Source organism: Sander vitreus, chromosome 16, assembly GCF_031162955.1.
Source record: "Sander vitreus isolate 19-12246 chromosome 16, sanVit1, whole genome shotgun sequence".
In the NCBI taxonomy this organism is placed as follows: domain Eukaryota; kingdom Metazoa; phylum Chordata; class Actinopteri; order Perciformes; family Percidae; genus Sander; species Sander vitreus.
Genome location: NC_135870.1, coordinates 25,099,673 through 25,171,761, shown reverse-complemented (window position 1 = coordinate 25,171,761; position 72,089 = coordinate 25,099,673). Strand labels below are relative to the sequence as shown.

Here is a 72,089-nt window from a genome sequence, read left to right as displayed (position 1 = left end):
TGATCCTAGAATCACCCCTGCTGCTACTTCATAAGTACTCCACTACACCTCAGAGGGAAATGTTGTAATGTTTACTGCACTACATTTATCTGACAGCTTTTGCTTTATTGCTTCACGCTGGGCTTGTTTCTGCAACAGCTCATTGAGTCTCGGATACAATTAAAACTATTGAGGAAATATTTTCATTTGACTGTCCAGTATTAAACGAGATCGCTGCAGTCGGCAACGGTGAAACAAGCTACAATGTAAGTTAATAGGACGTCAATTATCTAGCTTGTATTTACGTTCATACCATTGCCACTGACAGGCTCAGATTAATATTCTAAGTGTCTGACAACATTATGGAAAGTATTTCTAAGGAGGTCTACCTTTCTGTTAAAGAGTAAGATCCTTAAACATAAAAAGTCCGCGAAATTGCGTTTGCTGAACCCACCAGACTCCATGTAAATAAACAGTTATTTCAACATCGTAAAATGGCCATTCTAGAACATCTCTGAGCTCTGAGCAGTTCTTGCTCTGGCTGTCTTGAGCCTGTGCGTGTAGGGTGCAGGACTATTTCATTCCAATTTCGGGTCTGTCAGTCACAGTGAAAACCGGGGACATTTCCGGGGACAGCTCCAGCCGGGGACAGGTCACCGAAACCGGGGACTGTCCCCGGAAAACGGGGACGTCTGGTCACCCTACTCTAACACCATTTGCTAACAGCATACAACAACATGTTGATCCAATAGCCTGTCAGCCATCAGCAGCATGCTGCTAAATCCACCAATCAAACCAGCCAAGCCTCTTCAGCTACTGTACCTCATCCTAGCAAGCAACACACCACCAGGCCCCCGAAGAAGTGTGCCGGGCTGTCGAGCAAAAAAATAGTGGCCATCATGTGATGACCTCTGGCCCAAAATTGGACTTTTTCCCATAGACTTACATGGCGAAAGCGATGTCTGTAAATCAGTGGATACGTTTTTTTTTAGCATCACAAACCCCGTGAAATGACTCGTTTCCCTATCCGAATTTGAGCCATTCTGTCCGATAACATTTGGAAAGTCTAGAAAAGCCGCAGGGTTAAATCATTTAATCCCCATTCAAGTTAGTGGACTGCTAAACTGGACGTAGCCAGCTCAGCCGGCGGAGGTCTCTACTGCGATAATCTGGGTAATTTTTGGCTCCATGATGACCTAATGCACCACTGTCATAGAAATGAACAGTGCTCCACCTCAAAGACAGGATCTGGTTCTTATTACACATCCATGCGCTCCACACACATCTGTGTAGGGCGTCATTCATTAAAATATACATTTCTCCTGTTTGGTTTCAGGACCAATGATTTACAGACCAGATATGCATGCTGTAGCGGACAGAACCAGTGGTGGAATGTAACAAAGTACAAATACTTTGTTACTGTACTTAAGTAAATTTTTCACGTATCTGTACTTTACTTAAGTAGAATCAATAGTGCATACTTTTGACTTTTACTTTGTTACATTTTGCAGCAATTATCTATGTTTGTCATAGTTGCCATCTATTTTTCTCCACAGCGTCGTTTACTTCTCCGCCAGGCAGCGTAAGACGCGTTCATATCTTATTTATTTTGATTTCACATCCGCCTCCCCGTTTCCGCTGCTTCACAGACTTTATTTGCTTACGCTCCCATGGTTAAAGGAAATAAAACCGTCTTAAAATACATCCATGAATAAAACCAACCGCATTCCGATTCTAACAACATATTTCCGTTTTATGCTGGTTAGGATAGGAATTTTTTTTTTAAAAGCCAGGCCTTGTTTGTGGCAGTAGACAATATGGATACTGTCGAAGCTCAGCATCAAAATAACTAAACCAGCCCTTTGTAAATCACTGGGTCGCTAGACACAGTGCCCTCACTGACCAAGGTGCAAACTAATCAACTAACCAACTTTTTTTTTCTTACTTGCATATTACCATTTTAAATGGTAATATGCAAATAAGATTAAGAGAATAAATCGTTATGCAAGTAATTTTAATACTTAAAGTACATTTAAAATCAGGTACTTTTTACTTTTACTTAAGTAGGGTTGTCATTGTGGCACTTCTACTTTTACTAAAGTAAATATGTCTCTGGTTATTTGTACTTCTCCTTAAGTACTGAGATTCAGTACTTCCTCCACCACTGGACAGAACAAATGTGATTTAATTTCTCTTTGACTTGAGCACCAGTCAAACAAACTATGCAGCACCACTTCCTGCAAATCTTTTGTCTCCATCCGTCTACTTCTTTGAGCCACTTTATCTGTAAATACCAAATCATTCATCAACTTGCAGAATTCAATCCCACAGTAGCTCTGTGAAGTACTTTTGTTTCTTCTCTTTGAAGTAACAGCCTGTCAGATTTCCTGTGTTTCCGCTGGTTTGCATCAATATATCACGGTTAGCCGTACATATTTTTACCAACCTGAAAGCTGTTTGGCTGCACAGGATGTTTGGCTGGATCAGTCTCATAAGTGACTGGAAACATGAGGTTTATGTGAGGTCACTTGCAGGTCCAACGGCTCCTTCACTTCCTGCATTATTCTAGGATGATGCATACACATACAAGTGTAGGGAGGCCCTATGTGGTCACAACACAAATTCTTGAGGCTAACTGAACTACACTGGACGCATGATGTGCTTTTAGATGCCATGATTATGGCTGCTGTGTTTCCTCTGACTTTCAATAGACAGCGCGAAAATGCCAACCCTCAATCTAACTGTACTACGGTATGGAGACCAAAAAAATCACAAAGCATATTTTTATTCATATATCGAGACCTTGAATTATGGTTCAGAATGGATGTAATGCTGCTGTGACAACTGGCAGAGTCATGAAACAAAGCCTGGTGAAGAGTCCTTATATTAGTTGTATAACAGCCTGTTATCAATGACAAGCCGCTTTACACTTCAACAGATAGTTATCCTATTCGCCCAATACTCGTGAAGTGACTGAGTGTACAGTAAATGAGATCATGATGGCAGTCAGAGCAGGCAAACTAAATTCCTCATACGTTAACAACAGAACGTTTTGTCAGCTTTAAAGAGGCTCTAAATCAGGCACAAATCAAGGAAAGAAAGAACAGGCTGACAACAACTTTCGTTGCGTTCCTGACAACTCAGAACTCGAACATTTCCGGCCTGCTAGAATAGTAGAAGTACTAGAAGTACAATGGAAGGCTCAAATGCAAATCCATCTACCCTGACTTCATGAAGTAGGAGTTGTCTGATGTCACGCAACACTTAGTCTCGCTTTGCCAGACCTTCCTCCACAGCGCTGCGGAGGAGGGTCTGGCTAGTCCACACAGCATTCCGGGATGGGAGAAAAACGAGGTCTGGTTTATTGGCATTTCTTGAAACCAATCACAATCGTCTTGGGCGGCGCTAAGCACCGGGAAAAGCCGCGGTGCTACGGCAAAATAGCCTCTGGAAGGAACTTGTTTTGGTGGTACGTGTACGTTCAAAAGTTGTTTTAGTCGCGCAACAGAAAACTCAGATTGGACAGATAGTCTAGCTAGCTGTCTGGATTTACCCTGCAGAGATCTGAGGAGCAGTTAACCATAGTCCTCAGAAATCAACCAGAGTTTAGAATTCCAACACAAAGAAAGAGGAAGGTAACAGACATCTGGCTGAAAAGAGTGAAATCTGGCGGAATTTCCGACGGCAACGGAGCAATCCCGGAAGTGAAATGTTGTGGATATACACTACACAACAATGGTAGCACCCAGCGCATATCGTAAATGGTAAACATTTACCTTAAAGGCAAAGTAAAGTATATTTGACTGTACTACTTATGGAATATTTTGATAAATTTCCAAGTATAAAAGTGTTTATCAGTATTTTAAGCCCCCAACGTCTCCTTCCAGGCAGCGCTGCTAGGATTAGGCAATGGTTATGGTTAGGGTTAAGGTTAGGGTTAGGTGCCCTGAAGTCAACAGTCGCAGCGCTGCCTGGAAGGAGACGTTGGGAGCTTAAAACACCATTGAGCTATAAAAGTGCTGTAAAATAAAATGTATATCGGTGTTTTTTATCTCATGCATTTTTCCTCCTCTGGTCAGCCCTGTGTTTCATTTACGTTTGGCGTTGTGCACCTGGAGGGTGGAAGTTGGAGGTCAGAAGTTGAACGTTTCAACTGGGAAATTCCGAGCATCTGACCGGAACACAGCACATGACCATGAAGTGGACTCTATTTTTTTTTTTTATACTTTCAGTCAGTTCAAAGGTGAGAAATAAGGATAATGCATTGAGTCAGGAAACCTTGCATATGACTTTGCGAACCATTTCAGGTTGCAATTTATTAATATGACAGAAAAGAACATGATTTTGAGAAAAGGCCTAAGGGCCGAAACATCATCTGAATAAAAAAAAAAAAGAGAAATGCATATGGAGACAGAGTGTGTGACACCTTTTTCCTGTTTTTACAGAAAAGAACATGACCTTTCCTTGTCTTGTCTCTGCTCCAGATGTTTTCAAAGAATAAGCTTTGTGACTTACACAGTTTTGGTTGACCAATGACAGTGTTTTATTGGGGGTCTGAAGGCTACATGCAGACAGATCCTTTTGAAGAGCTGAAAACCTGAAGAGCCATCTTAAAGATCTTTCACCAAGCACCTAACAATCACCCAACAACAACGTTTTACTGGCTGAATGTGGTCTGACATGGCCTTCCTTCAAACTGTTAATTTTAGAAAGCGTGTATTTGTTACGTATCCTTTTAATTGGAAATAATAAGAAAGAAAATATGTCCTTTAAACTTCAACAGTTTGCATGATTTACTAATGTTTTATATCTTCATAAATGTCTGAGTGACAAACTGTGTGACATTACTGTAGTTTAAAATAGATTCAGTCCTTAAGTTTGGTCTTAATAAATAATTTCAGCGACAAAATGTGAAACGAAACCTCATAAAACGATATTCATGCAGGCTTTGTTCTGTCTTGTTGCGCAAAGACAAAAGTAACCACAAACACAAACACGATACCTAGAACGCACATACCTGCACGCGCTTACACACACACACACACACACACACACACACACACACACACACACTTAACAAAGCACAAAAGCTTGCACATATAACGAAGACAAACAACTTAAGGTTCACAAAAATACTTTTGACATTTACAGTGTTGTGCATTCTTTTGGGCGCAGACTCATGAAAGAAGATGAGTCTGCTGTCATGTGTCACTGACCACACAGCTGGCTCCACACACACACACACACACACACACACACACACGCACGCACACACACACACACACACACACACACACACACACACACACACACACACACACAGGCAGACACACCAAGTCACACACATTCATGCAGGTTGAAAATTGGAGTCGAGAATAGTAATTCAACTCTTGAACTAATAATATTTACAGAATTAACTTTTATATTCTAGCGCGATCCCAGAGCGAAGATCTGAAACAAGCTGATGCAGAACATTTACAAATATAATATAGTCAAACAATTTGGAAAATGCTTTTTCTAACTTTTTCCAAATTTAGGAAGAAAAATAGGACTTACACCATTAGATTCCAACAGCTAACAGTAAACATCTGTTTAAGGAGGAGCAACATGAACTGTCTGAACTGTCCAAACAGAAAATAAAAACTGAGTCACTTCAAGGGCAATATAATCTATTAAAGTTTCTCACATGTGACTTTCTCTCACACAAGGTATGACTCCTCACTTGACCTCTGCAAACGCATAAATAATTCAACTTTCTGGGTCCTCTTCTCTCCTGATCTATGGTTGCCTGTAACTGGTACAGTTAATAAACTCATATTTTCATAATGCAGATGGCTGAACAAGGATTTTTAGACAAGAGAAAGTCAGTAATGCCATTTACACACGTAAGCCATGTTTCCATCTACACGTTTTTTTATGCAAATTAAGTAATATTGAATGAAAAATGCCTTATGGAAACAGTAAAATTTGATTGAATTTCATGAAAAGCGACACAAAGTTTGTACATTCGATCTCATTGGATTTTCTCTTAAATGGTAAACGGCTTATGCGGTAAATGCTGATGGAAACGTTATTTGCCGAATAAATAATGAATTGCGATTACAATTTAGGTTATTTTATGGTTGCAACCGGCCGTAAAACAAAGAAGAAGTTGGTTTAGGTAATTTCTGCCAAATATTTGCAGACATGATGGGTGTCAACAAAGACTGATAAAACTGGACGACCTGCTCCGTGATTTCTACCCTCTCCATCCAGGCGCTCCAGGTGGTCCACCCGGTGGCGTACTGTCATGAACCCCGCCTCTTGAGTCTGTTTTCTGAATGAGTTTCCTGAATTCTGCCTGTAGTCTTTCCCTTTCCTTTATTGTGTTATATATCTTTTTTGTGCATGTAATAGACTTCCAAAGTGAAAAAGCCCAAAGTCCACCCCAAAGGGACTTACCATCTCCAACAGAAAACACTGTTCACAAACTGCTCCAAACTCTCAAACGCTCTTGCAGTCCAGCCTTTACTTCCGTGATGAACGTGTGTCACTTTGTAACGCACGTTATAATGCTCGCCTAGCTGCTAGCATGGCACGCCCTCATACTCCACTTCTGACTGGCTAGTAGTCCTTACCTAGCTACTGAGCATGTGGGACTCCCAACAAAGATGGAACAGAAGTGAGATGTCTCACGCTGTAGCTAAAACAGAGAGCTCAACACACAGGGTGAAAAGAGGAGCTGCAGCAATGTGCAGTACAACAAAAATATGGTGTTTTTTCAAAATTAAACCATGTAAACTAGGGGTGGAACGGTACATGTATTCGTATTGAACCGAAACAGTACGGGTGTCTCGGTTCGGTACACGAATTTACACGGAGAATACACGGTATAAAAATAAATAAAACTTGTGTGCGGAACTAATGTAATGCGGAACTACTGTTAGATACGTGGGTTCTAGGGACACCTAATCTCTAGCCCCGCCTTAGCTCTGAAGCTGAGCTCCGCCTACATGCAGTTTTTTGTCAGTTTGACGGTCCAGTGAGAGAGTGAGTCAGAGATAGCAGCACTAAAGGACGAGTATGGCGAGCGGTGGCGACCCACAAGAGTTAGAGGACCCGCCGGCCTCTTTAAGATCGCAAGTGTGGGAAAACTTCGAGACTGTATGGATGAAGCCTGGAGCCTTCCTTGTCATGCCCTCCCGCCTGGTGCCGTCCCGGCCTCGAAAACTTCGGTCTTCGGGTCAGTTACAGTAGTACAGGCGAGAGAGTGGTGGATAAGACGAGGAGTGTGCGTCGGCGTTGTTCAGCAGTTGTTGGGTATGTGAGTGGAAATACATCTAACATGCTAACGCATATCCAACGCCATCACCCAGCTGTGCCAATCACTGGATGTCACTGACCTAGATAATGTGGGGTACTCTTTGTTTACTGTTTACATCTTACTTTACACACTAAAGGCTGTTGCAGCTAGCTCAGGGGATAGACTGTATGACACTAGGTGGTACAGCCTGAGACATAAACAAAAATTGCCTTCTGCATTTTTGTTATGCTTTTCCCTCCATTGTATCGAACCGAACCGTGATGTCTGAACCGAGGTATGACCCAAACCGTGACTTCTGTGTACCGTTCCACCCCTAATGTAAACCTATTCTGATATAACCTCTAAATACAATTATGAACCTGAAAATGAGCATAATATGAGCACTTTAAATAATAACACAGTTGTCCACATTGAAACTGTAACTAAGACTTGTGTGTATGTGTGTTTGTGTGTGTGTGCGTGTGTGTGTGTGTGTGCGCGCGTTTGTGTGTGTGTGTGTGTGCGTGTGTAATGTCTCTCTGTGTGGGGGTTTAATAGCAGATACATTAAATGAAGACGTGGCTGACAGCAACAGGGTTACAGAGGGTTTAGGATCTTGTAAAGATGAAAATAGAATCACTGTCTCAGCAAAGTAGTAATGTGTAGTAGTGTGTGTGTAGTGTTATATTAGACATTATAACAGCTGTGTCATCCTCAACACAGTCATGTGTCTGTGGAAAAAAACACATGTTGAGACCATCAGAAATGGCAGGAATACAAAAGTCCTTCATTAAAGTTAAAGTGCTGTTAATTTATTGAAATTTTACTCTTTAGATTTTAAGACAAAAATCACCCAGCAGGTTCTTTTTCAAAGTAGTCGTGCAAAATGCTCCTCCTTGTGTTTGCAGTTTGTTAGAACAACGTTGCCATGCTGTGGCGGAGGGATACTCACTAGTAGCTGTGCGAATAGGCTTTATTGGAACACTGTGGCTACTTTTGAGTATTAGCTCGCCAAAGCAATTGAAATAGTCTGAGTGAGTCTGAATAGACTGAGAAGAAATGTAAATCCTTCTTGTCCTTTGTATAAAGCCCTATGCGACCTCATGTGATATAGACATTTGTGTTTCGTGGGAAACACACGGGATAAGCAAAGTCCGTATTTTACTCAAATTTACTGACATTATCCCCGGATGTGATGTCAAGGCCCTGTGTAACATCCGCTTCCTAAATGACAACAGCAATGGCTGCTAGGAAGAAAAACAGAGATTTGACGTGTACACTCAGTTTAATAGATGTGTAGGGTGAACCACATTACCAAAAGAAATTTGATCAAATGATGCACAACCAACGCGTTTGGGAAAATATTCACAAAGACCTCTTGCTTTCAGTGCCGTACACACCTCCCAGACTATGCTACAGGCTGTTCTGGCTCCAATAAAAATTGAATTGACGTATGGGTGCAGCTAGTCACACAGGATATTGAATGCCTTCTGAAGTTGAGGTACCAACCTTTCTTCAGAAATGTCTGTCACTATTGCTTATATTTGCCACTAGGATGGTAAGTTAATAGCTAAATAATAGCTTGATAATACAAACTCCAATTCCAATGAAGTTGGGGCGTTGTGTAAAATGTCAATAAAAACAGAATACAAGGATTTGCAAATCCTTTTCAACCTATACTGTATTGAATTGATTACACTACAAAGACAAGATATCTAATGTTCAAACTGATAAACTTTATTTTTTTCATTTTGAATTTGATGGCTGCAACACGTTCCAAAAAAGCTGGGACAGGGGCATGTTTACCACTACAAAGCCATGCTGTTGTAACACGTGCAGAATGTGGCTTGGCATTGTCTTGCTGAAATAAGCAGGGACGTCCTTGAAAAGACATTGCTTGAATGGAAGCATATGTTGCTCCCAAACCTGTATGTACCTTTCAGCATTAATGGTGCCTTCACATGGCAGTAACACCCCTCCATACCATCACAGCTGCTGGCTTTTGAACTCTGCACTGATAACAATCTGGATGGTCCTTTTCCTCTTTGGCCCGGAGGACATGACGTCCATGATTTCCAAAAACAATTTAAAATGTGGGCTCGTCAGACCACAGCACACTTTTCTACTTTGCGTCAGTCCATCTCAGATAAGCTCAGGCCCAGAGAAGCCGACAGCGTTTCTGGGTGTTTTTGATATATGGCTTTGGCTTTGCATGGTAGAGTTTTAACTTAGATGTAGTCACAAACTTCGTTAACGGACAATGGTTTTCCGAAGGGTTCCTGAGACTACGTGGTAATAATCTTTACATAATGATGTTTGCTTTTAATGCAGTGCCGCCTGAGAGATCGAAGGTCACGGGCATTCAATGTTGATTTTTGGTTTTGCCACTTATGTGCAGGTATTTCTCCAGATTCTCTGGCTCTTTTGATGATATTATGGACTGTAGATGATGAAATCCTTAATTTCCTTGCAATTGTATGTTGAGAAATGTTCTTAAACTGTTCGGCTATTTGCTCACGCAGTAGTTCACAAAGTGGTGAACCTCGCCCCAGCCTTGCTTGTAAACGACTGAGCCTTTTGGGGATGCTTCTTTCACACCCAATCATGACCAATTAACCTGTTCACCTGTGGAATGTTCCAAACAGGTGTTTTTTAAGCATTCCTCAACTTTCCCAGTCTTTTGTTACCCATTTCCCAGCTTTTTTGGAACGTGTTGCAGGCATCAAATTCAAAATGAGTGAATATTTGCAAAACAACAATAAAGTTTATCAGTTTGAACATTAAATATCTTATTCAATTGAATATACTGTGGGTTGGAAAGGATTTGCAAATCATGTATTCTGTTTTTATTTACATTTTACACAACGTCCCAACTTCATTGGAATTTGGGTTTGTAGAATGGGTTATGTGAGGCGATGCAAAAATTATTATTATAATTTTATATTATGATATGATTTTTTCCTAGGTGTGTGGACGACTTAGGTGCCCATTTTTGGCAGGGGAATTTAGGGGTCCTCCCTCAAAATGTTGTTTTTCAATAAAATTGCTAAAGAAGTCCACTGGGCACCAACTACAATCATTAGATCTGAGAAAAGAAATGTAATTAGTATTGATGCTCACATTGATTTTACATTCATTCGGCTAAGGTGGTGCCCAAAACGTATAATAGGGAAAACTCTGGAATCCTTTGGCTCGTTTGTGCACTATTTTGGAGAAATATTGATTGGAAAGCGTTTGGTCACTAGCTACAGGCCTAACATTACTATAATTAGGCTACCACATAATAACTGTTGAGCCTGCTGAAAGATAGATAAATGCCTCCTGAATTTGCACCCAATATGCTTTATAATAGCCTCCATAATTCAAGAACGGGAAATAGGCGGAAGAAAGGCATGGAGTAAACAAAAAAACTTGCCAATAAATTGTGACTCCAAATCAACAAGATTCCGATTAGGACGTGACTAATATTATCACATGACTTCTACGTTTGAAGAAATACGGTCGGTAACTTGCGTTAGAATTTTTGCTTGAAAATTTAGATAACAGAGATGTGTTAGTTGTGCAAATAGGGCTTTAGTTGAAAATAGACATGGGGGGGGGACAACCCCTAATTATAGTTTCTCATATTATACAAGATTGTATCAGCAATGTACTCCCTCTTCTACAGAAGGTCAATGAAGGAGCATCTTGCTTTGGATGTTACTTTGTGGCTTGTAACAGTCAGATGTCCAAACAAGGAGATTGCAGAGCTTTAGTTGACAGACTCATTTTGGAAAAGAAGAAACACAGAGAATGCATGTAGAGAAGTGTGAGTTAACAAATGCGTGTTGTCTGTTGAAATTTGTGTAAAAAATAGAGCGGGAAAATAAAGACATTTTATGGACAGCGACTTTGACACCGGTGAAGATGGAAACAACAATGATGAAAACAGCAGTCGTGACAAACTGGTGCAATGTTCGACACGTGGCAGTCAAGTGGGTTGATTTTTATTCATTATTACGTGTGACTGTGTGACTGTGTGCTTTTGTATGTGTGTGTGTGTGTGTGTGTGTGTGTGTGTGTGTGTGTGTGTGTGTAGATGAGGCAAACAGAAGAATAGAAGCAGGCCGTAGCTCAGTCTGTTAGGCTTGGCTTGGAAGTCACAGGCTCAAGTCCCAGCACAGACTAAATACGGAGTGTGGAATGGGAGCTGGAGAGGTGTAAGTTTGTGTCCTAGGTACTGCCGAGGTACCCTTGAGCAAGGCACTAAACCCCCAACTGCTCGGTTTGCCATCATGTGAGGCAGCCCCCTCGCTTTGACATCTCCCCATACATTATTCATGTGTATAGGTCCTGTTTGTGCATGTGTGTATATGAGTGTGTGTGTGTGTGTGTGTGTGTGTGTGTGTGTGTGTGTGTGTGTGTGTCAGAATCTAACTATAAATCGTGAAATCTCTGTGTCTGGGTGCTAAATCCCTAGAAGGCTTATTGATTGTGGTTCAACGGCTCTGCTACGAACCCCGGTCTCCTGGGTGAAAGCTCTGAGCTGTTTGACCCATCTACCACCCCAACCTGCCTTCTTACACGTGATGTTTGGTCTTTAATACAACTCTTTATCGTTGTCACTCTTCATACTACGTAATCTTACAAGGCTGCGGTCGAGCTGCTGCTATGCCCGGTGCGTCCCATAAAGACGCGTAAGGGTGCCTTGTGCGTCGGTATCTGACGCTGAGAGCCACGGACCAAGCATCAGTACTATTTTACGACTTGGGAATAAGAACGGGTTGGTACACAAACACGTTAGAAGAATGTCCAGGGCTCTCCAGCACATTGTTTTGTTGCCAGCGCTTGCACACATTTCTCCAGCCGTTCTGCGCGCTGTAGCGGCTTCCCCAGCAGGCTAAGCCCGGCTCCCTGCTTCCTCCGCCCGGGGCCACATCGCTACTCTAGAGTCTAGTCTCTGAGCCGCAGCCGCAGCCTGATCAAACCAACAAAAAACAATACTGGGAACAAAGCAATCAGCCCGTTCCGAACAGGCACACGCTCCAAAAAGGGACTGCACTAGTATATTTAACAACAGAGTGAAACAATTCTTTATTTCCCCTTGCTGGATTAATAAAGTACATTAAAGCTATAGGGCAGAGTTTCTGTCGCCCCCCCATTAGGAATTCTAGTCATGACAAGAATTCTGCCGGTGCATCCACATGATACAAGCCTTCCGTGATCGCACAACGCCCCACATCCCTCCTTCACGTAGGACTAAAAAAACATGATGGACCCTTCAGAAGAGGTAATTATCTTCACTCGCTGTTTCTGCGCGTGAAAGTCACCGGATGACACCGTTTTCTGAACACAGCCATGCTGAGAAATCCAGAGAGAGTTGTGTGGAGCTGATAGTCTTAATTAGCTTTGTAGCAACTCATTTGGCGATGGCTTGAATGTAACCAATGCTCATTAATATCAAAAAGTTACACACTAATCCTTTAATGTTACATTTTTTGTAATAGAATTACTAATTATTTTTTCACATAATCTCTTACAAAATTATTGATCTTTGATTTACAAAAAGCTAATACCATTTATGCAATGATCAGTTATAATCTACATCCATTTCATCACTTATGACAAAACTCCTAGCACCCACTCTATAAAAGCCTTGGCATTTGATTAATATTATGCATTTATTTATATTCTATGTGGTCTATGTAGTATATTCTATGACATTATGGTTTTAATGACAGTGATAAAGTCAAAGAGGGTGAGAGAGATTTGTTTCTGGAAAAAACAAAAAGTGTGTGTGTGTTTCTTTCACTCCTCATCTCAGACATCTCCAAACACATGACTTGGTAATGATATAAAAGCAGGCCCTGCTCTTTTCTCAGCCTCCTCTTCTAGGAATTGACTAAAAGATGTAAACACATGGGAAGCTCAGCCCACTCACTTTGGTTTCTGAGGGCTGGGTCACAGCTGCTGTTGGGCTTTTGTTCTAAATTCACTACCTTTCTGTCTGTGTGCTGCCGTGGCCACATGCTGACAGCTGCAACAGGTTTTAATAACCACCTTGATGTATTGGGAAATTTCTGCTGCAGATTGTAAAAGTCAACAGTTTAAAACCAAACTACGGCTCCTGATGAAAAAAGGGCCACACGGTGCACTCTGAAATCTTTAAGAAATGAATAAAAGTAAGGAAACCGGATAGAATTCGAAGAACAGTAGGTATTTGAGTCCTTTAACAGACAGCATTGTTGTTGTCTATTCTAAAGATACTAAGTGATTGCAGATTTTTTGTTTTTGTTTTTGTCCACTCTCAACGCTCATCAGGTTCATTTTTTCAACCACAGCAGGCAGCTGTTTTTAGGAAAAAGGCTATGATTAACCCACTGTACACTACCTGCTGTAATGGAAAATTTTGAATCTGTTATACTGTTGCTTAGTTCGTCTAAATCTGCAGTTCCTACTTTTATACTAATGTTTCAAACAATATGTGTAGACAGAATGTTCTGCTGTACGCAGGTCCTTTTAACCCCGCTCACACCTCGATTTGTTTGTCTCTCCTTGATAACCACAGAGCTCGTTCAAATCGGTCCCCCCCCCCCCCAACCTTTCTTTGGCGTTTCAGTTCCGTCACAACCAGGCCTTTCCTGCCCGGCAACACAAGTACATAAGTACCTTTTGCTTTCTAGTTCCTTTGTTCATTCTCTCAGACTCTCAGAATACATTTAATAAATGACATGTTGATGTTTGAAAGTCTCTAGGTTTTGACATAGATGTAGATATAAATGTAATTAAAAAAATGAAATAATAATAATTATCGATTTTCAAATATTGCACCTGTCAATACAGATTCACATATTCTGTATTCAGTAGCCTATTTTGCCGTCAATACTGCCGACGTTGTCTTTGCTGTAATCAAATCAGTATATATTTATGTTTAACGTGGTATTTCATTTTATCAATGGGAAATATACATGTGTACAGACAAGGCTAGCAGCAGCAGCGCCGCGTCAGACACGTTTCTGTCAGGAATCCTGCTTCCTGAGTTCACTTTCTGCCTCAGTTTCTGTTTTCACCTGTGAGTCTGTGTTTTTCTGAGTTCCTGAACGCATCCTGTCTAGTTGCCTGGCGACGAAGCAAGGCGGGAGAATCTGCAATCACACTCACCTGTATCTCATCTGCAATCTGCACACCTGGTCCTGATCATCACCTCTCCACCATTTAAGCCGTGAACTGACATCCATTCCCTGCCGGATCGTTATCCTCACCAGTATGTTTGCTAGAGTGTCAGTTAGTAAGTTTGAGAAGTTTGTTCTGCTCTTTTGTGATGTTTTACCGTTGCTAATCTGCTTGTTCCTCTGTCTTCAGTTTTGTGACCTGCAAGATTCTCTCCATTACCGTCTGCATCACCATTATTACTGAGTCTGCACTAATCCGTCAGCCGACGCAATTCCACCCACTGCCTCACCAGCTGGATTCCCCTGCTTCCACGTACCAAAACCAAATAAATACTTACCTTTTTTTTCCACTCTACTTACCTTGTCCTTGTCTGCTTTTGGGTTCCTGTCTTAGTGAAGCGTGACAGTTTCTGGTGTGCAAAGACATAGAAAACGCCACGCAGCCGCCACACAACTGACACGCAACAGAAACGCCACACAGCCAGTGTGCAGGAGGCCTTAGTGACTAGCTGGTAGTGGTGTGCAATACTGCAAAATTTGGTATCAATCCAATACCAAGTAAATACAGGGCCAGTATCGCTGATACCGACACAATACCGATCCGTTTTAATAATTAAGGTGGAAGCATCATCAAATTGCTAAATCTGAACAAATTTTCATGACCTTTAAGTGGTTTTGTTATTTCTTTTTTTTTTTTTTTTTTCTTTGGATTATTAATAAGACAGAGTTACATATGGTTGTATAAATGTGTTGTGTTCCCACTGCTTTACAGCCTTTTGACAAATTATACAGCTTGCTGTTGTTTCATTTTCAGCCTGAAAATATAATATATAATAATCAATCTCATTACACAACATTGGTATCAATATCGATATTTGGATCGATCCGCCCACCACTACTAGCTGGTGAACATAGAGTATTTATCAGCTAAACAGACAGATATTTCCCTCAGGTCTTTGTGGAGACCTTAAGAGAGGGAATATTGGACTGACATTCATCAGGAGGTCCGAAACAGGATTTCATGTGAACAATAATGTTGCTCTCCTTGTGCTATGTGTAAATAAGCAACTGTTAGCTAACAAGTTCACTATATCAAATAATAAAGAGGTATAATATGTCATTGTTGTTTACAGCTTGTTTCCGCTTTTCCCAAGTGGCCAAAAATCATTCATTACAGGTTCAAGCTAGCCTGGAAATCCAGACCCAAATCCGAAAGATTAAGGTTCTAGCATTGAGTAATGAAAACGGCCCAACTCGAGGGGCGGCACTAAGCATGCATTTGAAAATCTCACTGCACGCAATTGGATAACACTACGACCAATCACAACAATACACGTGGTGATGCTGACCAATGTGATTGCTACAAGGGCATAGTTAATGAGCATCATTATTCAATGCCAGAGTGACTTGCTGAGCAAATTCAAATTGTGCTCTCGCGAGAACTTTAAGCTAGATTTCTGCCAAACTATCAAAGTTCATCCAATCAGATTGAAGCAGACTGAGATGCTTAACATGGAAGAAGCTTTTCCAATTTCCATGGATAGATAGATTCCAAGTATTGCCTGCGTTCACTTTTGCCCACTATGACCACTTCCTGAGCTTTTTGCACATGCCCAATAAACATTGGTTTGGTCATTTGCAGGTCCAGCAATGTCCAGGTGTCAAGGTTTCAACTGGGCTACATTTGTTTGAAAGGTTAGCATTTTGTAGATGCGTGGTTGCATCTAACCATTTTTTAAACAGCCTTTCAATGAATACATTTCAACGTGTCGTTCGGCGCTGCCACACACTGAAAAATCGTCAGTGGTTGAGCATGAAAACAAAACGATAAAGCTGCTAATCCCACAGTAAGAAACTTGTGATTTCGGGACTCTGATCTCACAGTCGCACTGTATCAGCTGTGATGCTTTTGCCATTATGATGCTCAGCATCAGATTTGCCACAGTGAAAATATGCATTTACTACCTCATCGCGGTCAGCTTTACTGCAGATATTACATATAAACACTGTTTATTAGATATTAATGAATTAACGGGGTCAGGGGCTGGTAGGAAATATCCTGTAAATATGAAAGCGGTTTGGGTCCACTTTGGAATAAAAAGTAAAGCCGTTGAGAACCAAATGTTTATGGGGAGTCTGTGCATGAGGCATGAGTCTATACATAGCTTTTAAATGAGGGAAAGCACATAGGTTTTGGAACCATGAAGAGTTTTGTTTTTCTGGTTTAGTCAGGTCATTTATGACTGTGTGTGAGTATAATAAAGCAAAACATTGGCTAATTTTTTTTCCAGTGGAAAAAACCCACAATACCGCTGTTTCTGCCTCAGGGAACCTTCCATCCATCTATCATCTATACAGTATGCTTATCCTGCAGGTCTTGCGGGTGAGGGGGGGAGTCAATTCCAGCTCACATTGGGCCAGAGGTGTGGTGCGCCTAAACAGGTTGCTGGTCAATGGCTTATATGTACAACCATTCACATCTACATTTTTATTTTCATTGCAATGATATGGGCCTGATGTAGGGATGGACGGATCCTTTGATACTTACAAGCTACTCATTTGGTATCGATCCGTTTAAAAAACATATTGATAATAAAATTACATTATACAAAACCTGGTTAGCTGCATCACTTCCAAACGTTTAACGCTTTTGTATAAAGTTTGTGCCGAAAACAGCCCTGAAGCTAGCCCTTGTCACATGACTGTGGAATAAGAAATTATCACTATCAATATCGGTATCGGTATCGGTATTGGCAGGGCCGTGCAGAGACCTTTTGAGGGGCAGGGGCTCAAATTCAAAAAAGGGCACATGGAACAAGATTTGTTAACAATATATGTCATCTTTATTTTTATTTTTATTTTACATTTTTACATAATACTAAATCCACAATACTGTACACCTCAAAATAAATTATGGAGCCTTACATTAGACTACATTCACACAAATATATCCAAAAAATGCAACCGTGTAAAGCAAAATGTAATCTTACATACAGTATCCAAACTACAGTATACAGTATATAGAAAGTTATAATAATACGTATGTTTGAACATGTCAGATTCTTGTGTGAAGCACTATACTAACCTGTGGGGCTCCTACTTACCCAGCTGCAGGGATCCACTGCCTTTTGCTACCTTCTGCAGGTCCTTCTTTTTCTGCTTATTTATTCTGTCTTTACGTGGCATCTTTGCACTGTAGCAGAATTCAATATCATGATTTACAAAAAGAGACAAGATAACAAGATATCAACCAGATAAACCGTTTAATTGTAGCCTATAACTGCAACCTGAGCTGACTATCAGATTTCTGTAGCAGTGGGCTAGTAGGCTTTGAATCAGAAAGGGATATGCAAAGGTATGCAGCATATTTCAGATTATTTTCGCAAAATATAAGGATGTCCTTTATTAAGAAGTCAAAATGTATAGACCACCAACCTACACTGCAGACTACAAATAACCTAAGCTAATTTCCCAAAGAAGTGACATGTTCTTTTAAGTGGGCTGCTGGTTGAGAGGCAGAAAGCAAATGGAAAAGTGTGTGTGTGTGTGTTTGTGTATGTGTGTGTGTGTATGTGTGTATGTGTGTGTCACGCACACACACACACACACACACACACACACACACACACACACACACTGCTGCTGCCGTCTCTTGTGTATCAGAGAATGAAACGGTGACTATCACACAATGACTCTAGTGTGTTCCCTAATAAAACGAGTAATTGTGGCTGTGGCAGCTCGTGCCAAAAAACAAAAAAAAGGGCACTTTGGCCTTGAGGGCAAAAGGGGTAGGTGCTCAAGCACCCATCGCCCCCCCTCGATGAAATTGTAACAAAAAGTATCGGTATCGTATCAAATTGAAAAAGTTTGGTATCGCGCATCCCTAGCCTGATGACTGATCGCACCAAGGAGGATAGAGTCTGTTCCATTCTGGGCCAGTTGGCGCTGACAGTAAGAAGAATCGGTAGTTAGATTTCAATTTGCGTATGGATTGATTCTACATTTTGTTCCTGAGTTCGTACCTGAATTCGTCCAAATCTCCTGAGATGTACAGTGGGGCAAAAAAGTATTTAGTCAGCCACCAATTGTGCAAGTTCTCCCACTTAAAAAGATGAGAGAGGCCTGTAATTTTCATCATAGGTACACTTCAACTATGAGAGACAAAATGAGAAAATAAAATCCAGAAAATCACATTGTAGGATTTTTAATGAATTTATTTGCAAATTCCTCGGGAAAATAAGTATTTGGTCACCTACAAACATGCAAGATTTCTGGCTCTCACAGACCTGTTACTTCTTCTTTAAGAGGCTCCTCTGTCCTCCACTTGTTACCTGTATTAATGGCACCTGTTTGAACTTGTTATCAGTATAAAAGACACCTGTCCACAACCTCAAACAGTCACACTCCAAACTCCACTATGGCCAAGACCAAAGAGCTGTCAAAGGACACCAGAAACAAAATTGTAGACCTGCACCAGGCTGGGAAGACTGAATCTGCAATAGGTAAGCAGCTTGGTGTGAAGAAATCAACTGTGGGAGCAATTATAAGAAAATGGAAGACATACAAGACCACTAATAATCTCCCTCGATCCGGGGCTCCACGCAAGATCTCACCCCGTGGGGTCAAAATGATCACAAGAACGGTGGGCAAAAATCCCAGAAACACACGGGGGGACCTAGTGAATGACCTGCAGAGAGCTGGGACCAAAGTAACAAAGGCTACCATCAGTAACACACTACGCCGCCAGGGACTCAAATCCTGCAGTGCCAGACGTGTCCCCCTGCTTAAGACAGTACATGTCTAGGCCCGTCTGGAGTTTGCTAGAGGGAATTTGGATGATCCAGAAGAGGATTGGGAGAATGTCATATGCTCAGATGAAACCAAAATAGAACTTTTTGGTAAAAACTCAACTCGTTGTGTTTGGAGGGGAAAGAATGCTGAGTTGCATCCAAAGAACACTATACCTACTGTGAGGCATGGGGGTGGAAACATCATGCTTTGGGGCTGTTTTTCTACAAAGGGACCAGGACGACTGATCTGTGTAAAGGAAAGAATGAATGGGGCCATGTATCGTGAGATTTTGAGTGAAAACCTCCTTCCATCAGCAAGGGCATTGAAGATGAAACATGGCTGGGTCTTTCAGCATGACAATGATCCCAAACACACCACCTGGGGAACGAAGGAGTGGCTTCGTAAGAAGCATTTCAAGGTCCTGGAGTGGCCTAGCCCGTCTCCAGATCTCAACCCCATAGAAAATCTTTGGAGGGAGTTGAAAGTCTGTGTTGCCCAGCGACAGCCCCAAAACATCACTGCTCTAGAGGAGATCTGCATGGAGGAATGGGCCAAAATACCAGCAACAGTGTGTGAAAACCTTGTGAAGACTTACAGAAAACGTTTGACCTCTGTCATTGCCAACAAAGGGTATATAACAAAGTATTGAGATGAACTTTTGTTATTGACCAAATACTTATTTTCCACCATAATTTGCAAAATAAATTCATTAAAAATCCTACAATGTGATTTTCTGGATTCTCATTTTGTCTCTCATAGTTGAAGTGTACCTATGATGAAAATTACAGGCCTCTCTCATCTTTTTAAGTGGGAGAACTTGCACAATTGGTGGCTGACTAAATACTTTTTTGCCCCACTGTAGATGCCAGTCCGAGTTTTAAGCCTGGGGTGGACCGTCTTATTCACCCAGGGCTGAGAGGCTCTTATATTGTTTAGGTACAAGGAATCGTCATTCAAACTGTTTACAAAGCCATTTTAATTGTAAAATATTGCTAAAGCAACTGCCGCGTTATGTTGAAGAACCAGACACATTCGGCCTGGTGACTGGTGTGGACCTACAGCAGACAATAATTGTTAATTCGGCATCTTCAAAGCTTCATCTATCTGACAGTAATTCTACTTATACAGAAGCTATTGTACAGTCAACTCAATGCAGGTCTACTGTCTTTCTGTCTGATTTTCCGTAACACACAGAACTGGTGAAAACACAAAGAGGGGGTTTTCCCAACAGAAGCTACCACAGTTTATATTGTAGGTTTGGAGAACAATAGATAGGAACCTGTGGCTAACATAGTGTTTGCCACAATGATACTGTATCAGACACCACAGTGAAGCTGTGTATGACATGAGGCTGGCTTGTTGTTATAAGCGATTAAAATGTATCAATTACTGTCTAAAACAAACTGCAGACTCAATTTAACCAGGTCACCGAGATTCACATTCAACACATTTACCAGAGGACGTCTGAGGACAGCCTCACAGAGCCGCTAGTCTGGCAATAGACTTGAGTCTTGTGTGACCGTTTAATCACTACATGCTGCAGGATTTCCAAAATATGGCACTGGCGCAGTTAGCTGATTACCTGTGACATTATTGGTGGTGTTTACTCAACCCGTCACTCCCAAATGGTCAAATGCTGACGCTTGGTCAGTGGCTCTCAGCGTCAAACCACCTACAGAGTGTCTCCTCAGATCTCTGCAGGGTAAATCCAGACAGCTAGCTAGACTATCTGTTGAATCTCAGTTTCCTTTTGCATGACTAAAACAACCTTTGAAAATACACGTTCCACCCAAACAAGTTCCTTCCTGAGACTATTTTGCAGAGGCACTGTTGCTCCATCTGGCGCCTAGCGCCGCCCAAGACGATTGTGATTAGTTTAAAGAAATGCCAATAAACCAGAGCACCCGGAATGCTGTGTGGTATAGCCTGACCCTCCTCCGCACCGCTGTTAAGGAAGGTCTGGCAATGCAAGACTATTTTTTTTTATCTTCGATTCATTCTTGAAGTCAATTTGGGGCTGTTATTTTGAAGGAAGGTTTTGTCAATCTTTCTCTTTGGCAAGACTTCTGAGGGCAGTGTTGCCAACTTGTCGACTTTCTTGCTAGATTTAGCAGCTAAGCGACTTTATTTCTAAAAAGCGACGTAATGACATTGTTAATACGCAAATGAAAGTATGACGTAATCTAGAAACTTTTAGTGACTTTGGAGCTAGTGCTAGATACCGACACAAAAGGCACCCTTTAGCGTCTGTATTAGACACACCAGGCATAGCAGCAGCTTGATGGCGGCGCTATAAAATTATGAACTATGAAGAGCGAAAAATGTAGGGAGTTGTTTAAAAGACACAGGACTCTCACCCAGGAGACTGGGGTTCATGTCCCGTGTGTCACTTAAGGTTACTTTTTGTAACCAATCTTAGCCTAACCTTAACTGAGTGGTTTTACTCTGCACATTGAAATATGACGGGGGACCAATTTGTACTCCCTACCCAGAGTGTCAGAAAGTTTTACCAATGGTCCGACCAAATGCGTTGAAAAATGATGCCAAAGGCCAGAGCGTCAAATATCGCTGCAGATGGTATTGCATTATAATTAGTTGAAAGCGGGGCGCCTGGGTAGCTGACCTGGTAGAGCGCGCCCCCATACATAGAGGTTTACTCCTCGACGCAGCGGCCTCAGGTTCGCTGCATGTCATTTCCTCCTCTCTCTCCCCCTTCATATCTTCAGCTGTCCTGTAAAAATGGCCAAAAAAAATCTTAAAAAAAAATTATTAGTTGAAAACCCCGTGCATCTGACCATAAAGACTCTGAGCCCCTAAAGGAGACTTCTGTCAGTAACTAACGCCATTGGTGCCTGACCAAGTGTTGGTTTTTTGACGTGCTGGGAGTGAGACTGTGTTGGTTTAGTGGTGTATTATGTAATGCTAATGACCATGCTCTCAACATAATGAAAAAGTAAATCTTTTTAATTAAAGGACCATAAAGAAGGAGAAAAAAATCGTCATAAAACCATCAAAACAATGTTCAGAGTTTCAATTTTTCTCTCCTCTTCTGTCCACCTATTTTCATTTCCCTCCCTTCTTACGTCTTCTCTTCTCATGTCTTCTTCTCCTCTTCTTTCTTTCCTGCAGTGTGTAACTGTCAGGTCCAATCGGGGAATCTGACCACAACATGACCACAAGCCGTCCATCTTCACAGACAAAAATACCCCATGCAGCCCTTCTGCAGCCACACCCTCACTCAAATATAGTAGAGACAACACAGGCGCTTGTGGGGAACTAGACTGCATTGAGCCAAAAATATATGGAGCTACAGAATAAACCAAAATCTTCTCAGAGATGTAATGACAAAGTAATGAAGCACTCTCTTACCCTGAAATATGTATAGCCAAACTATTGGAATGAAGATTCAAAAACAATACTACAAAAACAGGGTTAAATAACCAAAAACATGTGATTGGTCGGGTTCAGGGGTGACAATAACCTATTAAGCAAAATATGTATTTGTTTTATTGACACCACAGCATTTTTTCCTGTTATGGTGCAACAAAACAATGTCAGAGCTTAACTTTATGGCTGTTTTTATTATGCTGCTTGTTAAATAGCAGAATACCCAAAAACACTGACCAACACCCAAACAAGACAGCAGCCAACATGAACAGAAAACACTGGCCTGGTGAACAGTGATGCATGAGCTGAATGTCATTCACAAGAGGTTTATGTTGGTGCTCTCTGGCACCACCACAGCAGTCTCTACGGAACGGTGAGAGTCCTTCTCAACCAAAACCAAGTTTTTCAGCCAACAACCCTCGAGCATGCTCTCATACACACAGCGGTGACAAAAACGCACCACCCTGTTGGGACTGACTGGACCCTGCCAAGCTGCATACAATCACTGATGAAAGCTGTTAAGGCTGTACCATGAATGGGGTAGGCATGAGCAGTCCGATGATCAAACAAAAAAATGTAAATGACCCTTTAATATGACTGATAAATTGCAGTGTTTACCCTTTAACTTAGAAATGGCTTTAGGTGAGATTTAATAATTTTTTTTATCTAGTCTATATCGACGTTTTACTTCCAGGATTGTTCAGGTTCCGTTGGAAATTCCGCCGGATGTTCCTCATTTCGGCCCGATGTCCGTCACCTTCCACTTTCTTTGTGTTGGCATTCTAAACTCCGGTGGATTTCTGAGGACTATAGTTAACTGCTCCTCAGATCTCTGCAGGGTAAATCCAGACAGCTAGCTAGACTATCTGTCCAATCTGAGTTTTCTGTTGCACGACTAACACAACCTTTGAATATCCACCAAAACAAGTTCCTTCTCCGAGGTTATTTTGCAGAGGCATCGTAGCTCCATCCAGCGCTTAGCGCCGCCCAAGACGAAATCTGAAAAATGAAGCCTGTGTGTCTACCTAACAGACCAGAAGTAATGCACCAAGACCACTTTTACACCTAGAAATATCAATCTGTATCAAAATAGCAATACACAGCAATGTAGGATAATAGGAATATCATTAAAGAAAGGCAAACAGATATTAAAAACTTGAACTGCATCTACGAAATGAAGTGAAACTAAATGGTTTCTTTTAAGCTACAACCCTATATAAATATTATATGATGAGATGAGGTTGGATGGTTTGCGGTACCATCTAGTGCTGCTAAGGGTTGGTTAACTTTGATGTAGCCATTAGCTGCAGCGTCCTGCTGCCAGTCGGTCAAAATATAGAACAAAAACATGACTGGGTGACGCAGCAGTAACCGCTCACTGTTTGAAGGCACCATTAGTGCTTTTTACCTCAACACATCACTGGTTCCTCACAGTGACCTTTTAAAAACAACAGAAACTTGACTATAAAGTGGGTGTTTGATATTCTCCCAGGTCTAAGTATTTGTCCAAATGACGCAAAACAAAAATACCCACCCACCCAGCAGTCTGAGATCAATTCCTCCTTGTTGGTGGTCCAGTTCTTCACATTACATCTACACAGAGCTTGCATAAATGTATGGTTCTTGTTACCTCCTCCTGGCTTATAGTCTCCTTTCAGAACTCCTTTATTATTCCAAGTGTGACTTGGTGACTTGTTGATTCACTGGACTGCCAATGCGGGCCAACATTGGCTCATCATCTTCTCAGCATCGCAGTAAAGCTTCCAATGAACTTGTGCATAACAGTTTTTTCCAATACAATTATTGCCACATCTGAATCGTCTGTTAAGCAGGACTTGGACAAACATCATACATGTGGGTGTATATTTTGCCAGAAAATCTTGGGTCAAGAACTGTAAACATGTCCTTACTAAACCTCCTTGTTAATGGTTATTCCACAGAGGGCTCAATTGCGGCATGTTGAGAGCATGTTGTCCATGACAGATATTGACAGAGAAATCACAAGATGAGCACCTGTCTGCCTTTCTTTGTGTCAAACTTTAAAAGACAATTAAGATTAGGATTAAGACATTTATCAATCCCGCAAGGGGAAATTACATTACCAGCTGATATTAGCTGATACTGATAGAGCCAGTTTAAAGCCAAGCTTATGAAAGGTTATGCTTCTTCTGAGTATTCTGAGCAGCTCAACAGGAGCTCTGTTTAGCCTTTTGGCTAAAAGTGATGCATTTTGGATGTTGTACATTTAGCATTCATGCAGTTTGATGCAAAGTATGCAAACATTAACTGTCAGGTTACAGTTTTACTGGATTATATTACATTTTTAAGATTGTTTTGGTCTTTGATGGTTAACTTTGTGTTATGGTGACACTTAAGTCAATGATAATTTATGAAGCTGTTGGGCCATTATCCACAGCCAGTGTTAACATAGTCTTAACATTAACATACAGTATAAGTCAGTGCAACATCAGCATGAATCATAGCCTTCAGAAAACACAATGGAGTTCAAATCAACACCTCTCTGACAGAGTTTCAACAAAATAAATGGATATTGAAAAATGTACAAAGGTAGCAATTTCTTTTTGACCCTGTCTTGCTACTGCATAAGCATCCTAAAGTTGTGCACAGTCAGATAGCATTCACACTCTTAATTTAAACTGTGCACACAAACACAGACCCATATAACATTTTAATGAGACACATACACAGAAAGGCTGAAGTGATATCATGGTCTTTACCCTCAGTGTAATCTGGTTAAATGTGTTTGTTTTGACGAAGCCTCTGGTTTAATATCGGTCTACAAGAGCAGGATTAGCTCCTGGGTCTCATCCCATTCTGATCTAAGCCCGTAAGCCTGCAGCTAATTAAACCACAAACTGTCAGGAAGCGGGAATGAAACTACATGTCTAAAAAAGTAATGGCTGTGGTGTTCGCTAATGAGAAAGGAACAAACTCTAAAAATGAATAATTTGCATTAAAAATAATGGTTGTTTTACTTGCTAATGGGTGACATAAGTCTATAAGCCAGCAGCAAAAGAAACCACACAATAGTCTTGCTAGAGTAGATTTAAGAAATGAAAGTTAAAAGCTACCATATATTGGTGTTGAGAGCAATAATACCTATAAATGTTATGGGGCACCAGTCTTTCCCTGTTCCTAGTGTGTGTCTTCTCTTTTCGCTTGTGTATCTGTCTGGCTCTCAGTCTGTGAAATGGTGTGTGTCCATTGTCAGCCACCGCGGTTGTAGGAGGGTGTAGACTGTTTTCTTTGCTTGAAGAGAAACTGGTGGCAAGCTCACTAGTGTGCAATGCAGGGAAGCGAGGCGATCCCATCCGTGAAAACAACGCGTATATGGACACCCAGCATAAGTATGTCAAGGGGCTTGGCCGCTCGATCAGCTCTGCCACTCTGCCAGCTCAGCTGCTGCCAAACCACTACTCACCTCACCGATACAAAAACCCAGGTTGATCTCACTATCATTTCCAGATCGTTTTGTCCACCAGTGTGCTTCTAGTAATTACCTGCTTCTCTGCCCAGACCCCCCGCCTCAAGACCTGCTGCACTACCGGCTGTTGTCTGCTCGGCTTCAGACCCATTCCTACTCCCAACTCGTAAAATACGGATGCTTGGGCAGTGTCTGTCAGCGTCAGATACGATGCAAAAAGCACCCTTCAGCATGTGTATGGAACGCACCAGGGTAGAGCAGCAGCTCCCCTGTGCTTATAGATGACGTAGTATTAAGAGTGGCAACGGTAGCGAGTAGTATGAAAGCTGGAAATTCCGCGTAGGGAGGTTGGGTGGGGTGGTCAAACAACACAGGACTGGGGTACGTTTCCCATTCTTGTCCCACGTGTCACTGAAACGTTCATTTTATAAACCCACACACAATCTTTTCCCAAACCCAACTGTCCTGTTCTTTTTCTTACTAAACTCAACTGTCCCGTTCCTGTCCCGTGTGTCACGGAAACGTACGTACGGAATAGTCCTGACCAAGCGCGTTTAGATAAAGCGTGTTTTGATATGACGCTAACGTCAATAACAACACCAAAGGCACATGGCCAAGCGTCCGTCTTTTACGCGATGGGACTGAGAATGTGTTGGACACGTCCGGATTTGTGAGAGATTCACCACTGCCTGCACTGAGAATGTGTTGGACACGTCCCTTCATCCCTGGCTCGATGGTGTTTTACGCTCCCAACGTCTCCTTCCAGGCAGCGCTGCGATGGTTGACTTCAAGGCACTTAACCCTAACCTTAACCTTAACCCTAACCATAACCATAACCACTGCCTAATCCTAATGCCTGGAAGGAGATGTTGGTGGCAGTACAGACTGTCATTAAAACACTCTTTGAAATCACATCTCCGTGCCTCATGTAAGTCTCTGTGTTCTGGGTCAGAATCTCAACTTTACCAATACAATGTGCAAATGTAATGTTAAAGCTTCATAAATAAAATAAAAAAAACCTTACATTGAAAAACATGACTTTGTAGCTCCCACAGATAATTCTTTTATTATATTATTATTATTATTAGCAAAAAAGCTCTCTCTCTTTCCTACCTTTCCAGCATCAAACAGCATAGCAAAGTTAGCAACTAGCTAAAGAAGAAAGTGAAACATTTTGCTGCTTAAGAACAGACTCCCGATCGTATATCACACCACCACACTATTTTAACAACTAAAACACAGAGCTTTGATCCGTGTTGTTCATAACTGGACTACATGGAAGAAATCATTCAACTATTTAAACTACTTACTTTTATAATAGAAGCACAAAAATCCAGGAAAAATTACCCAAACAACGAAATCTACGAGTTGAGCATTGCGGACGGCCGAACAAAACCACAGCGCAGCTTGAATGCAGTGCATCCGGGCCTTGTGGAATTTCGGGGGAATTGTGTGGTTTGTACAGTAGGATTTAGAATATATATATATATATAAAAACAAAAAAACATTTGAAAACCTTTTACTGAGCTAGTCAGAGCCTCATCACTGTTTAAATATTTGTAAAACCCACAGACAGGTGACAGAAAACAAATCTACAACTTTGGAAAAATCAATTTCTAATTTACATTATTTGTTTAGTGAAAACTAAAAACTACATTCGCTGGTTGCAGCCTCTCAAATATCTCATTGTTATATATGAAAGTGAACAGAATATCTTTTGGTTCAGGACTGTACTGTCTGTACTCCTGTACTGACAAAACAACAGCGACAACATCTCATTCACCGTAGCAAGTGTTGCATTTGGTAGGGAAAAAAAAGTGTTGCGCAATGCCTACATCTGTATCTGCGTAGAGCTGAAGTTAACCTAAATCCAGCTCCACCCTAACTATATCCACTGCTGTGAATTATATTCTCAGATTACAAAATCAACAAAAGACATAATATCTTGTCTGAGACGCAGCTCTGAGCAGAGATTTTCTGTGTTGATGGTAATGACTGTGACACCAGAGTGTAATGCGTCAGTCATCAAGTGGAATACAGAGCTTTACATAGGGGGCAGACCTTACTATGTTTTACTATCCCCCCCCCAGGCATAATAAGAAGAGGAATGTCTGAGAAAGTTTGTTAGGGAACCACCCTGAGCTCCTCACACAGACAGGGAGCTTGACGTATATTTCAGACCTGCAATTCTTACACTGCTCTGCTTCGTGTCTCTGTGCATTAAAGTGACGCAGATTATGTTGGAGAAAAAATAATACAGAAAATATATATCTCAAATCTGCACCTTCTGCTGGGGTTCTCCAGAGCTGGATATCGTCATTTAGCTGAAGCTCTGCACACGTGTCTAGAGAAAAAGCTGTTTCTATATTAAGAGGGCTGTCATCACAAGAAACCATAAAGTAAGGACATTAAAATCAGAGCAGTCGTCGGCTGGGGGAAAAAAAATGTCAGAGAAGTGGCAGGAAACGTGTGCTGAAAACTGAAAAGCACCGCAGAGTGGTTAAAGATCATTTGTTATAAGAGACAATCGGAGCTATTTGATCAAAGGTCTGAAACGAAAAAGGTGTTACGAGTTGGAAAATGAAAGTAAGGCAGTAAAAAAAAAACATTTCAGGCTTTAAAGACCAATTGTCCAACACATATGCATGCTAGTGAAAAAGCAAACAAATGTTCCTATCTCGGCAATTTTTTTTTTATTCTTGCCACAATCAAAGTCACTTGGTCCAGATTCAGGCCCTTTCACACACACACTGCAAACCTGAAATATATCCAGACATACCCGGCGGAGCTGTATGTAAGAAAGCAAATGTGTCAATCAGTTGGATCGGACTTCAAATTGTCTTTACCCCTGCCAACACCTAATATCTGGTTGAGCCCAAAGTGATCTCAGCGAACGAGTGGGCTTCTATCGGCTCGCACAAAACCAGAAGAAAACATACATCCGAGGGTTATTTACACAAAGACTTGTGTCTGTAAGAGTCGTAAGGGCCGACGCCGAAATTGTCAGATAACACCTTTGTCACCCCGAAGATCCCAAACTGTGTTAAAACAAGCTGGCTGCGTGTGATGTCTTTCGTGCATGTGGGTCACCACATTTAATTTGCAAGACACACAGACAGACAGACAGACAGGCAGACTCACAGACAGATGGATGATACTGTGAGGATGTAGGCAGCAGCACATACCACTGCAGTACTGACTCTTGTGTTAACATTTACTCCAGTTGGCGGAGCTGCCAACAGGCCTGATGCTCATGTTGTTTTATTTCTAAGGTTCTTGACCTGAGATTACCCTTTATACTACTATATGAGAAATTCCAGTTATGCAACACCAGAAGTTGTATTGTCCAACTCTCACAGAGCCAATGCAATCATGCTGGATTTTTCTCTCAGATAAGTATCATCGTTTTACGCAGCATACACAGCTGTACCGGTCTATATACAGTACATACTGTACAGTTGGGATTGGCAGGAAACTCAGTGGCCTGGTGTCAGTGCCAGACTTCTGCCGAAAAAAGACTATATGTAATTAGTCACAGACAAACTGCTGTAATGTCAGAGTAAAACTAGAGGAGAGGTAAAACTACACTCTGGAACACAAAAGATTGAGTTGATTATACAGTAGTTACAGTAGCTGAAAATGAAACAATCTACATATTACTTAACAGAAGCACAAACAAAAAACTGAAAATAACTTTCACATACAGTGTGTGTCTTAACTGTGAGCTGAGAAAGCTGAACATGATCTCTTGCGGGGGACTTTGGTAGTGATGTAATTAACTGTTTTTTCAATTTTTTGAATTACGTAATATGGTCTAAACCTTGAGCATTAGTTTGCTCCATCAAGTCACTTAAGTTTTGCCTTACTCTCAAAGTCTTTGAAAAGCTACCTTGGTCTTCTTTTAGAAGCAAGATGCAAAAGGTTTGCAGTGGATCACACAGTACTGTACAGTATGTCTGATATCTGAGGAACCTTTCTTTAACTTGCTCTATGTTGTTAGGCAGGAGTTAAAGTGGGCTGGAACGATCCAGAATGGCATCTGTCAGTTTCACACATCAGTGTTTCCTGTTTGTTTAAAATAATGCAAAATATTCATTCAAGTGTTTCCCCTATTCATTCTCAGCAGCGCACCACTGTTCAACCCGTTCTCACTCCCCACGCAGTGGCTGTCAGCGTCAGATACGACGCAAAAAAGCACCCTTCAGCGTGTGAAGAACACACCGGGCAGAGCAGCAGCTACGCGGCAGGAGACCGGGGTTCATGTCACACGTGTCACTTTTCCTAAACCCAACTCTCCCGTTCTCCTTTATCTAAACCCAACTCTCACGTTCTCCTTTATCTAAACCCAACTCTCACGTTCTCCTTTATCTAAACCCAACTCTCACGCTGTTCTCCTTTATCTAAACCCAACTCTGCTGTTCTCCTTTATCTAAACCCAACTCTCACGTTCTCCTTTATCTAAACCCAACTCTCACGTTCTCCTTTATCTAAACCCAACTCTGCCGTTCTCCTTTATCTAAACCCAACTCACGCTCTGCGGTATCTAAACCCAACTCTGCCGCTCTCCTCATCTAAACCCAACCCTCACGCTCTTCTTTATCTAAAACCCAACCTCTACGCTCTTCTGTATCTAAAACTCCAACCCTCACGCTCTTCAGTTTATCTGAAACCCAACTCTCACGCTCTTTCTTTATCTAAACCCAACTCTATCGCTCTTCCTGTCTAAACCCAACTCTCACGTTCTCCTTTATCTAAACCCAACCCTCACGTTCTTCTTTATCTAAACCCAACTCTATCGTTCTCCTTTATCTAAACCCAACTCTCACGTTCTTCTTTATCTAAACCCAACTGTCCCTTTCTTGTCCCATTCTTCTTTTCCTAGACCAAACTTTCCCGTTCTTGTCCCCCCGTGTCACGGAAGCATACCTTTTATAAGCCCACCCACGATCTTATCCTGTTTAGATATGACGCTAAAGGAGACTTTTAGCGTCAATACCAACGCCAAAGGCACCTGACCAAGCGTCCGTATTTTATGCGATGGGAGTGAGAATGTGTTGCGTCGTTAGTCCCTGCACAAGGCAGGTGTCTGTGGTTTGTCATAACAGCAGGACAGTTGAGAGTTAGAGTTATCTAAACTTGTAAAGTCAGTTTAGCATGTGAAGATCACATTGTCGGTTTCGCAGTTACAAACAGGCTAGACAGTGAACGATACGGTCCCGCCTAGTTTCTGTCCAAGCCCAAATATAGCAGTTTTTTAGCCCGAGTCGATTAAAAACCAGAATTTAAAGTAACATTTTTTTATTACAAGCTAAAGTCAACTACAATAATAGTTCTCCCTAGGTTTGTGGAACACTTAGGTGCACATATTACATAATAGTATAATACACGTATTATACACACACACACACACACACACACACACACACACACACACTGAAAGCCATGTCATTCCATGGAAACTTGCTGCAGGCTCCAGGAAGTGAGGCTAAACCAGATACAGGAAGTGAATGGCCACCCAGTCATGGTGGAAACTGGGGGTGGAAGCTAAGAATAGGACAGACCTGTGTGTGTGTGTGTGTGTGTGTGTGTGTGTGTGTGTGTGTGTGTGACCTGTGGTCTGCAGGAAAAGAATCACATCAGGAAGTGATAAAAACTCTGAAAGAACAATTTTATTTTTCTGTTTTTCAAAAACATGTTTTACTACAAGATGTTTGTCCCTCTCTTGCTCTTATTGGGCATTTTATATTTTCATTTGGAACATGAAAACCATGTCTGCTTTAAAATCAGCAACAACATCCCAGATGAATTGTTTCTTGGGTTGCCAGGTTTGGCCCTCGTCGTGCTCGGTGTTGGAGAGGCGACTGTTTTTATTTAAGAATCCGATTAACTGTATAATGCTTACTGAGCACTGTGTGTTTGTGTTTCAGAGGTCCAACAGTTGGCTGTTATACACGGCAGACGTGCATCCCCAGCCGGAGCCTTGTCTGTTTCGCAATGTATTTATTTCCTGTCTCAACAACTGCGGCTTATCCAGACTTTGTTTATGGAAGATGCAAAACTCAGGCAGAAACTATCCAAACTGTGGCCAGTTTCACCATTGCTTCGGCTCAGTTGGTAAAACAGCAATCAAGTAGATTAGCACTTGGGTTGTTACAGTATGTGAATGAAAAGATCTGGAGAGCTTGTTTTTGCCAAAAGTTTTGTTTTGTTCCTCTGCTTCTCATTTGGATAACATCTGATCATGGACCATTGCATTTGCATAACTTAACATAACATAATAAGCAGTGAGCTGGAACCTGAGACACACCAGAGACAGACGCTGTCAGTGGTGGAATGTAACTAAGTACATTTATTCAAGTACTGTACTTAACAACAAATTTGAGGTACCCGTACTTAGGGTTGTAACGATGCATTGATCCACGATCCAAAGTAAAAATATTGATACATATCGTCTGTAAGATTCCCCTTTATTTTAGATTCCCACTTTATATGCATCCTTTTTATTAAAAAGAATAGTTTGTTTAAAAATAAAAAATTCTGGAATAGCTCAGTAATAAAATTGTGAAATCATATTTTAGTTGCTTTTTTGAGATTTGGGCATATGATATTGTCTAATATCTATTGCAGGCCCCTGAATTGAATCGAAATCATATCGTGACAGACTTTAAAGGTGCCGTAGGTAGGATTGCGAAGATCCAGGACTTAGCCAAACATTTGAACATGTCACATCTGCCCCGCTCTTATTGTGTTTTCTGCTTGTTTCCATTGACTTCCTGTTTTATTTGGTAATCCACTGTTTGTCTTCATTCACTTCACTTGTCTTCCTGCCTTTGTTTGTTTCCCACCGTTTGTGATTACCTGTCTCCGCCCTAATGTGATTCACCTGTGTCTAGTTGTCTTCCCCTCCCCCGTGTATATATACTCACCTGTGTTCACTTGTTCCCTGCCAGATTGCTGTTACTCCTCGTGTCTCACTCTCCAGCGTTTCCTAGTGTTTGTTTTCCTGTGTTTCCGTATCTTTTGTTTGTATTTTCGACTACGTCTTCAGCCTCGGATTTGTACCGTTGCCTGGATTGTTTATTCATTAATAAACAGACTTACCTTCTACTCTGAATTGAGTCGAGCATTTGAGTCCGACATTGTACCCGTGACAGAACATCAACAACTTTTCAGTCCCTCCCACCTTTCTGCTAAAGCCCAAAACGGTCTCCTAAGCCCCTCCCCCCACAAGGGAGAATGAATGCGTGTGCATGAGCAGTAATTAACACGCAGTTAGACACCCCCCCCCCCCTGGCCCTGATTGGTGCATCTGAACAGGGAGCTGTGGATTTTTGCAAATCACACTACAGGCTGTAGGTGGTGCCAGAGGAGCTGGATTTATTTTTAAATGACCTGCTTCATGTAGTTCTACTGGAACATAGAGTCAGTTTCAGCAAATATGACAGAAAGTTAGTTTTATAAGTCTTACCTACTGCACCTTTAAGATATCAGCAAATATATCGTTGTCCAAAGAATCTATATAATATTGTATTGTGATAAAACTTGTGATTTGCACGCCTACTTGTACTTTACTTGAGTCTTTCCTTTAATGCCACTTTCTGCTTCTACTCCGCTACATTTCAGAGAACAATATTGTACATTTTACTCCACTACATTAACCTGACAGCTTTAGTTACTACACTGAAAAAAAGAAATCTGAGTGGATGTCAATATAGCATGAATAAATCTGTGGTACTAACAATACAAATTAAGTAAATTAATTCATATTATCTGTACATGAATGTATCTATAAATTGCCTACAGAGCATCTCATTGCTATTGTCCCAGCATAACCACAATCCTGGGGAAAACTTACTATTAGCTAACGGTAGGCTAACGTTACCTGCTGTCAAGTGTAGTGTTGAGTAGTGTCACCTGCAGTGATGCTTCTGTTGCCTGTAACGTCGGTTTCCGAGCATCAGAGAGCAGCGTAGGCATTAAGTGGAACCGAAATGAGGCAACGGAATCCGCGTTGCTATTTGGTCCGGTAGATAACGGTCGTTTAGGCACCGGTGCCATATTAGCACTGGGATCCGGTACCCAACCCTAATTAAGTAAGATTTTTTTATCTCAACTACTAGTTCAGACATTATTTTCGACTCATCGCAGGCAAACCAAATAATAAATCAATAAATAAATCAAATAATCTGTTTGTATTTGATTATTTGATTTGGTTGTTTAACTCTGACATCGGTACAAAAAGCATTACAATCACAATCACTATAACAAGTTGGCATGAAACAAATCAAAGTATCAGATTATGTGAAATATGTGAAATATTTTTTCTCATCTTTCTAGTGTTGTCCTCATAGAAGTACAAAAGCACATACACTTCCACTGCACGGACACACACAAACACAGTCTGGGAAAGTCCTTATCATTGCGGGTTCACACTCAGAATTTTTTTTTCACACTTCTCATTAGTGTCTTGTTCCACTGTCTGCCAGCCAGTGTTCCACCACATTTATAGCCTGGAGTGTGTGTGTGTGTGTGTGTGTGTGTGTGTGTGTGTGTGTGAGTGAGTGTGTGCGTGAACCTCCACAGCGAGTTGTTCCAGCTCCACCAGCAGCCAGACCACATCTGATCTCTCCCAGCATCCATTAACACTCTCATATATATATTTTACGATAACAGAACTTGATGGGTTAATGCTCTATTAAAGATTAACGCAGCAATTTATATGAACACAAAAATATCCTGAACTTTTTATTAAAATGAATAATTCCACTCTGAGGCGACCAGTGAACACTGACCAGTACCAAACGGCATAGTTAGAGACTACCTGGTGAACACAGTTGAGCATTTAGCTGCTAAAAAGCCAGAGTTGTAATAGTAATAATCTATGCCTACAAAAACAAGGTACAGTACATTTAATCAAACTATCACCTCCATAACATCTTTACAGCAAATAGTTATATATATATCAGTAGCCGCGGCATATTCAACGATCAGTAAAGAAACAGACACACAGATGGACAGACATACAGGGGGGTGTATTTGACCCCTCCGTCACTGCTCGCTACTGTAGTGTTACAAAAGCTGGTAATAGCTAGCTGAAATTATATGGCAACACTGAAAAACAGCCAACTCTTGCTGTTTTTTATTCAAATGATATTGCTTACTAACTCTACACACACACACACACACACACACACACACACACACACACACACACACACACACAAACACGCATGCACGCACGCACTCGCACAATATAAAGAATGCAATAATATGAACACATATAACTAAAAGACAGAAAGAGAGAAAACACTGACAGAAAAAAACACATACAAACAGAACTGAATGCATGCATGGCACACTGAGGCAGATGTGTTACACATACACACACAAACATGGAGGAAAGGATACAAACACACACATATCAGTCCACTTGATGTGTTTCCAGTTGCACTTTGGTCCTTTTTTTGGTACAATTTTATTGAACTATGAAACACCACTTTTGTGTTTTTCCAAATAAACGGTTCACACCACTCAGATTGGTTTTTGTTCCCAACGATGGAAACTGTAGGAGGCCTTACAGGAGCCTCGGTGTCCCAGACCAGTCCGTCCTCCGCTCATCACGTTTGATGTTTTTACTGTTCATTTACTTTTTTCATTGTTGCTGCTGCGGTTGGCCTGAGTTGACATTTTCATCTTCAGGCTGTTTTGTTGTCATTTGTTTCTTCTTCATAACTTCTTTAACCGTTTATTTTCTGTTCAGAAACTGACACAGTTCACTATACTCACCTGGTCAGTAGTCTCGCATTGCCAGACCTTCCTCCACAGTGCTGCAGAGGAGGGTCTGGCTAGTCCACGCAACCTTCTGGGATGGGTTTATTGGCATTTCTTTAACCAATCACAATCGTCATGGGCGGCGCTAAGCGCCAGACAGAGTTTACAATGTCAATGTGACGGACATCTGGCCGAAAATGAGGGACATCCGGTAGAATTTCCGGCAGCACCTGAACAATCCCAGAAATTAAAGGTCGTCGATATAGACTATTACTGGTCAAATACGCCCGCTTGATCAGGAACCCTTGGCATCACTTTGTAACGTCATGTTTCAACATGCAGGGAAGTCCCGTTGTGAATTCCAACAATTCTCATCCCAACTCGTCACACGCTGCTGTTTTCACATTGGCGTCACTTGTCAACCCACTGGGTAGCCCTGCATGTCAGACAATGACCCTCCACTGCAGTTGCTGTTTTAAACACAGTTGCTCTGAGAGCCCGGTGTGTCTCATACAGACGCTGGGAGCCACTGACAAGTTGGGAATGAGAACGGGTTGTCTCACACACATAGATAGACATAACATTTCTGTCACTGGATGAAAGCAGAAGTAGAAACTTTATCCAGCGTGTCCACACACACAGACACACACAGACACACACACACACACACACACAGCGTCCTTTTGTAAATCAACAACAATCAATCGTGGTGATTTACAATCAGGGATTAAAATACAATGATCTGTGTTTTTTCATTTACAGTATAACAACATATTCTCACTCCCATCACGTAAAATATGGACGCAGAGGCACGGTCAGGTGCCTTTGGCGTTGTTATTGAAAGTCTCCTTTAGGGTCATATCTAAACGCGCTTTATCTAAACGCACTTGGTCGGGACTACTGGCGTCACTTTTGACGCAGTTAGGTTAAGGAAAAGGTCGTGGGTGGGCTTACGTTTCCATGACACGCGGCAAGAATGGGACGGTTGGGTTTAGGAAAAGAAGAATGGACGGTTGGGTTTAGGGAATGTGACACGCGGGACACGATCCCCGGTCTCCTGGGTGAAAGTCCTGTGTTGTTTGACCCATCCACCACCCCAACCAACCTCCCGGATTTTCGGCCTTTCATACTACTCGCTACCGTAGTCGCTCTTAGTGCTACGTCATCTTCAAACCCCGTGTAGCTGCTGCTCTCCCTGCTGCGTTCTACAAACACGCTGAAGGGCGCTTTTTTTTCAACAGAGACGTCTTTAAAACCAAACATTTAAGATCTATAATCTTCAATCGTCAGACAGCGACGGTTCCCATACAAGACTGAGCAGGACGCATCTGCTGTGTTTCACGTGTGACATACCTCAGTCTGTCGGTGGAAGAAGAAAGCTTTGATTTGAGCGGTTGAGTAATTGGGCGTTTGTGGCTGCGAGGCCTCAGAACTCATCAAGCTGTCAGAGTTCAACATGGATGTACCATCAAAGTGATGGCACGCTGTGTTACTAATCAGACTGTCAGTGTGTGTGTGTTTGTGTTAACCGAGTGACTAACGGTGTCGACAGAGTGTGTCTTATGTGTGTTCTAAAATGATTGTGTTTAATGCATTAAATGACTATTAATGTGACGTCTGTATCTGTGCATGTGTTTGAATGTGTTTGTGCAGGCCCGTAGACAGGGGGGGGGGGGTTTGGGTGGTTCGAAACACCCGCCCACCCACACTGCCAAAAGTCCATAGTTGAAGGTAAGCTTTATAAAACTACTAACTGCGTGTCAATCACTGCTCAGGCCCACACATTTCATAGCGTCCTCCCCTCCCCCCTCTTCACACGCGCTCTATCGTGCACAGCTCTCCCTTGTGGGGGGAGGGGCTTAGGAGACCGTTTGGCCTTTAGCGGAAAGGGGGGAGGGACTGAGAAGTTGTCGATGTTAAAATGTTTTGGCTAAATCCTGGATCTTCGCAATCCTACCTACGGCACCTTTAAGTATTTTGTTGTTGTTGTAATAAACAAGCGGCTTTTAAAATAACGGCGGCCAATAATTCAAATTAACTTTTAACTTCCTGCGGGTTCATGTCTTGTTTTGTTGGCTGACTTCTTCAGCTTGTGACCACCTTGCACCAGAATTTTAGCAAGAATTTGTCTTTTATTTTTTATTTTATTAAGATATATTATTTATTTTGGGGCATTTATTAGATAGGACAGATGATGATATGAAAGGATGAGAGGGAGGGGGAATGACATGCATGGAATGGAACCTGTGGCCGCTGCAGCAAGGACTGAGCATCTGCATATCTGGCGCACGGTCAACCACTCTCTTGCAAAGTGCCAGTTAGCCGAGATTAATTGATTATTTTGGATTAATTGGGGACAGCAAAAACAAGCTGTATACACAACATTGACATATTAACACCTTATATAGTTGATATAGTTTATGTGCAGGCCCAAACGTAATCTGCGATTTATTTACAGTTTTCAGCGGTGATCCAGAATGAAAATCTGCAGAATTTAGCGGATTGTATTTCTGCTTGTGGTGGAGATTTGTGATCATTTAGAGTTTAAGTTTTTTGTTTTTTTTTCCCCCCTGCGGAATTCTGTTGCGGATGCTGTGTGGCCCATCATCTATCTGGTCACCTGCTGAATGTAGGTCCAATATTCACTCCCTTTTAGCTCAAGTTTGGTCTCCACTAATCTCTATAAACAGATATCTGTGTATGAATGTAAAATCTGTCGACAATGGGACATGATTTTGGTATCGGAAGCGTTCTGGTTTCAGTTTGCCATCCGTTTCTTGTCCATGTAATATTGACCAATCTTGTTTTATCATGTCTAACCCTAACCCTAGTCTGTTTGTATATCCACGAAGTTCCACTTCCAGAACTGCTAGAGTGCCATCGGAAATTCCGCTGGATTTCACTCTTTTCGGCCAGATGTCCGTTACCTTCCGCTTTCTTCGTGTTGGCGTTCTAAACTCCGGTTGATTTCTGAGGACTATGGTTACCTGCTCCTCAGATCTCTGCAGGGTAAATCCAGACAGCTAGCTAGACTATCTGTCCAATCGGAGTTTTCTCTCGCACGACTAAAACAACTTTTGAACGTACAATGTTCCACCAAAACAAGTTCCTTCCTAAGGCTGTTTTGCAGAGGCACCGTGACCGCCACCCAAGACAATTTTGATTGGTTAAAAAAATAAAAATAATAAAACAGAGCATGTTTTTCTCCCATCCCGGAATGCTGTGTGGACTAGCCAGACCCTTGTCCGTGTGGAGAGCAAAAGAGATGGGACAGATTGGCCGAAATGCAATTATGGAACCCATCAGCTATCGTCTGACGACGATTTAGCTGTTTATAGAGAAGTCTGACTCATTTTTGTCAGTATAAAAGTTGTATGTTTTGTTTAGCCAGATCAAGACAGATGTATTCTCAACTTTGAGAAGTTTATAGGCGGCTCTGTGAACTGATCCAAACTAAAACTGTTGACTTGTGTTTACTTAGTATTTGGTTTTTGCTACAGTATTGCCAGCATTAGTGAATGTAGCAGAAATGGAATGAAGGAAAAATGAGCATCAGGTCAATCATGCAATGAAGTGTATGAATGTTTTCTTAATCATCTAAGTCTTCTCTCAGCAAAACATAAGAGGCACAGGTGCAACACATACCTGGTTAACATGGGACTTCTAGGTGGCAGTAAAGAGTATATATTTTGTGTAAAACATTTTGTTTAGCAGCTTTATTTATCAGTGTTACTCTGAAATGGGGAGTCCCTTTGGAGCATGACTTACCCAAACTTAATATGTGAACATACATACAGACATTGGATATCTTAAAAAAGTAACACAGCATTATGTTTCTGAGATTTCTGGGAGATCAAGTTGGTTTATATGTTTGTGGTGTTCATCTATTTGACTGTTTCTAGATCATAAATCTCAAAATATGTAGGCATGTGTGTGTGTGTAGTTTAGTGTATTAGTGCACTTAGATGTAAGCAACTCTGCATCTGCGTGTGTGTGTGTGTGTATATCATCAGACATACTTTAGGAGCCAATCAAGTTTAATGATTGTGTAGTCTCAACATCGCTGCAAGCGTAAAATCAAAATTACAAGAGAATTCTGAGAATGTGTGTCTGTCTGGATACAACCCACTTAACCCCCTTTCATAAAAACCCTCCTCTCAGTCAACATTTTGAATCTAATTCAGCAGGATGTAAAACAAAATAGTTTTCAAGGTATCCAAACAAAATGTGTTAACAACAAACTCGGCAGAGAGTACGTCGATACATTACTGATGGCCTGTTAAAACATGTAGTCAGTGACCTAATCCAGGTATTACAGTATTAAAATAATGTAACTTTTCGTTACTTTTGTATTACCTCAATACTAGTCTCGCTTTGCCAGACCTTCCTCCACAGCGCTGCGGAGGAGGGTCTGGCTAGTCCACACAACATTCCGGGGAGAGAGAAAAACGTGCTCTGGTTCATTGGCATTTCTTTAAACCAATCGTCATGGGCGGTGCTATGCGCCGTACGGAGCCACGGTGCCTCTGCAAAATAGCCTCGGGAAGGAACTTGTTTTGGTGGAACATGTGTACGTTCAAAAGTTGTTTTAGTCGTGCAACAGAAAACTCCGATTGGACAGATAGTCTAGCTAGCTGTCTGGATTTACCCTGCAGAGATCTGAGGAGCAGTTAACCACAGTCCTCAGAAATCCACCAGAGTTTAGAACGCCAACACAAAGAAAGCGGAAGGTAACGGACATCTGGCCTAAATGAGTGAAATCCGGCGGAATTTCTGTAGGCAACGGAGCAATCACGGAAGTGGAACGTCGTGGATATGGACTACCTCAATACCAAATATAGGCTTTAAAAACAAAATAATGGAGACAAGCATTTTTGTCACTAACGTCAGAGGCCGTGATGAATGAATTGGCAACTGTTAGCTATGTTGTGTGAGACTTGTGAAGTGTTGTAACGTGTGCACATGTGCATGGCAGTACATCATTCTTCATTTTAAAATGTATAGTGATGCCAATAATGTACCTTGCACGGAAAAATCATGAGATCATGCAAATCCATCTTGTCAGACTCCAACCTAACACGTTTGTGTCTGAACTACCAGTTTACCGAACCAATCAACCTGTCCTAATAGACAGATGGTAGATCAGGTATTTTTTGAAAGTGCCTGCCCTTTCCCTGAACAGTTTCCAATGACGGCTTCTCAGACGGTTCTGTGTTAACAAACCATCTGGCATGTCAGATTAGCTAATAATGCCCCATTTTTTGTAAAATGTACATGTAACTTTAAAGGAATACTTACCTTTGTTTTGCATTTTAATTCTGTAATGCTGCTCCATGTATCCCATTACTCCCCAAGCCAGATTATTACACAATAACAATCGATTCGGTGCTGTACAGTGTCTGATTTATACACTGCTCTGCTCCAGTTGCCACCTGGACGTCCTCCTAGTTTCATCCATTTGCGTATACTGCTGTTTGTGATCTATGTACATGATATTGCCATCATGATTTTTCTATATTGTAGTTTTACTTTTCCTTATCGTATTGAGGATCCAAGGTTAGAGGGTGTCGGAGGGTGTGATTTTAAAGCCTTCTGAGGCAAATTTGAGATTTGGGATTGGTTATATAAATAAAATTGACACACACACACACACACACACACACTAAACATTTACAAAGAGTTACGTACACGTCTTAAAAAAACACAACATAAACTGTGACACGTACACAGACAAATGAGTCTGGTGTCACAGACAAATTCTCAATTATCCACAGAAACCTCAGTCAGATGATTTTCTTCTGTCTGTGAGGAAGATGAATCACTGTCATACCACCCGCCACTATATGCTGCTGTTTGTTTCCCAGAGCCTGTCACTACATGTCCTTAAATTAACTTTTGTGTATGTGTGTGTGTGTGTGTGTGTGTGTGTGTGTGTGTGTGTGTGTGTGTGGCAAAAAAAAGTACATTCACATGCTTCTGTCTGGGCTGTAAATGTCTGCATGTCTTTATCCATGTATTTGTCTTTGCATTGTGTGTGTGTGTGTGTGTGTTTGCCCCACACCACCACAGCACCAACCACAGGAAGAGTGGGAGAGAGAGGAGAGGTGGACCATGGAGCGGTTAAAGTCATGACATCACAAGCTCCAAGCTGATTGGCTGCTGCCTGAGGCTGGAGGGTTTATAAGCCAACCAGGAGCCTTGGGTTATAGCAGCAGCAGCAGCAGCAGCATCACTGAGCAGTGAACAACATCCAGGGAAACCCAGGAGATAAACTAAAGGCAAAGCACGTCTGTCTGTTTCTGCTCCACAATCTGCAGCCACTGAACTCCTGAAGCTTCCACCGCCTGCAAACAAGGTCAGAATCAACATATGACAACAATATTTACGGTGTACAGTGTTTGCCAGAGTTTTTCGGGCAACACCGGTGGTGTGATGAGAGGTGGGAGGGCAGGTTAATATTTGTAGAAGTTGCTGGAAATAGACTTTATTTAGCCTAAGAATTCTTTCTTTCATACATTTGAAATAAGACTGCATTACCAAAAGTATGTGGACATGTTTTTCATGGTTTGGCCCGGGCCTCTTAGTTCCAATGGAGGGATGTTTTAATGCTACATCATGCAGTGACATTTTAGACAATAGAGTGATTCAAACTTTTGGAGAAGGCCCTTTGTACAAAGGCCGTTCTTTAAAGAAATGGTTTTCCCAGTTTGGGCAACTGGCCTGCACAGAGCTGTGAGCCAGACCTTATCACTCAACATCAGTGTTAGACTTCACTAATGTGCTTGAATGGGAGCAAATCCCTGCAGCCAGGTTCCAACATCTTGTAGAAAGCCAGCCCAGAAGAGTGCTGGCTGATACAGGAGCAGATTAACGCCTACAGTTTTGGAATGACATGTTCAACTATCACCTAAGGTGAACATATCGGGGGTCCACATACTTTTGACCATGTAGTCTTTTTTCGTTATGGATTTCTTCTTCCAACACTGTAAAATAAGTACTCAAAATGTTCATTTTACAAACACTATGCTGCAAAACAAAAATATTGAATTTTATATTCTTAAAAGTTGTCCATAAAAACATGCAATGTAGTTTCCAGGTACTGACAATTTGTGTAACAAGCTCATCAAAGACAAATGTAGAACTCAATAATAGACGGCAATGGCAACATTGTTTTGCAGTGGACTTGGGTTAAAGGGTCATTGCTTTGGAGTCCAACTGCAGCACTGAGGGTTTTCACACAAAAAAAACTTGCAAATTAATTTTGACTGATTTTCATACACACTTGTACAACATTACCAGGAATTAAAAGTCAGTTTAGAGCAAACTCACATTAAACTTGTGGAGCCACATAAGTGTTTAGTTATCCGCCATAAAAGCTCTGCAGTTTATTGCAGTTAATTATGAGTTCTTTTTTAAGACTTTACAAGTGGTGGAAGTCGGCCTGTGATTGGTCCGAGGTGAAGCTGGGGGCGGCTGTATTTGATTGGCTGATTAGTATCACAGTGAAGCCGGGAAGGGGAAAATGTGGGTAGCAGGGAAGTCATTTCTGGATGTTACATGACCAGGTACAGCCCCGACTAACCATGCTGAGTAAACACGCTGACAACACACACATCCTGATTAGCTTCCAGCTCAGTCAACAGTGCTTTTAACTGAAGAGCTGAAGCGAGAGAGAGGCATTCTAGTAGCTGATTGGTTGAGTCTCAAAAGTCGCTGATTGTCTCGCAACCTCACCACGACAACTAGACTCGAGGAAGTCAATGCCCCGCGCAAAGAAAAAGTATGGCCCATTAACTCTCGTAAAATCAAAACTTGACGTGTTTACACTTTTGACTTTAACAGTAAAGTTATGACATGTTAATTAGTGAGCTTTGGAATGGCCAGTTGGCGGATTTCACTACTTTTGGACGTTTCCCCCCCTCCCCCGCTTCCAGTCTTTATGCTGAGCTAAGCTAATCCCCATGCTAGCTTTAGCTTCATATTTATTGCACAGATATGAGACTTCGATCTTCTCATAGCTTTTTGGAAAGAAAGCGAATAAGCACATTTCCGAAAATGTCGAACTAGTCTCTAACCCTATCCCTAACCCTAACCACTACAGCTACGTGTCTAACCCCAACCCCAACCCATACCCTAAACCCAAATTCTTATCTCAACCCAGAAACAAAGACTGAACCTTCAAACAGCCCTTAGAAGAAGTGAGGACCAGACAAAAAGTCCATTCTCTCAAGGTCTGTAACGTAAATTGGCCGCCTCAAAGAAAGACATACAGAAATACACACACACACACACACACACACACACACACACACACACACACACACACACATACAGTCATATGGGCGTCTGTCATGTCTCTGCTGCACTGTGGCTTTCCAGTTATAACTGGGTGAATTACACAGTATAGGAAGAGTCCATCATTAAAGATAGACGCAGACACTCTGACTGCTCCTCCCACAGCACAAAACGAAAAGCTTGTATAAGGGAGGGAAACAGAGGAACATAGAAATGTTTTTTAAAGCTGCTGTTAACAAGGTTTAATACCTGCAGTGAAAGAGGGATGCTAAATACTGACATTTTGCAGATATTTCACTCTAAATGTCTCCTTCAGACCGCGACTGTCAACAAATCCCGAGACCAAAACCAACAATGAACTCATCCCACTAACAAGTAATGTCTCTGTACATAAAGCCTGACATATCTTATTTCTCTGTGCCACTGAGCTCCATTGTTGTCCAAAAACAATGTTCTTTCATTACCATGAACACACAATCTAGTTTATTTTGACTCAGTCCCACATACACCGCCCTGCTGCTGGATATACTTACAGGTACAAGAGCTGTGGTTCTCAGACTTTTTAAAAATAATTCCCCTCCTTTGAAATTGAAATTGAAATTGTTGGACCCCCTAAACAACAAAAAGCCGATATAAAGTGGTACAATATAGCAATGCACCATCAGTGTCTCTGATTTACTAAACAACAACATTCAAACTTAAAAACCCTAAATGCTATTTCAAATGTTTAGAATCCATTACTATTCTTTCATTAGTATAGTATAATTATTTTAGGAATTATGCATGAAAAAAATCTTACGTACCCCCTGCAGTACTCCAAAGTATCCCTAGGGTTATTAGCACCCCCTTTTGGGAAATACTATACTACAGCACCACGTTCCCAACAAATGCACTTTTTTTTCCTCCTGTTTTCTCGATGCTAGTTTAGCATTGTTGCGTTATTTCACTATGCTTATAGACAAATCTTACACCATGGAACTGAGCTCATGTGGATTTCTGTCCTAAGGCCTAAAAAGAAGAAGCAAAACGTTTGTAGTGTTTAGTATTTTTTTTACACTGTACATTGGTGTGTTTATTTCAGGACATCTGCAGGACAATATCTCATTTTAATCTAATAAAAGAAACCTCCTTAGAGAGTGCGCTGCAAAGTGATGATGAAAATGTAAACTAGACTCACACGTTAGTAACTCTAAATGTTAACTGGATTACTCCCTTAAATCTTTTAAGGCCAAACACCCACATTCCTCTCCTTCATACCTGTTATTTTCTCACATCTTCTGGACCCAAATCAGCCAGAAACATCCTGTCTCGTAGTTAAATCAACCCCGCACTGAAACAATGTGATTTTCTCGCTCTGATGACAGGACGTTTTTACTGAATGGAGTTGTCAAGGACACACAACCACTCGCTTAGGTCTGTAATTTAAGACTTAATGACTTCCTGTAAACTACCAAGGCCTCAGGAAGTGCCACTGCTAGTTAACAGGCACATGCCCATGCAGCCTCCATTTTTAGGAAGGAATCTTGGCGAGAGTATTTACTGAGGCGACTAGCAGCTTGTTTTCAGTTTGACATGTCATTGTGTTTCCTGTGAAGTTATGGCCTCCGGACGAGTATTTTTGGTGCCGTACGATCTCTGTGCATCATGATTATATTTTATCGTTGTATTGTGTTGTACGATTATGTTTTATTGTGTGACTTCAACCTGCGCGTTTCTGGTTTTCTCCCCATCCAGACACAAAACTGTGACACAATGAAAGTGGCCGTTCTTTTCGTTCTGCTCTTCGCCACAGTCCTCTGCCGGCCGGTGAGTCATTTTCTCTGTCGAGAAGTCAAAACTTCAACACAACTTTTGCAGAATTGAGAACAGCAGCTTTGTCCTTAGACGACAATACATATTTGACATTAGATTTGGTTTGTTTTCGATTCAATTTCTATAATAGCTTTGTTTGCTTTTTAGGCGAGAAAAGTTTCTGTCAGCAGTTCAGAGAGCTCTGAGGAAGCGGTGAGTATCTGGAGAGAGACAGAGACAAAGAAAGAGACAGAGACAGCGAAAGAGAGAGAGAATTTCCACTTTGACTGATGTTGGTTTTGTCCACAGGCGAGACGACCAGCAGCTCCAGCCCTCAGGAAACAGGCGGCAGAACTTCCTCAGAACCGTGCAGCTCCTGTACAGGTAAAATATTCTGTTTTTCATGCCATTGTGTTCAGTTCAGTATGTTCTCCTCGTCTCTTATTATGTTTCGCTGATGATGTCAGAAAATCTGGGTTACAAACTGAAGGTGTGGAGCTCGAAAAATGTGGGCCTTTAGGAGGTAGGGACCTCGAAGGTCGAAAGAGACTTGAGTTGCATTATGGGAAATGTAGGTGACTCAGTGATCCAGTGACCCGTACTTTTTGGTACAGAAGCCCTGAAAGGCAAGGTAATAAAAAAAAAAAATGCCGGCATTGTTGGCCATAACTTTATCTCTAGGAGATAGCATCTCCAAGAGATAGAAGTTTATCTCCTAATTAAGAGATATTATCTCGTATGTACGAGATAAACTTTCAGGCTTAGTTAGGCTGTTTTGAGGGGGGCCTTGCAGAATGAAGCGCCTTACCTTCTAAGTTAACTACAAATGTCTACTGTAAACATAATGGAACTGTGCATAGACACCGACTTGGGTTATATAGTGTAGAAATAAGGTCTGATGAAATCATATCGTAAGGAGACTGCTGTTCCAATCTGGTTCGGGCTGTTATAGTTATTGCTATAACCGCTTGCAGGCAATTGTAAACTCAGTTGCTTGCTGAGACTACCATCTCCTATGTACAAAATACGTAGGAGATGGTAGTCTCAGCGTAGGATATGCTATTTCCTAGGGGATGAACATATGTTTTGACCAACAATGCCAGCGATTTTTATTCACCTTGCCTTTCAGGGCTTCCGTACTCTCGTAAGTCCCCCAACTTTAGGGACGTACAATCCAAAATCACTGGAGTACCCCTTTAGGTCTTGCATCAATACGTCGTACTGAGGCCCTGTCTTATTCACATGGAACACAAAGTCGGCAGAGGCCCAACAGCTTCTGAGACGTGACATAAATGAAGAAGCAAAAAACGGTTTAATCATAGGATTAATCATATTATTGTATCTCTCTTATGTTGCAGAACATTGTTGCAGAAGCAGCACCAGCTGCTGCCAGCTCAGACGAGAGCCCAGAAGGCTCAGATGAAGACGAGGTGAGAGATTCATTAGATCAGTGGTCTTCAACATTTTTTAAGCCAAGGACCCTTTAACTGAGAGAGAGAGATGGAGCAGGGACCCCCTACTACATTATATTGTATAAAATGAAGTTGCATATTAAACTGGGCCTGCAACAATGTGTAGGGCCCATTTTGCATAGAATACTAAGCTATTGAAATAGCCTGCTAATTGTTGGCATGATTTTATAAATAATGTTTTAATGTTAAACATACATGTAGCACAATGAACCCTTAGACCTTTTGAAAAAACGTTTCAAAAATTAACAATAATTTGGATGCCCCCCTGCACTGACTCTGAGGACCCCCTAGGGGCCCCGGACCCCCTGTTGAAGATCCCTGCATTCGATCAATCATTGTGTTTGAATGATTTCTACAGCAGGCGGCAGCAGAGGCTCCCATTGAGATCACGTCTGACGGCACAGACACAACTTCATCCCCAGATACAGCCACTGTCAACAGCGAAGACAATGATGATGATGATGATGATGACGACGCAGAGGAGAATGTGAGTAAAACACCAATAACACATCTGGCAACATATAGAGCGTGGAGGTTATTTTTTTTATGTTAGTTGACATGGTTGGCTGCTGAAACTGTAAATAAGCCTCAGTTACTAAACATTAAACAGCAAAAAAACACAAAAAAACCTGAATGGTCTGCACTTAAAGAAGGTTTATTCAATTTAAGATTTTGAATATGTTACAAACAGCAGTAGACTACCCACTTTGAGACAACTTTCATGTAACATAGACAGATGTTAGAGGTTTCTGATCTGTGATAGTTTGTGTTTTGTGTAAGTAATTTCATTTACTATAACTATAGATGCTTTCAGGCTCGCCGGCAGAAACATATGTGTGGAAATTAAAAAAAAAAAAAAATCTTCAATTTGGGTTAGAGGTCAGAGGACAACAGTTAACGATTATTACAACTCAACCAAATTAGATGCAATGCCCAACCATCAACAAATACCAAAAAACTAATACTACCGAATTAGTCACAATTCATAACTGTCAATAAAATACAGACACAATAGAATATTATTCTCAAAAATAAGTGCAACCCCTCAAATATTGTAGACCTGCTATAGTATTGGTCTCTCGTTTTCATATTTTTCATGGTAACTTTCATTTTTTGAAACACTTTTTTCAGTCAACTTTTGATTTGACTTTGGGCACAAACAGTAGCTGCTACTTAAGCTAACAAGCTCGTAGTTTTGTGCCAAACGAAATCTAGTTGAGTATTTGTCAAAAGGCAAAGTCAGCAAATATGATAGCCAGGGACGACATGAGCAACACAGATGATGAAATTCATAGGAAGGTTCAGGCAGGGCATTTCCACCACCGGCTATCTGCCTAGATTCTCCGAACACCAAATCCGATTTTCACTCACCAACTCTCTGACGGCTCACCTCCCACCTCTGTGTCTCCAGGAAACCGACGAGGATGAATCTAGCGACAGCTCAGAGTCGGGGGAGGCCTCCACCCCCGCTCCCGCCACCGACACCCCTGTGGTCGTGACAGAGGAACCCGTGGCTGCAACCACTCTTGAGCCCATCGTGCCTACTATCGTCACCGACACGGACGCAGGCCGCGGCGACAGCTTGGGAGGCTACCCCAGTGACTATAAGTCCATCGTCTACGTGGAGGACAAATCCTACCAAAAGGTTCCTTCTCCCTACAAGTCCTACGAGTTTATCGGCACAGGAAAGAAGATGGCCTACGACATGACAGAGGGCAATGAGGTGGAGAAGTCACTGACAGTGTACAAGGTAAAGGTTAGTTTGAGTTTCCTAACAGTGTAAAGGCCTTTTCCCATGGGGAGCGATTGCCGTGCCTCGTAATTCATTTTTTAATGAGATGCGAGCGGGTAGGTAGGGGGGGCGTAGGCAATCTGACAGGCGACCCTACGAGCGAGCGCAATCCGGTGAAACTGTCGTGCTGGTCACATGCACACGCCCGAGCGCTGCAAGATTTGTGTTGAACTTTTCCCTATGCGACGCGCAGTGCAAATCAATGAACAAGAGACTGATTCTGCTGTTTGTAAGTTGTCAGTCTTATCGGGTGGTTGGCTTACTTATCTTTCAGTAACAGCTCAACCTTCTCGTCAGTCCAAGAAAATAAATCCCTGGTCTTACTTTTCGCCATTATTCTTTCTCCAAAGTATTTTCTGTATTTACAACTTATACATCCAGGATTTATAACGGCTGAGTAACGTCAGACAATCCACTTCCTGTGTACACCATCATGCGCATGCCCAGTGTATGTGATTGGTCATGAGATTAGTTCTGCTACTGGAGCGAAAACTCTTGTGTGGACAGAGATCATTTTTGTTTCAAAACGCTGCTTGAAAATGAAAAAGTAGTAGTGAGGACGTAGCCTATATTATTATAGATCCAACTGCAGTTCCAGGCAAGACCCGCCCTTCAACAGCATTTGCGCGCCATGATTGGCCAGGCGTCCATGCTCACGCGAGGTAACAGACCCCAATTGGTTCCTATCCCTTGATCAATAAGCTATCCTAACCTTAACTACTCAAGGACAATGCCTAACCCCAACCAATCGGGCTGCTTTGTAGGGCGGGTCTTGCCTAGAACTGCTGTTGGACCCATAATATCCCACCATTACCATACGTCACTGTTTACAATATACTAAACCAGAGCTAGTGCCTAAAAACACCACAAAACCTTACAGCATAAATGGATTCTTCTGTTCTCCCGAAAAAAAATCATAGACACTAATGCTCCCGTCCCTCCTCTGCCTCACCCACAGGCTCTTCATGTCCACTCCGACCTGATGGAGGAGGACACCAGCACCCCTGAGGTGGAGAGCCAGGGCCTCGATGCCTCCTCCGGCACCTCTCAGGACCAGGAAATCAGCCCCCGCCAGGCCTCCCTCCCAGAGGAGGAGGAGAGCGCTAGCACCAGCGGCGCCACCACCAGCGAGAGCTCCAGCGCCCCAGAGCAAGAGGAGGAAGAGGAAAGCGCCAGCACTGCCAGCGATAGCGCCAGTGCCAGCCAGGAGACGGAGGACGAGGACAGCCAGAGCAGCGAGGAGGCCACGGCCACACCCGGAGCCGCTGACAGCGAATCCGATGAGAGCACTGAGAGCGATTCAGATGAGGAAGGGGCGGGACCTGACACCACCACTGACATGCCGGTGGTCATCACTGCCAAATAAGCACCGCCCATCCAGGAAATGGACTGGACGGTGGTGTCGGATAGAGTCACGAGAAGAGCACACACTGCATCCAGGTGCAAATATTCCACTGTAGGGCCAAACAGGGACAGCCAAGGCTTAATTCGTATTGATTTCAATGTGTTCAAACAATATTTCTGTGATTATTTGTGCATCTTTTGGAAAGCAGAAATGCTTTTCCTTCTGGATTGTAATTTAAATAAACCAATAACTCCTGCACCCTGTGGTCTGGTTGCCCTGGTAAATCCCATGTTTGACCCCACAGGGGAAAAGTGGTCGGCTGTTGAAACCGACGATTGCTGCGTGCAACAGGAGGTGGACCTTTGGCCCCCTCCCCTCTCCCCCTCTGTTACGGCAGGGTGAGAGGTCATAACTGGAAAAGAACAAAGAAACAAAGTTGAGTCCTGATATCTACACTAGCACAACACTGCATTTAACGGCAATATGCAAACGTACATTTTGTGCTTATAAAATAAGAGAGAAAATTGCACAGTTTAAATACTTATAACCATTTCAAGCATAATACAATTTAAACTTGACATTAAGCCATACATTTGCTGCCTGTGTGGTTTAGCTTTGTTGCTCGCTAGTATCAAATCTGCTGGTGTAGATAAAAGGTTGAGAGAAACTCTATTACAGGGTTCAGTCAGGTATAGATGCAGTGCACGCAAACACACACGCACACACACACACACACACACACACACACACACGCACATTTGCACAGTTCCTACCTACACTACATGTTGTTTGTCCCATGTTGTTTACTGTAATGTGTCATATTGTACCATTTCTAAAATAATAAAGTTCTTTTTCATAAAAAGAAGACGCTGGTTGTTTACATTTGTTTTAGATGTAAAGACAGGAAGGGTAGAGAGATGACAGGCCGAGAAGATAGATATAGAATAAGTAAGGCTGTCAATCAATTAAAATACTTAATCACTATTAATCGCATGACTGTCCATAGTTGACTTGTGATTAATCCCAAATTTTGTATCTGTTTTACATGTACTTTGAAAGGGATATTTTTCAAGTTGTGAACGCTCAAGTGGTATTTGAGACTCGAGGTCCTCCGGTGGACACTCAATTCAAATTGAATGAACTGAACTGAAGTCGCTAAATTTAGAATAAGGTAAATAGTTGTTATTATTGCGTTAATTTTGACAGCCCTAATAATAAGCAGTGCATAAGGTGGTCATTAAACAACAATACAGAATTGTTCAAAAATGTATTAAATAGCCTAAAGTAGACTGACAGCACGGACTGACATTTGTTCAAGAACTTGACCCAGCCAATATTTTGAAGTAGTGGTGTTTATCCATCCACCATGGCTGTGCAGGATCTTCACTGGTTGCCTGGCAACATCGCTGCAACGGTAAGACTTTCAGCGATTGTACCCAAAGTTACAGCAAGTAACTCCCCGTTTCCCTCTGCTTCCAGTCGTTTTGCTAAGCTAGGCTAATCGCCTCTTGACTCCAGCGCCGTACATAACACACAGACGGTTTAATATCGGTCGTCGCATCTCACTCTCTGCAAGGAAGCAAATACGCTTATTTCCCAAAATGTTGATCCATACATGCATAGCATCTAAATTCATCATTGAAGGCAAAATTATTAATTTGGTGTGTTTTACAAATTGGCAACCAGGCCCGGATTGGCTAATCGGGAGCACCTGGGCCGGTCTCTTGTTTTGCTTGCGAGGGCCGGCGGTGTTCAGTCATGGTACTGGGTTAAGGTGACCAGATTTCTGAGACAAAATCCGGGGACATTTTCAGCTCAGAAGCGTAAATATCTCCAAAAAAGGTAATGTGTTTATCTTTGTAAAACTTAAAAGGAGGACACTGTCCCAGGGGGGGGGGTCACTAGACCTAGAGCTGCACTAGGGGGGGTCCATGGGCATGCTCCCCTGTAAGAAAATGTGTATTTTAACGTTGAAATGCATCAATCTGGTGCACTTTGAAAAGAAATTCAGAGGTTAGACTTGATTATTCATATATCTATGGATGGGAATATTTGTGCTGTAGCCTGAGCTATTTTGCACTTCAAAATTATAACCATGCACACACAGGTGGAATAGTTTTTTCTTCATATTTTTGCATTAATGTCATTAGGAAGCATACCAGTAGAAATATATATTCATATTTGTAAGTGGGATTGTGTGAAATCTGGCAATATAATAACCATTATGGTGAGATACACTGGCCAAGCAATTTACAAAAATGTCTGTGCTGACATAAATAGTTTATTTCATAGTTTATGAGAATACATTATAATTTTGGCCCTTTGGCTGAGTCTCTATCTGTCAGTGGAAAAGCAGGAGTGCAGTTGTGAAGAAGATGGTAATTTCATGGCGCAGATTAACACTTTTGTATGCACTATATCCGTGTCACACTCTCATTAGGGGCTGAGCCCCCCTAAAGGTCTGATCCTAGAATCGCCCCTGCTGCTACTTCATAAGTACTCCACTACACCTCAGAGGGAAATGTTGTAATGTTTACTGCACTACATTTATCTGACAGCTTTTGCTTTATTGCTTCACGCTGGGCTTGTTTCTGCAACAGCTCATTGAGTCTCGGATACAATTAAAACTATTGAGGAAATATTTTCATTTGACTGTCCAGTATTAAACGAGATTGCTGCAGTCGGCAACGGTGAAACAAGCTACAATGTAAGTTAATAGGGCGTCAATTGTACAGCTTGTATTTACGTTCATAAAAGTGCTTGTTTTGCCACTACAGGCTCAGATTATTATTCTAAGTGTCTGACAACATTATGGAAAGGATTTCTAAGGAGGCCTACCTTTCTGTTAAAGAGTAAGATCCTTTTTTTAAAACATAAAAAGTCCGCGAAATTGAGTTCGCTAAACCCACCAGACTCCATGTAAATAAACAGTTATTTTAGCATCGTAAAATGGGCATTCTAGAACATCTCTGAGTTCTGAGGCTTGCTCTGGCTGTCTTGAGCCTGTGCGTGTAGGGTGCAGGACTATTTCATTCCAATTTTGGGTCTGTCAGTCACAGTGAAAACCGGGGACATGAATCACACTTTTTCTTTTAACTCCTCAGCAGCAGCCACTAGTCCAGTTTGCTGCTAACAGGGACAATGAAGAGCCAAACCAGCAGCATGAAGTTTGTTTATCGGTGTTTTAAGCCCCCAACGTCTCCTTCCAGGCAGCGCTGCCTGGAAGGCACTAGGATTAGGCAATGGTTATGGTTAGGGTTATGGTTAGGGCTAGGGTTAAGGTTAGGGTTAGGTGCATTGAAGTCAGCTGTTGCAGCGCTGCCTGGATGGAGACGTTGGGGGCTTAAAACACCATCAAGCCATGAGCTCATAACTCCAGAGGGATTGCTCATTGAGTGAATATTACAGTATAAGAACTAGAATTAATATTCATGAAGAGTATGGTGTAGACCTGCTTTATATGAAAAATGCCCTGAGATAATAATAATGCCAGATAGTATGGTGCTACATTAATAAAACTGACTTGACTTGATCAGAAAGCTTTGTAAAAGGGGAGATTTGCGCTGAAACTCCAGGGCTGAAAACAAGTCCCACTCGGCCCTGTTGGCAAAACAAAATACTGTAGTGAATCATATGCTGTCCCACATATCGAAGGCTACCTCACACAGCTGAAAATGTTGTCATCCTTTTGGCTTATTTGTGTAGGACTAATTTTAAGCTCATTTTGCTCGACACCTACAATAACTATGTCAGAACCTGACTTTAGGCAGCTTTTCATTTTGATCCCAGTTTGAGTTTTAGCATTTGGTTTTATTGGTAGATGTGTTGCATGTTTTAACAGTTATTATTTGCATGGTTTGGTGTGGTGTGCTGTGTTTTGTTAATTGTTTGTTGGACTGGGAATCAATGTGATGAGAAGCAGCTGTGATTGACTGGACCACACCCACTCCATGGCTCAGGATTGGCCACAGCTAGTATGATGTGCTTGTTAAAGATGGATGTGAGACAGGTGCGGAGTAGAAGGAGGACCCAAACCTGCACTATGCATGTGTAAATGTCCTGATTTTGTCAAGTCAAAGCCTGGGCCTAGTGCAGACCTACAGTATATAGGCAGAAATGTTCAGACAACCAGCAAAATGAGAGCGATTTCTGCAGAACTCTCACATTAAAGCACCTCATTTTTGTCTAGACATCATCTTCTCGGCTGTAAATGTCCTCCCTGCTGTCAAACACTGTATAGACACATAAACACAGAGAGAGTTCTGACTGATTACAGGCTTCATATCGTCTGTGCCCCCAAACTGCAGCAGTGAAGCCCCTCAGGTTGATGAGACGAGACGAGACAGGAAAAAATATGTTAAGATTGATGTTCCTGTCACAACTCAGGCTGTTCTCATGAACCTTTCGTACATATAGCTACGAAAAGTAATGCACTGCAATTTATATGTATTCCACATATTTAGAGCAGTATAGCTGCTTTTACCCAGGAATGTGTGTTGTGTCCCTGGAGTACTACTTAATAGGACCGGTGTTTTAACCCAAACCACAATGTTTTTTCGAATCTTAGTTGTTTTGGTGCCTAAACTTAACTGTTAACATGACGATCACCTTTTGTCAGTTAAACGGCACTGCAACGGCTCGTGAAAGGACCGTCACCTTGCAGTGCTCTGTACTCGGCTCACAGTAAGTCATCTTGGATGAATGTAACTGTATAGGCGTGCTTGCCATAATTTTGTAGGATATAATACGAACTGGTGTGCATACATTTTCCTACGATATCATATGAACCCGTTTATGACAATACGTTGAACAACTCAAACTGCATATCTAAGAAGGTATACGGTATGTTAATGAACTGAAACTGATGTCTATGTACAGGTACAACTATCCACAGTCTATTTTCCATTAAGTGTATTTCTCTGGTGAATGCAACTTAAATGGACTGTATTTATTTAGTGCTTTTCTTGTCTTAATGACTACTCAAAGTGCTTTATCATAGTACAGGAACCATTCACCATTCACACACACATTCATATTCAGATGGTGCAGCATTGGGGGCCATTCAGAGTTCAGTGTCTTGCCCAAGGACACTTCGACATGGGACCGCAGGGCCAGGGATCAAACCACCAACTTTCTGACCGGCGACCGTTCTACCACCTGAGACACAGCCGCCACCTGAAGTGAGTCTGCAGATTCCATGTGGCCCTGGTAATGACCATCTTTAAGGATTCAAATGTGTATTTGTCACAATGCTCCTAAGACTTTGTTAACAAGTGTGAAAAATATGATTTAGGAAATAAAAATCCAAATAAATTTTGTTCAACATAACAGCTTTGTAGCCCCTCTTGGACTTTTAAAAACGGGTGTTTTTTTTTTTTTAAAGGTGTTTGCTTATTGAATGATGTCCTAATCCTGCAGAGGTTGGCGTCGATCTGCCCTGCCCTCTTCTGCACCTCGACATCATGCCACTCCTTCGTGGGAGGGCCACTGACAGCTCATTCAGCATTGGAAATATGCCTAAGCATAGCTTTTATGTAAAAGACTAAAATAAAAATAACAGGATAATAGGCCAATTATGATTACAATATTTATCCATGAGTCATGAGTGAGAGCCATGTAATCCTGCAGTGGAATGAGACATAAAGAACCAATCGACAAATCAAGTCTTTGGAAATCCAAGTCCCAACCCAGTCGCAATCGTCAAAGCAACAGAAAAGAAAAACATTTAGGATTTTAATGGACCTACCGCAGTTTCCCTTACTGTATGTAGCCATGCCCTCAGGGGTACAAAGTCTCTAATTTAAGGTACTCTGGTTGCTGAAACTGAGCTGTTGTCACTGACTTAATGACAGGGCCTGTCCATGTTTTTAGGGAAAGTATTGTAATTATCATATTAATGTGATTAAAAAAACGAGCCACACTTTTGAAAAAGTTCTTTGAGTTAAATGAAGAAACCCATTCCATGTAGAACTTATGCTGTTCAATCTTCTTGCATGTCAGTGAGTGTGTCTGTATTTTCTCTTGCTCATTTTGCACGCCACAAGAAAAACAGAGGTATTGCATATGTACACCCTTATGCATAGGCGCCGATTTATGTTTTTCCTCCGTGGGTGCGCACGCCCTTTAAAAAAAAAGGGGGGGGGGTCGCTAAAGAGGCATTTTCATCCGAGAGACGCCGTGATTGGTGGATAGGATATGGAGCAGGGGACTGACAGCGACATAACCAATCACATTATGACAGACGCTCCACTTAGCCCCAACTGCAATGTTTAATTTTAAATGAATGTAGCCTACTGGCAGTCTGGCACACGTGGGTGCTCAGTATTTTCCGTGGGTTCTTGAGCTCCGGAGCACCCACGGTATTGCCGCCTATGCCCTTATGTGAGAAACCCTCAGCCAGAAGCAGGTTTGAAATCCTCAAGGTCGATATAAATTGTAACAAATGACTTCCCCCACTAGATGGGGCCAATTAATTGAAATTCCATTTGCAGTGCTTCTTGTCCACCCTGCTTTCAATTTTTACAGGCATTAGTTAAAAGGAATAAACAGGATGCTATGCAGTTATTAGAGCTTGTTTTGGTCTTTATAACAATTAAACATCACTTTTAGGACTGAAAGGTCAATATTACTTACAAATACATCAATGTGACTAGGCACAGTATGCTGTCTTTGCTAAGTGGTGTGGTCTGTGTGAATGTATCTATATAATAACTACAGAATCTACAGAACTATGACTTCTGGAAAAACCAAAACAATGTAGCAGGATAATATCTCTTAGGTATGTTTTCTACACTTCAATTGGCTCCTTTTGCTGACTTTGATTTGGGAAACGTTTTAAGAATACGCTTCGTGGAAGTTCAGTCAGGAGGACTCTCTTTCATTCACTGTCTCTCTCTTTCTCTCTGTCTGTCTCTTACTTCTACTCAATCCGCCCACTATGGGCGTTTGCTCTTTCAGTTAAACCAATCAGTTTGCCACGACTTCCCTGAGCCAATCAGGGAGATTGTGGACACACCAATGCATGGACAAATAGGACCCAGGTTGAAAAAAATACTGAAATTAAAATCTCTCCTGATTGAACTGTTGATGAAGTTACCGAGCTCCAAGATGTTTAAAATGCTCATATTATGCTTTTTGGCTTTTTCCCTTTTCATTATTGTGTTATATATCTTTTTTTGTGCACGTTATAGGTTTACAAAATGAAAAAGCCCAAAGTCCACCCTAAAGGGACTTACCATCTCCAACAGAAAACCCAGTTCACAAACTGCTCCAAACAGCTCTATTGTAGTCCAGCCTTTACTTCCGTAACGAATGTGCGTCACTTTGTAACACGTTATAATGCTCACCTAGCTGCTAGCATGGCACTCCCTCATGCTCTGCAACTGACAAGCTAGCAGTACTTACTGTGCATGTGCGACTCCCAACAAAGATGGAACAGAAGTGAGATGTCTCACTCTGTAGCTAAAACAGAGAGCTCAATACACAGGGTGAAAAGAGGAGCTGCAGCACATAAACCTATTCTGGTACAACCTCTAAATACAATTATGAACCTGAAAATGAGCATAATATGAGCACTTTAACATGTTATACTTTGAAACATTAGGAGCACTTCAGCTGGAATTTTAAACCTTAAAATAAGGTCATTTTAGCATATTATACTGTTTGTAGCATCCAGTAAATATTGGGACATTCACGAAAACAATTGCTAGGCAGTGGCTGTCATGAACATGGGGATATCAGTCATGGAGCAGTTATTCTAATGAATTTTAAGTAGAACCCTTAATCCACTAAACAGGACATGAGCCTATATGAGTTGGAAACATACAGCATTTACCATGCAGAACAATCTGTCTCTCACTTGTCTGCTCACTGCTATAAAGTATAGAATAAGTTTTGTTGTGACATTAAAGGGTCAGTTCACCCACATTTCCTCAACACGTTTTCTCACTTAGAGAGTTTTGGTTGCACGTGCCCAGGAGATATTTGTTTCTTCATCTGTTTTCACAGGGATTATTTCTTTGGTAGGACAGAGGTCCAATAAAAACATTACATTACATGTCATTTAGCTGACGCTTTTATCCAAAAAGACTTACAATTGCTATATATGTCAGAGGTCGCACGCCTCTAGAGCAACTAGGGGTTAAGTGTCTTGCTCAGGGACACAATGGTTGATGTATCGCAGTGGGAATCGAACCCACACCAAAGGCATGTGTCATACCCACTGCGCCATCACCACCCAAAACAGTGAGGTATGTAGATCATCTATAGTAATGGAGGCATTGTTTCCGGGAGAATATGTTGCAGTCACAATGCTGTGAGCACCACATTCATTCATTTCCATTTGCCTTCACTGCATTGGAGTAGCGGCAGAAATCACAGAGACGGATATTGTAAAATCTGGTAAAACCCAAAATTACATGCATTGCTAGCAGTGTTGTAATGTAACAAAATACAAATACTGTACTTAAGTAGAATTATCACGTATCTGTACTTTATTTATATTTCCAGAAACTTTTACTTTTAATCCAATACATTTCCTAAATAAAATGTATACTTTTACTCCACTACACTTACCCTAAGCATCTTACTCATTACTACAAAATAAAATCAGAAGATGTAAAATGTTAATGTTATACAACACAAAATGAAGTACAACCCTTGTTAAAATGCACAAAACAAACATCCATGTTTTGTCTTGAGCCTTCAAAGCCATATTTTATTTAGGAAAATATGAATTCACAACCCATAATTACACCAACCCTTGTGGGCAATAGCTCAGTTTGTCTTGTAAGGCTTGCTGAATGAGACAAACAAGACGCACCCTCCACAGTCTATGAAACCACTGCTGTGGGATAAATACTCTGGATGCTTCATACAGAAGGGTGCCTTTTTATTCCACTGTAATATAAATATTACCTGTTTTAACAAGCTTGCGCAGAAATCTTGCGAAGTATCTTGCCTGTTCAGTTAATACTTAAGTAAACATAACTGAGCCACAGATTTGCGTACAGTCCATATATTTAAGGCTCTGAATACCCACACGTTTCCAGATAATCTGGCTGATAAGACCTCTTCCCAGGACTGTGTGGGTGTGTTGACTGTTTCATTGATTGACATCTTCCTGAGTCTCCTGTTAGCTTTGTTGCTCCTGTTAGGGCAGGGAAAATGTGTCACCTAATTAATTCCCATCAAAGCTCCAGCCGACCTTCAAGCTGAGCAGAGGTGTAATCAGCCAGGATAACTGAAATCACCTATGTGTGCTCAGAGGCTTCAACATATATGTGGTCTAGTCTGTGTGAAAGTTGCTCTGTAGCATCACTATTTGATGGCTAAAACGCTGCAGGTCAATATGAAAAAAAACAATCAATGTAATCTTAATATACATTTAAAACAAAATGCATTTAAAAAATATTTGTTTTTGTTCAAGAATTACCTTCATATAGTATTTTTGGGTAAAGCATCTAGTGGTAATTAAAGGATGTGTATCTTAAGGCAGTTAGTGATACTGTTAGTTAGAAGTATTTCTCAAAGAGTCGTCCGCGAATGGATTTGGCAAAATACCATGTTTTTAATAAAATTCAAATAAATGTTTCTCAAACTGTCTGCCAGCAGCTCTGAATCCTAAAGCCGCCTACACATGATAGGCGGCAAAACCGCTTTGCACTGGCCGTTCCATTGATTTCCTGAGGGGAGAGCTCGGATTTTCAAATTATTTAAACTTTTGACCTAGTTGCCGCTTTGCTCTCTGCGCTTTGCTCTGCGCCCTACCTAGCGGTGCGAAGACAGCAAATCGCTTATCATGTGTAGACGCCTTAATAGTGAGGAGCAGAGATGTGTTTTTTTTCCCAATATTAAATAAACTCATTTGTCAAATTGGCTATTTTGCTGTGTTGTCGGACTTATACAGCCAACAATTTTGCGACACTGCCTCCAATTTACATCACAAATTATCAGCGTGACATTTAAAGCAAATATGGAGGGATAAAGTTCACGGTTATTGTCAACTAACAAGATGGATTGATGGCTAAAGATAGACATTGCTTCTGTGATATCTCAGCATACGCAGCATCATTCTTCCTCATTAAGATAGCAACAAAGGCAATCGGTGAGCAAAACTGACTTCATCTGGCCTATTGTTTTTGGGGATACTTTGGCAGTTAGGTGATTCTGGAATTTTTTTGTATTGACTAAGTGGTCCTTGGTCTGAAAAAGTTTAAGGAACACTGGTCTAGATGATCTTCTAATTTCAAACTGGCCTCATTAAGCACTTGCATGTTTCCCTTTTTGTTTATGAATTTTGAATTGAAAGGTTTAACTTTCGCAACTACACTCAGAAAACTAGACATTTTAAATAGGCATGTGGTTAGTTGTTGTTTGCAGTCGGTTAACAGGAATGACAGTTGTTTAGTTGTCTCCTCTGTTTTCTGTGACGGGAGCTGGTGTTGGAATATCCACGGTAACACAAACAGTCACATCGCCAGTTGACGTGGCAACAACAGGTGTGGTCGGTGTTGCTGGTGAGGGCGTTGTTCTTGTCACAGTTGGCTCGTCTGTACTCATCGTGTCTGGCCCAGGGGTGGGCGTGCTCCCTTTTACTGTAGTAATGGTTGTCATGGCAGTGGTGGTCATGACTGTAGTGGCCAGATCCTTGACTTCCTCCGAGGACTCCGAGGAGCTAGAAGAGTCACTAGACTCCCGAGACCGCCTGTTATTCCCTTCCAGCCGTCCCTGTATGAAGTCACTGTCAGTGATGTCAGCGTCCTGATGCCGACGCGAACCAATCTGTAGAGGGAATATAAAATGAAAGGGACGTTACACTCAATTACTGTCAAATAAAGGCCAAAATTTCCTGTCCAATATCCCAGTCCAGTATCCCTAGATATCACGTCTACATCTGGTGATAATGCAGCACATGATTTATGTTCATTGCCAACCATTGGCAACCCTGTTTCCTAAAAACAACTGTATTCTCATTTACATTTCAAGGGAAATGTATTTTCCTGCAATCGGCGTATGTAGTGAAACAAAACTACTTGATTAGGTTTAGAAAAAGATGATGGTTTGGGTTAAATTAAGTAAGTTTGTTACTTAGGTTACGTACAAAAGTTATGTACGTTATGTAAAAAAGTCAATTGACTTTTGGTTTCACACGGGACATGAACAACGGTCTCCTGGGTGAAAGTCCTGTGTTTGTTTGACCCATCCATTCACCGTGACCTCTTCCCTACGCAGACTTTTATTAGAAATGTATTTGTGATGCCTCAAAGACATTTCCCCAGACAAAGATTTCCCTCGACACATATTGAAAATGCAGTTATGTTGTATGGGAACTTAATTTTTAAGGAGACAGAGCTGATGCAGGATGTGCTGTGTTCTATGCAATATGTAGCTAGCCTGGAAATCCAGACCAAAATCTGAAAGATTAAGGGTCTGGCATTGAGTAATGACAATGGCCCAACTCGAGGGGCAACACCAAGCATGCATTTGAAAATCTCACTGCACGCAATTGGATAACACTACGACCAATCACAACAATACACGGGGTGACGTATCCAGAGCTAGTTAGATTAAACTGTCGTCATCTGTTTAGCTCGCCTCTGGCCCGCCTATATCAAATACACCGATGTGATTGGTGCAGCTCGGCTACAAGGGCATAGTTAATGAGCATCATTACTCGATGCCAGAGTGACTCGCTGAGCAAATTCAAATTGTGCTCTCACGAGAACTCTGGATTTCCAGGGTAATATGTAGCAAGGCAGAAAGTAAATGTTGGTTTAATAGAAAAACTGTAATCATATTTTCAACACCTTAACCATACATTAAACCATACTTTACATTATTGTAAATTATTATTATTATTGTATTGTAAATTGAACAATGGTGTCATTGGAATTTCAAAAACTTAATTGAAAGTAATGACAGTGTGACAGTAAGCCAGTCAACTTCTGTTGTGAGCTGCTTAATTGAACACACCACAGTCTTATAGTCTATTGAACATCATTTCCCCCCTTTTTTAATGAGCACCCATATTGTGGTTATGTACCATTTAAAGACGTGTCCTTTTTCACAACACTGAGTTACAGAAAACAAACTGAGTCATGGAGTAACATAGGGAGTTCTCACATTACACAACGGCTAACACCATTAGCCCCTCGCCTTGTTAACTTCCTATGTGTCCATTGGAATTGACGCGCTATCACAAACATTGTTTTTAGTGTCAGCCCCCACACATGTTGCAGCAATCGAACATCATCAGGTGAAACTAGAAATCCAGTGCCCTTGGAGAACACTAATAAAGAGGTCCGTGCTATATTAGCAGGAAAATAAATGAAACCTGAATTTTTCTTTTTGGGGCAATTACGCACTGATACTTATTTCGACCAAATACATCCACAAGTCAAAACCAACACCAAGGATATACTGATAAATGAATTTGAATTTTAATCAGTTGATCTCTGTATTATTTGTAAGTTAACTGGGATAAATAACATGAGGTTTTTAACCATATGTGCAAGGAAATAAAAAACAGAATAAAATATCTAGAAATGAAGCAACAAACCCTAAAGCATAATGTGCCCTCCAAGAGGTTACAGTGTTATGACAGGAATGTGTTGGTTGAAACCATAGATTGAAAGAAACTGATACTCATAATGGAGCAATGTTTAGAGGCTTATCAGCTATCTATCCAATGGGATGAAAAAACCTTGCCTTTAGTGTGGAACTAAGGCAAAGGTCTTGTGATCATTCTAAAGGGTAAAGCAGGAAGAGCAGTTTACAGAAATAGGAAAAGTAACATTAACAGGGAACAGTCTCAATATGTACACCACATAATAAACAAACCAGAATATCTAAAAAGGATCTGTAAATATTCATACTAAAAAATACTGCAGTTTGACTGTGCTACACAGGTTTGAAAACTTCAGACGTGAGAGTGACTGCAACAAAACACAGTAGGAAAACTGAGGCACAGTCAGTGAGAGAGAGAGAGAAAGCACTAAGGGAGGAGGATGAGGTAAGATTCATAATGCAGTGCCTGTGGTTAGTTTACCGGCTTAGCGGAGGCTGTTGTAGACAGAAGAACGATGATGAGGGCGGTTGTCAGAAGTTCCATCTCTGATTAGGTTTGGTCTGCGACGGAGGGAAGCCACAAACAAAAACACATTCACTTACACACAACCAGAAACAAGGCACTGTCAGAGGGCCTAAGATAGTACAATGAAGATGTACACTGGAGAATTGCAGTAATCACCACAACAGTTAATGCAACAACATGTTTTCTAAAGATATATATATAGAATATTCACATACTTGGTGAAGTTGCTCATAAACCCATAAAATATCATAAGATATACATTTGTACAAAGATGTAAATCAAAATGAAATTTGAAAAAATTATGAATTAAAAAAACTCACCAGTTTTCTGTAGCACCAGATCTGTTGTCTCGTTCTTTCTTACTTCTCTTAAATCCTAAATAACATCAATGGGATTCTGTACAGCTGTGATTCTCTCAGTTTCAGTGCAGAAAGACGTCTGACCTCCATACAAGACTGGCTGCTGCTCATATATGCTGTCTGGACAGAGAGGCTGGGCATCGCTGTGACGGGCAAGGGACCTGGGGGGGAGGATTGGGCAAGACTGAGTTGTCATGGGCTCCAATGGAGGGGGGGGGGGCAGGATATGAAATTTACCACACACTTACAGATTGCCTAAATGCATGCATGAAACAGTGGAAAGAACATATCATTTGTTTCATGGGTCATTTTATTTGGCAAATGTACAAATATTTTCCTCATTCCCGGGCTGCAATGCCAGTAGATTGAAGAATAAAGCATGTAAACACGTTCTGATAGAAACCCAAAATAAAAGTATAAACCTGATGAGCATAATATGGGGCCTTTTAAGTAATGGGCAACTGTTTGCATTTCTTTTACCGTAACCACAACCACCACTTCATGCCATGTGCTGATATTGTAGAAAGTAAGATAATGGATAACAAAAGTCTAAATGAGCTAATGGAGAACAGACTGACTCCAGGAGCGTTGAGCAGTCAGTGGAATGTGAATCTGAGTGTAGCCACACTTTGATCAGACCTGTGTGGGTGTGTGACACCACTGTCATACTTTAGCACTCCGAAACTCTCCCCGTCCTCTCTTCCTCTCTCTTCTCTTTGCAAAAACCCTCAGGGTACATCATGAACAAGATGAAACATGAAAAGGTTTCAAAGTAGGAGTTTAAAGACACATAGAAAACTATTCTGAAAAATACGAGACCCCACCCAGAACCATATGTAAAACTGACAGAGGAACCATGGAAACCAGCGGAATAATTGGTAGTGACACCCACTGACCCTAAACATACTTTTTCTTATAACTAGTTGATGAATCGTAAATCTTTTATTTGATTAAACATGCCAAACAGGTTTTGGGCTCTTGGTTAGATAAAACAAGCATTGGCCAATGGGAAATTATGATGGCCATTTTCTTGGCCATGTTAGCAGCTTGTTTCTAGAGATGACAATGTTGGTCAGGCACCTTGGTCTAGACCAGTGGTTCACAAACTTTTTCTGCCGTTACCCCCTTGGGAGAATCTTTTTTTATTGCAGCCCCTACCTTACAAATTGATGATGATTATGTGACAAAAAGGAACATAGTTCACAAAATAAAAACAGACACTTTACAAGGTAATGTGTCTTCTGTGTCTTCTAAAAGTGTCTTCTTAATCAATTGTATATTTTCATACACAATTACAGATCACATAAATGCATGCATGTAAAAGCAATTTAATTTGTTTTATGAGTCATGAGTTTTTCTTTTGGTAAATGTTATACACACATATCAGCTCCCTCAGGACCATCCCTTCCTGTCAGTCTTTTGACTGGTGTCTCCATCCAAACACCGGGTAACAAGGTAATGGCTGCACCAATTATTTTTTTTATTACAACAGCCTACAAGTAGCCTATGTGTAGCTGTCATGAGCAGCGTCATGACGGGTTCAAGCTCCTCTGTGATTAAAGGGGGTGAAAGTTATGAATGTGATTAGCCATGATTGCCACAACCTCAAATGCAATTCAATTGAATTTTATTTATAGTATCAAATCATAACAGGAGTTATCTCGAGACACTTTACAGATAGAGTAGGTCTAGACCACACTCTATAGTTTACAAAGCCCCAACAATTCTAGTAATTCCCCCACCCTGTGCCCAAGTGTGCCACGTGTGTGCCAAGGAAGCCTGGCCACAAAATTACCAAAAGTGCGTTTGGCACACTCCCGATGCATTTGGCAGGGCGCACTTGATCTGGCTGCACCACTGGTTAATAGAGTTGCCATATCATAACACCTGAAAGCGGATGGACAAAAACTTTTGTTGCCCCCCCCCCCCTATTCCAGAACTACAACGCAATGGACAGATATTGCTGTTACATCTACGGGCAATTCATACATTTTTTTGTGTTACAGCAGGACATAATACGACAGATCTTTAGGCAAGCTAAAACACGGCAAGCAGCGGCGTCTGTGATGCGATGAGGTTGATTCAACCTTGCAAAGTGAAGCGATGTGGTTTGCTGACAAAAATAAACAAAACACTATTTCTCTGAGTTTATTTCTGGTAAGACTTAACAATAAGGTACACAAAAATGTAGGTAGTACCTGAGGAGCGAATGAGGAACAACTGGATAATTAACAAGAAGTTCCTGTTAGTGACTGGGATTCACTAATGCAAGCACAAATGATTAGTTACTGGTAAACAGACTGTATTAGTGAATCATTAGATAATGGAAAGTTAATTATAAATTAATGAGTTACTCTTTTTTCTGGGATTTCACAAGTAGGGGTCAGCCCTATGGCCCTCATTTATCAACCTAACATAGAAATCCGTTCGAAATCACACCAGTCAGAGGATAAGAATGGTCGTACATTGATAAATGCAGTGGCTGGAAACAATCGTAATTTAAATATCACGCCCCTTAATATTCTCAGTTTTGAGGCCTCGCCCCTACAATTTACGACATGGCGAGACCTAATCTGGCTAAGAATAGGAGCAGCGTTAATTTTATTTCGTTAAAACGGAATTATTTTTAAAGTGAGATCATTTGGCTAAAACGCTACATGCTAACTGTCGCTGAAGCTAACGTTAATGCCGGTCGGTGCCAACTTATTTAGCGTGTGCTGCCAGTCTTGAGTAATACACTAACACAAACTTGGTTAAATTGACATTATCTTAACATACCTTCTTAATATCAGCATGGAAGTATTTTCATTGGGAGCATGTTAGCATAATGACATTACAATATATCATAACACCATAATGTGCATATAAAACATATTGTGAAAAAGCCTGTAGTGTGACAGCAGTAGTACAGTTCAGGACACTAATACATTTTACATCTGCACACGTAATAGCTACTGTACTGTCTAAACTGGTGGTTTAAAAAAAAAACACACCAAAGTATATCCATCGTCATCGTCTCCAACAGCAAGAGACATAAACCCACTTCCTACTGTAAACATTCATTCACGTACACACATGTTAAAGTCAAACTGCTATGGAAATTTTCAACAATGATTCATTCAGAGCCATTGAGGGGAAAATCCTAACACTGGTCACAATCATTACCATCATCCAACCAGTGTTTTGTCAGGTATGGTCATGCATAGGAAGTGCATTTATTTTTGTAGGTTGGTTAATCAGTTTAGGCAAGTAAACAGTCTAAGTTTTTTTGAATCATTTTATTTCTGGATACCGATGCCTGAACCAATACTTTGAAAAAAAGACTTTAAAAAAATAATTTAATATTGCTGTTAAAGAACAAAAATAACTAGATGGCAGAAGGGTACTTTACAGCTTGAGTTTCTCAAAGTGCACCATGAGTTTACGTAAGGCAGGAAGTAAAACAAGACATGACGAGGGAGAAAAAAAAACCCAAACAAGGTCATATGAGACACAGCCATCTTCTAACTGTAGACAAGTCTTCTAAACAAGACTTGTAAGCATCAGACCGAGTTACAACACGCACAGAGATGAGAAGGGTATGTATCGACTTGTCTCTCTGGGGGATACGGTGAATAAGCTAGTGTCCCAATTTAAAATGGGTACTGCAGTCCAAATTCATAATACTGGAGAGAGTTGTCACCCCTGGCCCCTCCTCCCCAGACTCGAAGCTCACAGGGGCTGCCAGGGTGTGGAAGCTGAACTCAACATCCCACCACGTCAATTTTGCTGCTAGATGCTGGCTATGTTGACGGTCATAAAACACCATGACCTCCCGGTGCTTTGTACCCAGGTCACAGTGTCACCGTTTGTCGGCTAAAACTTAACTGCAACAGCCGCTGAAGAGAAGAGATTTGCCTAAATATACCCATAAAAGTTGGATATTATAAAAGTCATGTTATACAACGTTTTGTAGATACATTTATTGAAGATTTTGCATTAAGGTCACGGTTTGTCAGGAAAGGCTTGGACCCAAATGCAGTTAAGGAGGTAATTTTTTAACAAAAAGAGTCTTACAAAGTCCACAGGAAGGTAGCCAGGCAGGAACAAACGGGGAAAAAAAACACAAACAGAATCCACAACAGGAAAGATCAGCACGGTACACAAAAACCGAATCCATGACAGCATCCAACAGAAAACACAGCAACAGAATAAAATGATCCGACACCAAACAGACAGACTAAATAAACCAGGTAACGAGGACTAAAAAGGGACAGGTGACACTAGGCTGGACAAATGGATGAAACACATTAGGGCAATCACAAGGGAGGGAAACTAAAAACAGGAAGTAAACGAAACAAGACGGACCTCAAAATAAAACAGGAAACAGAAAATCACAATCATGACAGTACCCCCCCCCCCCAAGGAACAGATCACGGAGGAACAAAACAAATCAACCCCGGAGGGCGAGGGCAGGCACAAGAGTCATATGGGGCCAGGAAACCGAGGACAGCGGGACCCAGGAAACTGGGAACCGAGCTGCTAGGCACTAGGGCACGGGGTACTAGTGGGCAAAGAGGCCTGGGGGAAACAGAGGCCACTTGGGACAGGGAACAAAGAGGCGCAGCGCAGATGGGACCCCTCTGGCTGCTGGCGGAACCCTTCAGGCGGCCGGCGGCGAAGGCAGACTCCTTCAGGCGGCCAGCGAACGCAGAGTCCCTGAGGTGGCCGAGCAGGATGGCGAAGGTGAAGACCCTCTGGAGGCCAAGCAGGTCGGCGAGGACTTACAGGAGGCCAGCGACAAACGGCGAAACTCCTCTGGCGGCCATCGGCGAAGGCTAAATCCCTCTGGAGGCCGGCGGTGAAGGCAAATCCCTTCTGAAGGCCGGGCAGACAATGGGTCGGCTGGGCTGAAGACAGGCGATGGGTCAGCAGGGCTGGAGGCAGGCGACGGGTCGGCTGGGCTGGAGGCAGGCGACAAGGTAACTGGAACGGGAGTAGGCGGGTCCGCCGGTAAGGTAACTGGAACAGTCACAGGAATCGAGGCAACAGGATCAGGAACATGCAACAGGATCAGAAGTCGGCAAATCCACCGACAGGGTAACTGGAGCAGAAGTCGGCCGGACTACTGACAAAACATGTGGGGCAGGAGTCGGTCGGGCCGACAAAGGCAAAGTCTCTGGGAGGTAAGGCAAAGGCAAAGTCTTTGGGATGCCGAGACGGGTGAAGTCTCAGGGGTACCGGGGAAAGGCATAGTCTGAGATATCAGGCAACAGCACAGTCTCTGAAGTGCCGGGCAATGGCAAAGTCTCTGGGGCTGCGGTCAATGAAGGCTCTAGAAAACTGGTCAGTGCAGACTCTGGGATGTCAGTCGACGTAGACTCTGGAACACCGTTCCGCTCTGGCTCTTGAAGAGCTGTCATCGGAGACTCTTGGCGGCTGGACGTCTGCTGAGGTTCTGGAAGGCTGGACGTCTGCTGAGGTTCTGGAAGGCTGGACGTCTGCTGAGGTTCTGGAAGGCTGGACGTCTGCTGAGGTTCTGGAAGGCTGGACGTCTGCTGAGGTTCTGGAAGGCTGGACGTCTGCTGAGGTTCTGGAAGTCTGGACGTCTGCTGAGGTTCTGGAAGTCTGGACGGCTCGGAACTGCCGCACCCCTTGGGACCGCTGGACAACCCGGGCTCCGGGCCACTGGACAACCTGGGCTCCGGTCCACTGGCGAGCGTTTGAACCAGTGCATGGCGTCGGGGACCATGTCGACCACGTCCTCTCTTGCGGCCTCCATGGTTCCCAGAAAATATGGCCAGAAGGAGAACTGGACCGTAGATCACCAGCTAGTAATCTAGCAGCTTCGGCCTCCTCAGTCCGTCTAGCACATTTAGCTAGGTACTGGAACAAAGTCATGGAAGTCTCTGGCTTTCCTCCAGGTGGAGAAACTTCCTGACTGGGAGAAGCAGGCAAAGGGGTAGGCGGGGTCAAAAACAGAGAACCTGTAGCCACAATGCTAGCAGGCCTAGAAGCAGGCAGGCTAGTGGGTGCTAGTTGGCTTGGAATCTGATGAGGAGCTGGTACGTGACTGAGTGAAGCATTGGTGGAGTTAACAGGTTTGACTGAACACAATCCTTTAGTAAGTGGAGGAGCTGGAGCAAAAATGAAGCTTGTAACCCAGTTAGGAATAGAGTCCTTTAACCAAGATTTTTCCAAAACCTTACGAGCCAATGCCATAATTGCCTCATCTCAATCATCGTTAGCCTTCCTCCACCAGGCTTTGAGTTCCATAAGTTCACACAATAGGTCATAAAATTCATCAGAAATCATCTGTGCTGGGTCCATGTTTGGTTGGATCATTCTGTCACGGTTTGTCAGGAAAGGCTTGGACCCAAATGCAGTTAAGAGGTAATTCATTAACAAAAAGAGTCTTACACAAAGTCCTCAGGAAGGTAGCCAGGCAGGAACAAATGAAAAAAAAAAAACAGAATCCACAACAGGAAAGATCAGCACGGTACACACGGTCCACGACAGCACAGAGACAGCATCCAACAGACAACACAGCAACAGAATAAAAATGATCCGACAAAGACAACACAGAGACTAAATAACCAGGTAACGAGGACTAACAAGGGACAGGTGACACTAGGCTGGGAAGACAGGTGAAACACATTAGGGCAATCACAAGGGAGGGAAAACTAAAGACAGGAGGGAGACAAGACGGACTTCAAAATAAAACAGGAAACAGAACAAAACAGAAAATCACAATCATGACATTTAATGAAAGTGTTTCCTCATTATGTTGCTAGCAAACATAATCCAAAATGTATTTTCTATTGCAGATTGGCCGTACAAACAATTCTCAGGGACAGGGTTAACTTGAATTGTAAAAGTCTACTTTAAATAATGAACGGATGTCTTGTAGCATAGTTACAAAACAGAGGGTCACAGTGGACACTCATTCAGTCAGTAAAATATTACTCACAGTCCATGACATGGACTTATTATTGCACAACACGCTACAACATTATTGTAAATTATCTTCAAAACCACAATTGGATTAAAACGGAAAAATGGGCGGGCTGCACAAGGTTATCAGACCCTTGTCATGGCAGACATGTCACAACAGGAAAAGGACAAGTGTGATTAACTATGTCTATGATGTCTGCATTCCATTTAAGTGAGCCAGACCAGTTTCAGCTCCCATGTATTGCACATGCTTGTTTACTTTCATGGCTTAATGGGACAATTTTTATGTGTTTTTGTGTGTGTAGCGTGAAACTGCATTTCAATGTGCAATCCTGTATTGTACAATGACAATGTTGTGACATTTTGACCTCAGCCTCTCATATGTTTTAATTGGTATCATACATTTGTATAATCAATAGTTACACTGTTTTCCTTCCTGAAGATGTATCTGCATGAACCTCTAACTAATCCTCCTTTCCTTTGGTGCTTCATTCCTATCGATCCTCTCGAGTCATCAAAGTGAATGGAGCGATTGTTAGAAGACGTATACATATCATTGTGTCTCAAACCTTTTAAACATTGTGAACTGAACTTGTCACTTTATTCTCTGAGCCTGCCACTGCTTTAAGAATCAACTCACAGAGGTAAAGCCAGTCAATAATAGGATTCAAACCAGAAACTATCGTGATTGGATTGTTGCAATCATAACAGAGAAGGTGAACCTTGAAATTATCTAACTAATAAGATTCAAACCCAATGGATTTACGTTTGCTCGTGCAATCATTTCTACAGCCACTCTAGAGGTTGCCACCTAAAATGGTAAACGTAAATATTGGTCATTGTAAGCTGCTTACGCAATCAACCTATACGGTCGTTTTTTGGGTGAGGATGGTCTGTCAACGTCAGCTTGCAAGACGAGAGAAGACCCCGAAACTCTAAGTCACAGATCCATTTACCTAATACATAAACACATATTTGTTGTGGACCCTGAAACAACATGCCTGGCGTTGAGCCTGGCGTCGGCCTGGCGTTGAGCTGAAGCTCACCACCAGGCCAATACAAAATGTCAAATAGACGTATAGTTAACAGTTAAGTGCATGGATTACATGACGACCCCTGCTGTGTTTATATGATTCACCTGTGTCTCTGCTGACTCTTCAAGTGCTTGTTAGTGTATTCTGGAACACCTGAGTGATCCCAGGC

General features: G+C 41.8%; 2 protein-coding genes across 4 annotated transcripts; one reads left to right on the top strand and one right to left on the bottom strand.

Moving 5' to 3' along the window:
- Positions 1-42,026: 42,026 nt before the first annotated feature.
- spp1 (secreted phosphoprotein 1) lies at positions 42,027-50,759 on the top strand. 3 transcript variants are annotated; one of them, XM_078271268.1, is made up of 9 exons: positions 42,027-42,161; positions 43,968-44,037; positions 45,836-45,907; positions 46,061-46,105; positions 46,202-46,276; positions 47,251-47,322; positions 47,723-47,851; positions 48,776-49,120; positions 50,115-50,759. In XM_078271268.1, the coding sequence occupies exons 3-9, from the start codon at positions 45,854-45,856 to the stop codon at positions 50,520-50,522; spliced, it is 1,128 nt and encodes a 375-aa protein (XP_078127394.1). In that variant the 5' UTR covers positions 42,027-42,161; positions 43,968-44,037; positions 45,836-45,853; the 3' UTR covers positions 50,523-50,759. The 3 variants fall into 3 exon arrangements, with proteins under 3 accessions (XP_078127394.1, XP_078127395.1, XP_078127393.1); XM_078271269.1 differs by lacking the exon at positions 43,968-44,037 and having other exon boundaries at positions 48,776-49,114; XM_078271267.1 differs by lacking the exon at positions 43,968-44,037.
- An 8,211-nt stretch (positions 50,760-58,970) lies between these two features.
- scpp8 (secretory calcium-binding phosphoprotein 8) lies at positions 58,971-64,079 on the bottom strand. Its single transcript, XM_078272147.1, has 3 exons — positions 63,915-64,079; positions 63,550-63,629; positions 58,971-61,283 (listed from the first exon to the last, which is right to left on the bottom strand). Exons 2-3 carry the CDS (start codon positions 63,610-63,612, stop codon positions 60,906-60,908), a joined length of 441 nt encoding a protein of 146 aa, XP_078128273.1. The 5' UTR covers positions 63,613-63,629; positions 63,915-64,079; the 3' UTR covers positions 58,971-60,905.
- Between the last annotated feature and the right edge of the window lie 8,010 nt (positions 64,080-72,089).

Coding starts and splice junctions, on each gene's coding strand:
- scpp8 (XM_078272147.1), bottom strand. CDS start 63,612: ATGGAACTTCTGACAACCGCCCTCATCATCGTTCTTCTGTCTACAACA. Junction 61,284..63,549: donor CAACAGCCTCCGCTAAGCCG/GTAAACTAACCA, acceptor TTCCCTCTACAG/ATTGGTTCGCGTCGGCATCA.
- spp1 (XM_078271267.1), top strand. CDS start 45,854: ATGAAAGTGGCCGTTCTTTTCGTTCTGCTCTTCGCCACAGTCCTCTGC. Junction 46,277..47,250: donor ACCGTGCAGCTCCTGTACAG/GTAAAATATTCT, acceptor CTTATGTTGCAG/AACATTGTTGCAGAAGCAGC. Junction 47,323..47,722: donor AAGGCTCAGATGAAGACGAG/GTGAGAGATTCA, acceptor TGATTTCTACAG/CAGGCGGCAGCAGAGGCTCC.